This window comes from Topomyia yanbarensis, chromosome 1 (genome assembly GCF_030247195.1).
Source record: "Topomyia yanbarensis strain Yona2022 chromosome 1, ASM3024719v1, whole genome shotgun sequence".
Taxonomy (NCBI): domain Eukaryota; kingdom Metazoa; phylum Arthropoda; class Insecta; order Diptera; family Culicidae; genus Topomyia; species Topomyia yanbarensis.
Genome location: NC_080670.1, coordinates 75,621,188 through 75,693,276, shown reverse-complemented (window position 1 = coordinate 75,693,276; position 72,089 = coordinate 75,621,188). Strand labels below are relative to the sequence as shown.

General features: G+C 39.7%; 2 protein-coding genes across 3 annotated transcripts; both read left to right on the top strand.

The window, feature by feature from the left end:
• Window positions 1-34,753: 34,753 nt before the first annotated feature.
• LOC131677966 (sterol regulatory element-binding protein cleavage-activating protein-like) lies at window positions 34,754-35,804 on the top strand. 2 transcript variants are annotated; one of them, XM_058958078.1, is made up of 3 exons: window positions 34,754-34,967; window positions 35,281-35,448; window positions 35,605-35,804. In XM_058958078.1, the coding sequence occupies exons 1-3, from the start codon at window positions 34,893-34,895 to the stop codon at window positions 35,737-35,739; spliced, it is 378 nt and encodes a 125-aa protein (XP_058814061.1). In that variant the 5' UTR covers window positions 34,754-34,892; the 3' UTR covers window positions 35,740-35,804. The 2 variants fall into 2 exon arrangements, with proteins under 2 accessions (XP_058814061.1, XP_058814060.1); XM_058958077.1 differs by having other exon boundaries at window positions 34,754-35,250.
• Window positions 35,805-39,513: 3,709 nt separating this feature from the next.
• LOC131696267 (integrator complex subunit 1 homolog) lies at window positions 39,514-40,892 on the top strand. The gene is made up of 3 exons (XM_058984818.1): window positions 39,514-40,512; window positions 40,582-40,820; window positions 40,889-40,892. The coding sequence occupies exons 1-3, from the start codon at window positions 39,514-39,516 to the stop codon at window positions 40,890-40,892; spliced, it is 1,242 nt and encodes a 413-aa protein (XP_058840801.1).
• Window positions 40,893-72,089: the final 31,197 nt, after the last annotated feature.

The window sequence follows — 72,089 nt, the reverse complement described above, 5'->3', positions numbered from 1 at the left end:
ATGTTCAATACAATGGTGGAATTAAATATTACATGTTCAGTTCGATTTGCACATACGTACAATGGATCGACAGCCACGATCTTGAGATACTGACCGCCGCTGGTTTCAAGCGATGTTTCAGTATCACATAGTAAGATCCGGGAGGTTCGGGTCCTGCCGAAAATTTTCAACTTGTTAAGAAATTTTAAACTAGTTTTAATTTTAAAGTAGCAACCACTTACTGCATACTCCCTCCGTGCCGGTATGATTGACGATTTTTAGAGTGATTGGATAACCTTTCTATATGAGAAAGGCAAAAATGTCCCAAAAAAATCAATTTTTGTCAAACATTATTTTTTTCGAGTTTACATCAAATCTCGATGTTTCATGCATTATCATTTGGCATCAAAAATACAAATTTGATTTTGAAAATTTTTCATTTCAGTTTATATGGGAATTTGCTGTGTGATTGCACTCTTCAACTCGTAACTCCGGAACCGGAAGTCCAATCAATAAAAAAATTCAATAGCAGCCGATGGGAAGATTGTACCTTTCATTTGAGACTAACTTTGTGCAAATCGATCCAGCCATCTCTGATTAACAAAGGTCACATTTTTTCCACATACACACATACACACACACATACATACACACAGACATTTTCCGATCTCGACGAACTGAGTCGATTGGCATATGACACTCGGCCCTCCCGGTCGGGATTAGATTGACGAATTTTAGAGTGAATGAGAAAGGCAAAAACATTTTAGCAAATGTTGAAAGTTATGCATTTTTTTGGTGAGCTGTTCTATGTTTCATAGACATTAAATCAATCTTAACTTCGCTTCCTATTAAATAAAGACCCTTATTACAGTACATTTCTACAAAAACGAGCTCAATTTGAAAAGAAATCTGAGGATTATGATTGATTACAGAACTCTGGAATTTTCTATTGGAATGTTTTCAGGCAGGAATTTGATATTGATGCAATTAGACAACTGTGAAATCACGACCAATAGATCAGTTACATATCAGGACCCCATTCCGACAATTTATCAAAAGTCCTCATGATGTTTACAACAACAGGATATCAATGTACGGATCAGATAATTGTTATTGTAATATTGAATTGAATCAGTCTGCATCAATAAATTTTCAACTTCAATCCAATTTTTTTTGGGTGTGGTGGAGGGGGGCGTTGTATGGTGTTAAACCCCAAAACCTTCTCTTGGCAACGCCATTGCTTGGAGTTATTTATTTCGCTTTTCATTTTCCGATATGTTTCAGATCGATCCGATGGTCATGAGTTAGAAAAATTGCAGTCAGAAGGTTCGCACAAATGAACATTTTTGCACTGATAAGTTATCAAGTTCCTTCCAGACAACTTGGAAGTGTTCGGTGATTATTTCTAGCGGTTGTAGATAGAAAAATGAAATACAAAATTCGTTTTATCAAAATAATGTTTGGCTTATTTCAATGGCTTATTACTATATTGAACAATAAATAGGCGACAAAGAGTAATCCACAAACAACAAGCCATAACTTTTAAAGTATTCAAAATAGATATTTGAAGTCTTCAGTAAAGTTATTCGCAAAAGTAAGAGCTATAAATTTGCTGAAGGCATCATTTCGATATAATCACTTCCAAGAACATTTGTGAAAATATCTCACTCATAGGGGGATTAATCAGCAAAAGCACAATACCAAAAGAAAGGGCATATTGCCTCCATTAAATTCTCCGAAGATACTATTGACCTAAAATAAGCCGTTATGGCGTTAAAAATAGATTACATGTTTTTGGTCATATTTCTGGCAATGGGAAATGATAAAAATCTTTCGTCCGCATTTAATGTTAAATATCTCTTTTGATAATAGTCCGATTTCAACAATCTATAGCTTGTTCGAAAGGTATTTGTTAAAGCTATCTAAAAACATATAAATTGTTAATCTATATTGTCAACTTCGGCAAATAATTCCAAGAAACTGCAAAAAACGCCATTTTTACACATTCAAACATTCATATCTTGGAAACTAAACATCAGAATCAAAAACAAATTAATAGCGTTCATACTGTTTTTTAGTTCTTTCATTTAAAATTGGTTTGGATAAGATCGGTTCAGCCATTGCTGAGAAACACGAATGAGAATTTGTCCGTTACATACACACACACACAGACACACACACACACACACACACACACACAGACATTGTCCCAAATCGTCGAGCTGAGTCGATTGGTATATAAGACTCGGCCCTCCGGGCCTCGGAAAAAATCTTGAAAGTTTGAGCGAATTCTATACATTTCTTTTATAAGAAATGTAAAAAAGGGACATTGACTAAATCGGGCAATTTTTTTCTTTATAATAAACTGAGGCTGTTAAAATATTCTTCCCGTCCCTTGATGTAGTCTGATAACTATTTCTGATTATGATAAACTTTTTATTTTTGCATATTTCCATCTTCATGATAAGGAAAACATGCTCAAGAAAGGATTTACTCGAATTCAGTCTTGTTCGTCTGCTAGAGCCCTTCGAAGATATGTTCATATTTGGCTGATAAAATCGGGGTTTCAATATATTATAATAGATATTCAGCATTCGAAAAAGTTTCTTGTGAACGAGTGTAGAACGACTTTGTTTCTACTTACTTGAAATCAGCGGCGTAGCCAGAAATTCGGTTTGGTGGGGGTTTGGTGAAAATCGATCATACTGTCCAAACGGCATAATTCCGAAATCGCAATTTTTGAAGTTTTAAAATTATGCAGAATTAATTTTTCAGAAAATAGTAACAGAGCTCGTGTCTTTAGCGAATTTGTTGAGACTTTATTGTAGTCATGAATATAAACCCATTCATGCCCATGTTGTTTGTGGACAACAACGTTTTTAAACAGCTATAACTTTTGATTGAGGCAAAATTTTCTCACAAAACCAAGTAATGCTAATACATGTGACTATTGCCTTTCATTTGAGTATTAACAGTTACAAGGATCAGCTCTAAAACTGAAGTTATTGTGATTAGTCTGATTGGATTCCGATGGAGCAGTGCTGTCAGGGACAGTTTGCGTTGACGACGGAAAATGAATTTTTCATATATCTTCGCTATATTGCAATATTATTGCAAACTGATGAAACTTATCAATTTAGTCTGTCTTTGGATACGTTTTCCACGCATTTGGACTATTTTAAATATTCTAAGAGAATTGTATTAAGCATTGGAAGGTAACAATTGAGCAGCTTCTAGCACTGCAGGGGAAATACCGATCTTTATGAATAAAGGCTTTTTGTGTTTCCTGACCGCACCGTTTTCAAGGAAAAATAGTTTTGAAACCCTGCATGCACTAGAAAAAAGTTGGGCATGAAAGGGTTAACCTGAAAAAATTCACCATAAATACTTCTTGGACGATATACCGTCAAAATTATTTTATCAAATGATGCGCTGTTTAACGTTTGTAAAACTCATCGAAGATACTAAACTTCCGAAATTGGCGGTTTCAAAATGATGTTATCTTGACCTTAAATTACTGTTTTTAAACATTTGACCTGTACATACAATTGGTCATACAACAAAAATCAAATACTCATCAAAATCGATCAGAACCTGCTAGAATCGAATGGAAATCGTCATTTTTCATATATTTCTCTCTACAGTCGGAAAGTGTTATCCTCGTTATTAATCATATTACGTTTCCGTCTCAACTCGACGCCTTCCCAAAATAAAAACCTGTTTTAATCCACCTAGTGGTGCAATTGTGCTTTTCTCATTTGTCCAGACTATGATTCCATGGCCGGTTATGTTCAATACAATGGTGGAAATGAATATTACATGTTCAGTACGATTTGCACATACATACAATAGATCGACAGCCACGATCTTGAGATACTATGTGATACTGAAACATCGATTGAAACCAGCGGCAGATCAGGGTGAAAGATCCGGGAGGTCCAGGTCCTGCCGAAAATTTTCAACTTGTTAAGAAATTTTAAATTAGTTTTAATTTTAAAGTAGCAACCCCTCACTGCATACTCCCTCCGGGCCGGTATGATTGACGATTTTTAGAGTGATTGCATAACCTTTCTATATGAGAAAGGCAAAAATGTACCAAAGTCCAAAGAAGTCAATTTTTGTCAAACATCTCAATGTTTCATGCATTTTAAAGTCATTTGGCATCAAAAATACAAATTTGATTTTGAAAATTTTTCATTTCAGTTTATATGGGAATTTGCTGTGTGATTGCACTCTTCAATTCGTAACTCCGGAACTGGAAGTCCAATCAATAAAAAATTCAATAGCAGCCGATGGGAAGGTTGTACCTTTCATTTGAGACTAACTTTGTGCAAATCGGTCCAGCCATCTCTGAGAAACAGAGGTCACATTTTTTTACACATACACACACATACATACACACACAGACATTTTCCGATCTCGACGAACTCAGTCGATTGGCATATGACACTCGGCCCTCCGGGTCGGGATTAGATTGACGAATTTTAGAGTGAATGAGAAAGGCAAAAACATTTTTGGCAAATGTTGAAAGTTATGCATTTTTTTGGTGAGCAGTTCTATGTTTCATAGACATTAAATCAATTTTAACTTCGCTTCCTATTAAATAAAGACCCTTATTACAGTACATTTCTACAAAAACGAGCTCAATTTGAAAATAAATCTGAGGATTATGATTGATTACAGAACTCTGGAATTTTCAATTGGAATGTTTTCAGGCAGGAATTTGATATTGATGCTATTAGACAACTGTGAAATCAAGACCAATAGATCAGTTACATATCAGGACCCCATTCCGACAATTTATCAAAAGTCCTAATGATGTTTACAACAACAGGTTATCAATCTACGGATCAGATAATTGTTATTGTAATATTCAATTAAATCAGTCTGCATCAATAAATTTTCAACTTCAATCCAATATTTTTTGGGTGTTATGGGGGGGGGGGGGGGGGGTTGTATGGTGTTAAACCCCAAAACCTTCTCTTGGCTACGCCGTTTTGTACTGATAAGTTATCAAGTTCCTTCCAGACAACTTGGAAGTGTTCGGTGATTATTTCTAGCGGTTGTAGACAGTAAAATGAAATACAAAATTCGTTTTATCGAATTAATGTTTAGCTTATTTCAATGGATTATTACTATATTGAACAATAAATAGGCGACAAAGAGTAATCAACAAACAACAAGCCATAACTTTTAAAGTATGCAAAATAGATATTTGAAGTCTTTAGTAAAGTTATTCGCAAAAGAGCTGCAAATTTGCTATAGACATCATTTCGATATAATCACTTCCAAGAACATTTGTGAAAATATCTCACTCATAGGGGGATTAATCAGCAAAAGCACAATACCAAAAGAAAGGGCATATTACCTCCATTAAATTCTCCAAAGATACTATTGACCTAAAATAAGCCGTTTTGGCGTTAATAATAGATTACATGTTTTTGGTCATATTTCTGGCAATGGGAAATGATAAAAATATTTCGTCCGCATTTAATGTTAAATATCTCTTTTGATATTAGTCCAATTGCAACAATCTATAGCTTGTTCGAAAGGTATTCGTTAAAGCTGTCTAAAAACATATAAATTGTTAACCTATATTGTCAATTTCGGCAGATAATTTAAAAAAAAACTGCAAGAAACTCCATTTTTACGCATTCAAACATTCATATCTTGGAAACTAAACAACAGAATCAAAAACAAATTAATAACGTTCATACTGTTTTTTAGTTCTTTAATTTAAAATTGGTTTGGATAAGATCGGTTCAGCCATTGCTGAGAAACACGAATGAGAATTTGTCCGTTACATACACACACACAGACACACACAGACACACACACACACACATTATCCCAAATCGTCGAGCTGAGTCGATTGGTATATAAGACTCGGCCCTCCGGGCCTCGGAAAAAATCTTGAAAATTTGAGCGAATTCTATACATTTCTTTTATAAGAAATGTAAAAATGTTTTAAAAAACTGTTGTTTGTGGATAGGTGTAATATCTATATGGATACTGAAAGCTTTTTTCACGCACTATCGAAACATATAACCATTCTTGGAATAGGTTTAAAATCACCTTAAACAACACAAAATGTATAGTTATGAACTTCTTCAAAACAAAATGTTTTGCAGTCTCTACGCATCGCTCGATCGAGATAGAAGTGTTTTGTTTTCGGTCTGTTGGAAAAAGAACAGTGCAGTAATCCGCGTTCAAGGTTATTTTGCCATTCTCTGCCTCTTCGAGGTTTGGACTTTTATTTTCTTTTGTGCGTGTGTTAACCGTTAGGCCACATTCCTCAACCTTTTGTTCGTAAAGCGAGGATTGAACAATAACCAGCTATTTAAGCTGGACTGGTGCGTCGTGGGAAACGAGTATACAGATAAGTGAAATCTACCTTTTTGATACATTTACGGCTTTTTCCCGTCTGCGCGGGTGCTGACCCCGTGCGTTGACGGTGTCGATGGCTTCCTCCCCGGATGGCCAAATGGAGATCGAGTCGACTCCTAAGGCTCTCCCCCGACCCAAACAATATCCAGAGCTCTCGACCGGTCCCTTTGTGGTCTTCTTTCGGCCCAAAACAAAATCGCTGAATCTATTACAGATTTCAAAAGACCTAACGGAACGGTTCGCGGCTGTGATCGAAATAAAAAAGGTCCGCTCAGACAGGCTGAGGGTCGTGCTGACTAACTCAAAGCAGGCAAACGATATTGCTTGCTGCGAGCACTTTACGAAGGACTATCACGTGTATATTCCAGCTGTGAAAGTACAGTCTGAAGGCGTTGTCACCGATGACAGTTTGACATGCGAGGATCTGCTGCAGTACGGGGTTGGCCGTTTCAGAGACCGCTTACTTCAGCCAGTGAAAATACTCGAGTGCAAGCGTTTGCACTCAGTAGTAGTTGCGGGGGATGGTTCAAAAACGTACCCCCAATCAAACTCTTATCGGTTGACCTTCGCTGGTACCGCTTTGCCAAATTACGTCCTCTTGCACAAGGTTCGTCTGCCTGTGCGTCTGTTTGTGCCGCGGGTCATGAATTGCACAAAGTGTAAACAATTGGGTCACACAGCCACCCATTGTATCAATAAGGCCCGCTGTGGAAAATGCGGGGAGAATCATCTAGATGATTCGTGCAGTAAGAATGCTGAGAAGTGTCCTTACTGTGCAGAGAATCTGCATGATATCTCGGCATGTCCCGCGTACAAACTACGCAGGGATAAACTAAAACGTTCCCTTGCTGGACGATCCGAACGTTCTTTTGCAGAAATGCTAAAGAAAGCTACACCACCAACCTCAACAAACATCTATGCTCACTTGCCTCCTAACGAGGGCGAGGCTGATGACCCACAAGAGGGAACATCTACTAGGGCGCCTAGAAGTTATAGGAAGAGGAGGAACATTTCCTCTCCTAAAGTTCGTTGTAAAGGCCAGAAGGTATCCCTTGACGGGACTCAGAAAGTCACATCTATTGGAAGTGTTGCAACCAAACCGAAGCAATTAGCTCCTGGTCTCGGAGGATTAAACTCAGAGAAGGAGTTCCCAGCACTTCCCGGAACATCAAAAATCCCAAGTGTTCCTCTGTTTCAGTTCGAGAATAATCGCGGCACTGGAATTATCAAACTCTCGGACATTGTGGACTGGATAATAAAAACTTTCAATATAACTGATCCTATTAAAAGTCTTATGTTAGCTTTTCTCCCTACAGTAAGAACATTTTTGAAGCAGTTGACTGCTAAATGGCCCCTCCTTTCAGCGATTGTATCCCTCGATGGCTAACTCATCGAACGAGGTCACGGATTTGATCACTGTTCTACAGTGGAATTGCAGAAGTATCATCCCGAAAATCGATTCCTTCAAAATTTTAATAAATAATTTGAGTTGCGATGCGTTTGCATTATGTGAAACTTGGTTAACTTCCGACATAGATCTCAACTTCCACGACTTTAATATTATTCGCCTGGATCGAGACACCCCCTATGGAGGAGTGCTTTTGGGGATCAAAAAGCGCTATTCCTTCTACAGAATTAACCTTCCCTCGATAACAGGTATTGAAGTTGTCGCTTGTCAAGTAACAACCAAAGGCAAAGATCTTTGCATAGCTTCCATATATATTCCCCCCAACACCGCGATTGGGCATCGCCGGCTACATGACATCATAGAATCCCTGCCTGCACCGCGACTAGTTTTAGGCGACTTTAACTCTCACGGTACGGAATGGGGTTGCCTTTATGATGATAACCGTTCCTCTTTAATTCACAATATTTGCGACAACTTCAACATGACAATTCTAAACACGGGTGAAATGACACGGATTCCTCCTCCACCAGCGCGCCCAAGCGCATTAGATTTATCCCTTTGCTCGACCTCGCTAAAGTTAGAATGCGCGTGGAAGGTAATCCCTGATCCCCACGGTAGCGACCATCTGCCGATCATAGTCTCAATCAATAACGGCTCAAGGCCATTGGAAACAATCAATATTTCGTATGACCTCACACGAAATATCGATTGGAAGAGCTATGCTGCCGCGATATCCGGCAACATCGAATCTACTCAAGAACTTCCTCCGGAGGAAGAGTACAGCTTTTTGGCTGGCTTGATTCTCGACAGCGCGAATCAAGCTCAGACTAAGCCAGTACCCGGCGCGAACATACAAAAACGTTCTCCCAATCCCTGGTGGGATAAAGAGTGTTCAGACGTGTACGCAGAGAAGGCCGCCGCGTTTAAGACCTTCCGGAACGACGGGTTACCCGCTAGTTTTCGACAGTACGCGACGTTAGACAAGCGAATGAAGAGTTTGATGAAAGCCAAAAAACGCGGTTATTGGCGCCGGTTCGTCGACGGATTAACGAGAGAAACATCGATGAGCACTCTTTGGGGAACAGCCCGACGTATGCGAAATCGAAACAGTACTAATGAGAGCGTGGAATATTCAAACCGTTGGATATTCGATTTCGCCAAGAAGGTTTGTCCGGATTCCGCCCCGGCACAGAAGATCTACCGCGCCGCGTCCCGTCACGATAACGCGAACGAAACACCTTTTTCGATGGTGGAGTTCTCACTTGCTCTCTTGTCGTGTAACAATAAAGCTCCAGGGCCAGACAGAATCAAATTCAACTTGTTGAAGAATCTGCCAGACTCTGCCAAGAGACGCTTGTTGAACTTATTTAATAAGTTTCTTGAGGCTAACATTGTCCCACACGATTGGAGGCAAGTGAAGGTCATCGCCATCCAAAAACCAGGAAAACCAGCCTCCGACCACAATTCGTATCGACCGATCGCAATGCTATCTTGTATCCGGAAGTTGTTCGAGAAAATGATCCTATCCCGCCTCGACAATTGGGTCGAAGCAAATGGCTTACTGTCAGATACACAATTTGGCTTTCGCAAAGGCAAAGGGACGAATGATTGTCTTGCGTTGCTCTCAACCGAAATTCAAATGGCCTATGCTAGTAAAGAGCAGATGGCATCAGTGTTCCTAGATATAAAGGGGGCTTTTGATTCAGTTTCTATCAACATTCTTTCAGAGAAGCTGCACCAGCATGGTCTTTCAGCGACTTTAAACAACTTTTTACTAAACTTGTTGTCGGAAAAGCACATGCATTTTTCGCATGGTGATTTATCGACATCACGATTTAGCTACATGGGCCTTCCCCAGGGCTCATGTCTAAGCCCCCTGTTATACAATTTCTACGTCAACGACATTGATGAATGTCTTGACAATTCCTGCACGTTAAGACAACTTGCAGACGATGGCGTGGTGTCTGTTACGGGACCCAAAGCTGTCGATCTACAAGGACCATTACAGAATACCTTGGACAATTTGTCTGCATGGGCTATTAAGCTGGGTATCGAATTCTCCACGGAGAAAACTGAGCTAGTTGTATTTTCTAGGAAGCGTGAACCAGCACAACTACAGCTTCTATTAATGGGTCAAACTATAGCTCAGGTCTTCACAGTAAAATATCTAGGGGTCTGGTTCGACTCGAAAGGTACTTGGGGATGCCATATTCGGTATCTGAAACAGAAATGCCAGCAAAGGATCAACTTTCTTCGTACAATAACCGGAACGTGGTGGGGTGCCCACCCAGGAGACCTAATTAGGTTGTATCAAACAACGATACTGTCGGTACTGGAATACGGATGCTTCTGCTTTCGATCCGCCGCGAACATACATTTCATCAAACTCGAAAGAATTCAGTATCGTTGTTTGCGTATCGCCTTAGGGTGCATGAAGTCGACCCATACGATGAGTCTCGAAGTCCTGTCGGGCGTTCTCCCGCTGAAAAATCGATTTTGGGAACTCTCATATCGATTGCTCATTCGATGCGATATCTTGAACCCGTTGGTGATTGAAAATTTCGAAAGGCTTGTTGAGCTCAATTCTCAGACCCGTTTTATGTCCCTGTACTTTGACTACATGGCGCAAAATATTAATCCTTCTTCTTACAATCCCAACCGTGTGCATTTCATAAATACTTCTGAATCTACTGTTTTCTTCGACACATCCATGAAAGATGAGATTATTGGAATTCCGGACCATATACGCCCACAAGTGGTTCCAAATATTTTTTATAATAAATTCCGAGAAGTCGACTGTTCTAAGATGTTTTATACTGACGGATCAAACCTCGAAGGGTCCACTGGCTTCGGTATTTTCAATCAAAAGTTCACCGCCTCCTACAAACTCAGTGACCCTGCTTCAGTTTACGCCGCAGAACTAGCTGCTATTCAGTATACCCTTGGAGTCATTGACACATTACCCGCAGACCATTACTTCATCGTCTCGGATAGTCTGAGTTCTATTGACGCTATTCGCTCGATGAAACATGGAAAGCATTCCTCGTATTTTTTGGGGAAAATACGGGAGCTACTGAGTGCTTTATCTGACAAATCTTTCCAGATTACCTTGGTGTGGGTCCCTTCTCATTGCTCCATTCCGGGCAATGAGAAGGCGGACTCCTTAGCTAAGGTGGGTGCCATTGAAGGTGACGTTTTTGAAAGACCAATTTGCTTCCACGAATTTTTCAGTATTACTCATCAGAGAACCCTCGAAAGTTGGCAAACCTCGTGGAGCAATGGGGAGCTAGGAAGGTGGCTACATTCGATAGTCCCTAAGGTATCGACGAAACCTTGGTTCAAGGGGATGGATGTGGGTCGTGACTTCATTCGTGTGATGTCCCGACTCATGGCGAACCATTACACGCTGGATGCACATCTCCGACGTATTGGGCTCGTGGAGAGTGGTATCTGCGCTTGTGGCGACGGTTATCACGATATAGAGCACATAGTCTGGGCGTGCACCGAGTACAGTTCCGCCAGGTCTCGGCTTATGGACACCCTCCGGGCCCGAGGAAGACCACCCAACGTCCCGGTTCGAGATGTGTTGGCAAGCCGCGATGTCCTCTATATGTCCCTTATATACACCTTCATAAAAACCATCAATATCCAACTTTAACTGCCCCTTTTTCCTTATCATTCTCAGAAGCGCTCTCTTCCACCTGTACCATACACCCACGATGGTTTGATGCGACTCCAAGGCGACACAAAACATCCCTGTCGAATGAGCCAACAAACACGGGACCTAAAGCACGAACATCACACGCACAACTCGAAATGTAGCCGATCAACATCTGAGCCGCACTACGAAATCGTCTGGAGAAACCCCTGCCATCTCGAGAACGACCACCCGGCGTCCCAGTACATGATTCTTCCTGATGAAGACCACCCTGATTCTGTAATCCATCCGTTGATCTCCCGAAGTCTGAAACTGAAATAATGTTCTTCCCCTGCTATGTTTGTCCACCCTACTTCCCCTGACTCTTATACACAGAAGTAACACCCCTTCCCCCCCCCCCCAAATATCTTCATGAAGCATTTCGCTCTTCTTGCCTTTTCTAGTTTTAACTATTATATTATATGATCTCGTTGAAAATGCCCAACTCTACTACCACATAAAATAACTCTAATTAATGTCTCCGAATCTTTACAAAATTTAATCACGCCCTCTAATTATTTCTACTTTTAAGATAGTCGTAAAAATTTTCCCCCTTAGTTAAACATTATTTGCTCCAATAATCTCATTGCTAAAAATGTCAAACCATATTGCCATAAAAACTAAATGACCCCTCTAATCTTACGAAAATTATACTACCCCCTTGTGTATATGTATAGCTATAAATTAGCCTTAGTTTAATTTCAAAAATCAATATGTAAGCCCCTAGTTTTAAGCAATTTAAAATGTAAAACAAAACAAAATTGGCACCTTTAAGCTAACGCAAACCTGCCTTATCAAATAAACGAATTGAAAAAAAAAAATGTTTTGCAACAAAAACACATTGCAAAATGTATTTCACATTACTTGTGGTACACACCGAGAGACAGCGCCATATGTCAACTAACTCCAGGCTCACCTTTATTATTCGGGGCAGTTCTATTTCCTACACACTTTGAAAACATTATTTTGATGTCAGGACTCAGCGCCCCAACTTCTGCCAAAATGTATGGTAGGGCATAATATAGAGATAGAACAGTACTATCAGGAATCTGATCAAATTGGCCAGTGGCGTAGTAGCGGGGGGGGGGGGTGGGTTGGTGTCGAAACCCCCCCCCACCGAAATATTTTGGAGAAATTTGAAAAAATTGAATATGTTAAACAAAAATATGCCTAATATTTAAAATGAAATTCTCAAAGTTTCATTTGCAAAAGTTATCTTGTGAAAATATTTCCTTGTAGTGAAAATTCGCTGCAGCCTCGACACCCACCTGTCGGCACGTTGTGGAGGCCAGCTCGACCTCCGAGGACTATAACAAGCGAGGAGCTAGGAGATTAATGGTTCACGAAACGGATATCGGTACCGAGAGAAATTTCGCCACATTCTGTAGTCCTTGACTGACGGCGAACATGGACTGGAGACTGTGCGAGAAGTATCCCCAGTGCGACCACCAGGCGATTCGCCACAGCATCGGCGAATGGAACCCTGCTGCAGCACGGAGAAGGACGGGCGGCAAGCTAAAGTGGAAGACGAAAGCCTTTAACGAAAACCTCTTTGTTGAGTTACTTCGGCGAACAACGGAATCAAGTACGTTGATAGGCTGATCTAACAAGACAATGTCACGAAAACTAGGGCCATGCAGTAGACGGCGCATGGGGTAACTAGGCCGAAAACCTGGACAAAATTATTTTCTGCTGTTCTATATATTATTTTGCAATTATAATTCAAGAGAAGCTTAAATATTTTATCTTGAGCACATTTTTCATAAAAAATCCACTTAACAGTGTGAAATTTGTTTTCTTCTAATATTTCTTCAAAAACTCAACCTAAATGAAACCATTGTGAATGGTAGCTATAGTAACATTAGTAGGACGATTTTCTAACAAATATAATTTTCTAAATTATATTTGTACATTGGAGACAATACATACATTACCTTGTTTTATTGATGACCATTCCAAAACTTGTTATGTTATCTGTGAATATTTACGGTTTTCTCAGTCAATTTAGCTTGAGCAAACGAATTGCTTTTAAAACTGCCCGACGTTTTGACCGTATTTGGCGGCCTTTTTCAAAGGAAACTAAAATAATCGTTAATTATGAGTGAACAGGTAAAGCATAGTAAAAACATATATGAAAAAGTACGAAACAAAAACAAAATTGCAGTGCTGTGTCGTTTTTGTCGTTGTCGCTGATTGCCAACGGTGGGAGGTTGGGTGTTTTTGCACCGGCCGAAATGGTTGTGGAGATGACGATTTTGTGCTGAAAAAACACTTTCAGTTTATCAACTATGAACATAAGTAAAAAAAAAATTGTTTCGGGAGTGCTATTTATACTAAAGAAAAGTGTGTAATGTAAACATTCCTCGATGACTCTTTGTTCCTCATCTACAAGTTCTACCGCTGGTTTGAAAAGGTGAGGAGGGAGGGAGGTGAGGGTTTTTCATCGAAAATTTATGACTATTACAAACGGCAAACAATTTACGAAACTGATAAGAAATCTTAGCAGGCGATTCAGTTAAATAATACTTATAGTTTCTTATAATGTTTTATAAAAAGCACCAAAATTATGTAAAAACTTCAATTTTCAAATTGCTCTCAAACCAACGGTCGGACGCGGTCGGATGAGTATCGTCCTGCGATGGACTGACAATAGCCGATAGTTTCGAATGCTTTCAACCTTTTATCTTAATTTGACTTAATTTGATAACTTTTTCAATTGCGAAATAGTACTAAAATCATAAAACAAACATTTACCTTTATTTGTCAAAACAAAATAGTTTGATTTTTTTTTATTTCGATATATCCAGCATTAGAGTAGTTAGAATAGGTTTGATGATGATGGTCCCACCTCATACCCCCACAAAGGTGTGAGCTGAACGATTTATCTAGAAGATAATTAATATTTTAAATCATGACAACACCAGTTAACAAAAAAAACGGACTGGTTCAATTTACAGACATAGCCTTTCCTTCAAAAGAACGTAACCAGATATATTTCGAATATTCCATCAACAACCAGGGTCCATCAAGAAAATTTCCATTCCGGGAAGATACTTGATAGAATCGGGAATTGAACCCAATAGCTTCCATTTCTGATAATTCTCTGTAAGACTCCTCCCGCCTGACCAAGACATCGGTACTACCACCTGCTAAGGTGAGAAGTGACGAGCCTAGTGGCAGTGCAGAGTCTAATCGAGTTATATCATCCACATCAGGCCCCTTTATTGAAAGTTGCGTACCACTAACCCAAGGCAATCCAGGGATATTCCTTTCCGGGAATACCCTGGATTGATCAGGAATTGAACCCGATATCTTGTTATATCAGAAGAAGTCACCAAGCCCCACACTCAACGAACCAACTCCGTTATTGCCGCTATGGCAGCAATAACCGAGATTAACTCTATTGTCGAGCAAAGCCAGCAAAGCAACTCCATCTTCAAATCAGACCCTGATCACAACAAAAGTCTAAAAGCTTCAATTCAACCCGATGAGCTCTTAGTACTGGTCACCATGTTCGATTTCAAGTTAGTCTCTATCTGCTTATCGCGCGCGTGGCTCAGACTTCTGTAGACATCTCATTATTTTTAAAAACTATAATAAACAATTAACAAAAATCCATCATCATCATAGCGAATATAATAACTTAGTGTGACTAAATGCAAATAATAGAAGAGAAAAAATACAATCTTCGTGGTATTACATAGTTATTCAAATAACTCCAAAATATAAAAATTCAAAAAATCTGTCTACAAAGCAGATTTTACGTGTGAAATACATAGTGTTTTGAACTCCGCTAATGTTGCCGCACGTTTAATATGTCTAGGCATCGAATTGAAAAAACTTATTCCTTTGTACAGCAAAGAGTTCTGTGATCTACTAAATAAAAAGTTAGGTGTTCTTGCATCAGGCGCGTTTCTAGTGTTGTACCTATGCACATCACTTCCTCTTTCAATTCGATCACACAAATATCGAGGCAGCATTCCATTAATAATTTTAAAAATGAACACCATTGTTAAGTAATAAATTCTTTGCTTCACAGAGAGCCATTGTAATGCGCTTAGCATGAAACTAGAGGAAGTGTATCTGTTACATTTTAAAATTAATCGCATGATTCTATTTTGCAATCGCTGTAACCTCAATATTTGTGTTTGATTGGCAAGAAACAAAATGGACGGGCAGAAGTCAATATGTGGTGAAACAATAGATTTATATAATAAAATTTTACTACTAATTGTTAAATCATTTTTCAGACGACACAATATACCATACTTTTTAGCAATCTTTTTGATGACATTGTCGATGTGAGACTTAAACGTTAACTTATCATCAATGATTATTCCAAGATATTTTAATTCACTAACGCGATCAATAGTCTCACCATTTATTTCAACGTTAACGTCAGGCCTAGTATTAGCCGAAGAGATAATCATATATTTAGTTTTAGCAACATTTAACTTTAATTGTTTAAATTTTAACCAACGAGCAAGGGAATGCAAATCTTCGTTCAAATGCGCCACGGCTTCATCTATATCCTTAGCTGCAATGAGCAGAACAGTATCGTCAGCAAACAAATTTAAGTCACAAAATCGTAAAACTCGCCTAATGTCATTTATATACATAATAAATAAAATAGGACCCAAGACACTACCTTGCGGCACTCCAAGAGGATTGTCGAGAGGACTAGATACAAAATCGTTAAAACTAGTTTTCTGAGTTCTATCACATAAATAGTTTTCAAACCACTTATGTGCTATCCCTCCGATACCAAATCGCTCTAAAGTTTTCAAAAGTAAAGGTCTCGAAATTGTCTCAAAAGCACGTTTCAGATCCAAAAATACAGCAAAAATAGTCTCTTTAATCTCGATTTTCTCTTTCCATTTTGCTAACACTAGATTCAAAGCGGTTTCGCAAGAGTGTCCCTCTCGGTATCCCGATTGCTCCGGAATTAGCAAATTATTATTATTCAAATAGCTCATCAGCTGGCCTTTAACAACAAGTTCTAAAATTTTCTCTAATGTGTGCAACATGTTAATGGGGCGGTACTCTTCGGCTTTATCCGTCCCAGTAACTTTGGGAATAGGAATCACAAGTGATTCCTTCCAAACTGTCGGCACGTGCCCAGTTTGTAGCGATTCATTTACAAGGTCCAGCAGATCGTGTCCGATGACATGAAAGCAATCCTGTATCACTTTTGCATTGACATTCTCGATACCAGCCGATTTTCCCAAAGAAAAACAAATATCTTTCAATTGTTCCAAAGTGATTGGGTGAAATCCATCAAATCTACAGTTAATATTAATCGGCTGTGTTATTTCCACAGGTTCACTGACCAGCTCAATACTTTGATTGATCAGTTGGACACTGTTAACGAAATAACTGTTCAATTTTTCAGCTATTATTTGTTCAGATTGTTCTGCTATCCCGTTAAAAGTTATGGACTGCGAGGAACTACGTTTAGGTTTAATTAAATTCTTTAGGATTTTCCATAACTCTTTGCTGTTGTTTTGATGTTGATCGATCTTCCTTTGAATATATTCACATTTGGTCTTCTTCAAGGCCCGTGAATAAATATTTCGCGCGTGTGTGTACCCATTCCAAAGACGTTCACTATTAGTTCTACAAAATTTCTTGTACTTTTTATCCCTTTTACGTTTAAGGCGCAAAAGATCTAAAGAGTACCAGCTGTTCGAGTTATTTGAATTAACAAACTTTTGAGAAACTAAACTATTTGTACACTCTTTTAACACGTTAGTAAGAACAGCTGCCTTGTTATCCAAATTTCCATTCAATTCCGTAAAATCCATGCTTCTCGAAACCAGTTTTTTTTTTTTTTTTCATTTCGTTTATTTGATAGGCACAAATGCGTTAGCTTGGCGGTGCCGAATTCTTTTGTTTTTACATTTTGAATATCTTAAAACTAGGAGGTTACAATGTTGAAATATTTTTTTTATAAAAGAGAAAAAATTTACAGCTATCTTAAGACTAGAAAAAAAAAATTCTATATATAAGAGAGGGGGCAAATGATTTTTTTTATGAAAAATTTTAAAACAAGGAATTCAATAGTAATAGTTTTTTAGGAAATATTTACAGTTATCTTAAAACTAACAATATAGTTTGGTACACAAAAGGGGGAACAAATATTTATGAAAAATTTCACAGATGTTTTAAAACTAGGGATACAATTCTATTTACAAGATGGGGGACAATAGTTTTAACAAAGAGTAGAATTTGCAACTATCTTAAAACTAGGAATACGGAATACAAATTTGATTTTTTATCTGATACTTATGCTTGGTCATTTCCAAAATCGTTGTAGAAGTAGTTGTATCAAGGACAGGGGAGAGAAGGCGTAGATGGTGACCGGTAGAGAAGAGCAAAACTTGCAACTTTCGGGCAAACGGGAGATCAGCGAAACAAATTTGCGCCTCAGTCTAGTAGGTCGGATTGGCGGATGGTATTCTTCGGACCCGCGGGGAATCCTTCAAAGGGAATCCTTCGGACCTCGAGTCGCTCTCGCTTCAGATTCCGTAGTGATAAGGGCGACGGCGGTTATATAGTGGCAGTCTGAAGCATATCGGTTCCACACGGCAAGAGGAAACTTCTAAAAACGAGAAATAAAAAGAGAGGGGCTAAATTGGGATATTTATCGTTTTTATGAAAGTATAAATAAGGGACATATAGGGGAAATCACGATTTGCCAGCATATCTCGAACTGGGACATTGGGTGGTTTACCTCGGGCCCGAAGGGAATCCCTTAACTGAGACCTGGCGTCCAAATACCCGGCGCATACCCAGACAACGTGCTCGATGTCATGATAGCCCTCGTCACAAGCGCACAGACTACTCTCCGCAAGCCCAATACGCCGCAAATGTGCATCTAAGGTGTAGTGGTTAGACATAAGTCGGGACATTACACGAATAAAATCCCGACCCACATCCATCCCCCTGAATGAGTCGGCCTTTTCATTGCCCGGGATAGAACAATGAGAGGGGACCCAAACAAAGGTAATCTGATAAGATTTTTCAGATAACGTACACAAGGACTCCTGTATCTTCCCCAGAAAATACGGGAATTGCTTTTTAGGCTTCACCGCACGAAGAGCCTCGATAGAGCTGAGGCTGTCCGAAATGATGAAGTAGTGATCTGTGGGCAGAGTGTCGATGATCCCAAGGGTGTACTGAATTGCAGCTAACTCTGCGACGTAAACTGAAGCAGGATCATTGAGCTTGAATGAAGCGGTGATAGTATTGTTGAAGATACCGAAGCCAGTGGACCCATCGAGATTTGATCCGTCAGTGTAGAACATTTTGTCACAGTCGACTTCTCGGAATTTATTATAAAATATATTGGGGATCACTTGAGGGCGTATATGGTCCGGGATTCCACGAATCTCTTCCTTCATGGATGTGTCGAAGAATACAGTAGAATCAGAAGTATCTAGGAAACGAACACGGTTGGGAGTATACGTAGAAGGATTAATGCTCTGTGCCATGTAGTCGAAGTACAAGGACATAAATCGGGTTTGAGAATTAAGCTCGACGAGCCTCTCGAAGTTTTCAATCACCAACGGGTTCAGAATGTCGCATCGGATGAGCAATCGATATGAGAGTTCCCAAAATCGATTTTTTAGCGGAAGAACGCCCGCCAGCACTTCGAGACTCATCGTATGGGTCGAATGCATGCAACCCAAGGCAATGCGCAAGCAACGATACTGGATTCTCTCCAGTTTGATGAAGTGTATGTTCGCAGCGGAGCGGAAACAGAAACACCCGTACTCCATCACCGACAATATCGTTGTTTTGTACAACCTGATCAGGTCTCCTGGGTGAGCACCCCACCATGTTCCAGTTATTGTTCGGAGAAAATTGATCCTTTGTTGGCATTTCTGTTTCAGATACCTAATGTGACATCCCCAGGTACCTTTAGAGTCGAACCAGACCCCGAGATATTTAAATGTGAAAACCTGGTTGATCGTTGCACCCATTAATAGAAGCTGGAGTTGCGCCGGCTCACGCTTCCTAGAAAAAACAACCAACTCAGTTTTCTCCGTGGAGAACTCAATACCCAGCTGAAGAGCCCAAGCAGACAAATTGTCCAAGGTATTTTGTAATGGTCCTTGCAAGTCGGCAGCTTTGGGTCCTGTAACAGAGACCACCCCATCGTCTGCAAGTTGCCTTAGCGTGCATGAATTGGCAAGACAATCGTCAATGTCATTCACGTAAAAATTGTAGAGCAGGGGACTTAGACATGAGCCCTGGGGAAGACCCATGTAGCTAAATCGCGATGTTGTTAAATCGCCATGCGAAAAGTGCATGTGCTTTTCAGACAACAGGTTTAGCAAAAAGTTATTTAAAATTGGTGAAAGACCATGCTGGTGCAGCTTCTCTGAGAGAATGTTGATAGAAACTGAGTCAAAAGCCCCCTTAATATCCAAGAAGACTGATGCCATCTGCTCTTTATTAGCATAGGCCATTTGGATTTCTGTAGAAAGCAACGCAAGGCAATCGTTCGTCCCTTTGCCTTTGCGGAAGCCAAATTGTGTATCTGACAGTAAGCCATTTGCTTCAACCCAATTGTCGAGGCGAAACAAGATCATTTTCTCGAACAACTTCCGAATACAGGACAGCATTGCAATCGGCCGATACGAGTTGTGGTCGGAGGCTGGTTTTCCTGGTTTTTGAATGGCGATGACCTTCACTTGCCTCCAGTCATGAGGGACAATGTTACCCTCAAGAAACTTGTTAAATAAGTTCAGCAAGCGCCTTTTTGCAGTGTCAGGCAGATTCTTCAGCAAGTTGAATTTGATTCTGTCTAACCCTGGGGCGTTATTGTTGCATGATAAGAGAGCAAGTGAAAACTCCACCATCGAAAACGGTGTTTCGTTCGCGGTATCGGGAGGAGACGCGGCGCGGCACGTTTTCTGTACCGGGACAGAGTCCGGACAGATCTTCTTGGCGAAAGCGAATATCCAACGGTTTGAATATTCCACGTTCTCGTTGGTACTATTACGGTTACGCATACGTCGAGCCGTACCCCAATGAGTGCTCATCGCTGTTTCTCTCGTTAACCCGTCGACGAACCGGCGCCAATAACTGCGTTTTTTGGCTTTCATTAAACTCTTCATTCGCCTATCTAGCGACGCGTACTGTTGATAGCTAGCGGGTAACCCGTCTTCCCGGAAGGCCTTATATGCAGTGGACTTCTCCGCGTACAGCTCTGAGCACTCTTTATCCCACCACAGTGTGGGAGACCGTCCATGGGTATTCGCGCTGGGTACTGGTTTAGTCTGAGCTTGATTCGCACTGTCGAGAATCAAGCCAGCCAAAAACCTGTACTCTTCCTCCGGAGGAAGTTCTTGAGTGGATTCGATTTTAACGGATATCGCGGTCGGGTAACTCTTCCAATCAATGTTCCGTGTGAGGTCATACGAGGCATTGATTGTTTTCGATGGTCTTGAACCGTTAGCAATTGAAATCACGATAGGCAAATGATCGCTACCGTGGGGATCAGGGATCACCTTCCACATGCAATCTAACTGTAGCGATGTCGAGCAAAGCGATAAATCCAACGCGCTTGCGCGTGCTGGTGGTGTAGGAATCCGCGTCATTTCTCCCGTGTTTAAGATGGTCATGTTGAAATTGTCGCAAAGATCTTGGATTAATGTTGATCTATTATCATCATGAAGACAACCCCATACCGTACCGTGCGAGTTAAAGTCTCCCAGAACTAGCCGCGGTGCCGGTAAGGATTCCGTGATATTACAAAGCGTTCGGTGCCCTACCGAGGCTCTAGGAGGAATGTAGATGGAAGCAATGCAAAGGTCTTTACCTTTGATCAAAACTTGACAAGCGACAATTTCAATGCCTGGTGTCGAAGGGAGGTTAATTCGGTTGAAAGAATAGCACTTTTTGATCCCCAAAAGTACTCCTCCATAGGGGTTTTCTCGATCCAGACGAATTATATTAAAGTCGTGGAAGTTGAGATTTATATCGGAAGTTAACCAAGTTTCACATAATGCGAAAGCATCACATTTTAAACTATTTAGTAAAAATTTAAAGGAATCGATTTTCGGGAGGATACTTCTGCTGTTCCACTGTAGAACAGTGATCGAATCGGTGACCTCGTTCGATGACTTAGCCATCGAAGGATACGATCGCTGCAAGGAGGGGCCATTTAGTAGTCAACTGCTTCAAAAATGTTTGCACTATAGGGAGAAAACGTATCAGAAGGCTTTTAAGAGGATCAGTAACATTGAAAGCTGTGAAAATTAAGTCCACTATGTCAGAAAATTTCATTAGTCCGCTGCTGGACTGAGTATCTGTTTGAAAAAAGGGGACACTTGGGGTTTTTGGTGTCCCTGGAAGTGGTGGGTACTCCTTGTTAGAATTAATATTTCCAAGTCCTGGAGCAAATTGCTTCGGCTTTTGTGCATCACTTCCGTTGGATTTATTGGTTGTAGATGGCGCACTCTGAGTGGACGACACCTTGGCACCCTTACGAGGCAATGTAGGGGAGGCTGGATTTCTCCTCTTCCTGGATTCCCCTGGGTTAACCAATGATGTTCCCTCTTGTGGGTCGTCAGATTCTTGCTCAACGCCAGCCAAAAGAGCAAAGGAATTTTCGGAAGGGACAGATGGCGAAGCATTCTTTAGCATTTCTGCATAAGAGTGCCTCGAGCGATCCTTAAGGGAGCGCTTAATTTTATCCCCGCGCTGCTTGTACGCCGGGCATGACTTAAGAGCATGCGGAGGGCCCCCGCAGTAAATACACTTCTCAGTTTCTCCACCGCAAGCGTCATCCTCATGCTCTCCCTCGCATTTGCCGCACCGTTTTTTATTGCCACAATAAGTGGCTGTGTGGCCCAGTTGCTTGCAATTGCTGCAGTTCATTACCCGCGGTACAAACAGGCGAACGGGTAAGCGAACCCTATCCAGGAGGACATAGTTGGGAAGAGCAGACCCGGAGAAAGTCACCCGAATCGAGTCTGACGGAGAATAAATCGTCTTATCATTTTCTGTTTTTGCGGAATACAATTGCTTGCATTCCAGAATCTTCACCTTTTGAAGTGAAGGGTCCTTAAAGCAGCCAACCCCGTACTTCAACAGGTCTTCGCACTTTAGACCCGGTTCGGCGACTATTCCATCGATCTCCACTGCCCTACAAGGCACATACACTCGGAATTGTTTCGTAAAACGCTCGCTGCGAGCAATCTGGTTTGCCTGATCGAGGTCATTTACTATAACGCGTATCTTATTAGCTCGAACACGTGTTATCTGAGCTACGGCCGGGTAGTTAGCAGTCAGCTCCCGTGATATTTCTAGAATATTGGGCGATTTCGTGTTGGGCCGGAAATACACCACCCAGGGTCCATTTGAACTGGCTGGGTATGTTTTAATACGGGGAGGACTGGGGGGATCAGGGGAGGGAGTAATATCGGGTTTATCCGGTAAATCCATGGGAATATCATTCCCATCCAATGTTCCTTCGCCCTCGGCCATTTAGGCACGAGGATAGCACGTGGTGTAAACGAGAGATGAAACTTGTATTCAGGGTAAAGGGAAAAGTAGACCGATCGGGGAAAGGGAAACGAAAGAAAGAAAAATAATACTTAGCTTATATAGCGGCGTGTCCGGCAATTCTGGTATTCACTTCACCAGCCTGGGCACCGGCGAACAAAGACTGCCTCAAACAATAGTTGACCTTCACTGTCAATATATATTCTTGTTCACTTTATGCACAGCACCAGAAAACGAACCGCTTCGATCGAGAGCTCGGAGAGTTGACTCGAAACCAGTTGAGACATAGCTTGTTTCGAATATCTTTTCCAGCACTTGATTTTAACTTTATCCTCTTCACGGTTAGGTTCATTCTCCAGTAAAATTGAAATTGTCTCATGGTCTGAAATTTTACAATCGGCCTCTACATACGAATGAACCCCATCAAAATTGGAATACACGTGATCTATCAATGTTCTACTGTGTCTGGAAATTCTTGTAAACTCACTAACCGTTTGCTTGAAATTGAAAAACTCTGCTAACTGCTTCAACTGATTCGAATTTTGATCATTGAGCCAATCAATATTGAAATCGCCCGAAATTACATTAAGTTTACTTAAGTCAACGAAATTCTCCCACCAGTTTTCTAAAATTTCTAAAAACCGTCGATCGCTTGAACTAGGAGAATGGTATACTATTGCAAAATTTCCCATCTGCATGCCTCTTTCAACTGATATACCCAAGAACCAATTATTATCAACTGCTTCGTTTAACCGAACGTTGAATTTAATCGATTCTTTGGCGTAAATAGCAACTCCACCGGTATGCCTGGAATGAGATAGGCAAAAAGCAACTTTATAACCCGGAATGCTATATTGATCAAATGCATCAGCATCAACAATATGTGTTTCTGATATTAAAACCAACAATGGACGTTTGTTTTCTACAAGATGTCGCATTGCGACAAAGTTTGTAGATAACCCAGCTATATTTAAATACAATGTTTCAGACAACCTCTCGTTTGTTAGTTGCTATTCACTTGACAAAACGTTGCTTTTATTCAATTCTAGCAGTCTCCGATATACTGAACACTGCTTACTAAATGCCGCATGATTTACGTCCAAATTCATTTTACGTTCATTATTCTTTTTAATACAATTAACGCATTTAAAATCCGTTGACGAGCATTCAGATGTTCTATGTGCTCCATTACATCTGGAGCATGTTTCTTTATTCACGCATCCCGTGCTCTTATGACCATATTCTCCACAGTTGAAGCAGCGCAGCACGTTAAAGGCCTCAAAAACAGAACACCTATCCCAACCAATGTTTACCGCACGGGCTGACATCAGGCTGCTATAAGTGTCCTTATCAACTTCAATTATAAATAGAATAGGTCATTAGCAGGCGGGCTCAGAGCGCAAGATCGGAGAGTGAGAAAGAAGCGCAAGCGACGTATCTAGAAGGTAGGGACTCTTTAAAACGGAAGATCAAGCTTAGCAAGCCAATTGCCATAAGTAGCTGTGCTGAGAAATAAACGCCAATCCCTGGGGGACGCGTACTGATTCGTCATGACGAAGACGAGAGTCCGTCGACACCGGCTGAAATATGCTAAAGATAATCGTTGAGGGTCTCTTCCCGAATCACGATTCAACTACCTGGTCACCGACACCGTACGGCGAAGAAGAAGAAGGAGGCAACACAGTCGAGTGGCAAGTGACTAACGACGAGTTCAAAGACGCGTCGATGTGACTAAAATCAAAGAAAACCCCCGGTCCGGATGGAATACCAACCGTGGCGCTGAAAGCTGCGATCTTGGCATATCCGGACATGTTTAGGATGCTACTGCTGAAGTCTTTAGATGATGGTAATCCCCGAAATGAGGAAGGTGAAGAATCTGATGTTGCTGCCAAAGTCAGGGAAGTCACCGGGCCATCCAGCCCCGAATAGACCAATGCCGCAGCGTGGCATAAAAGAATGAGCCAGATCCTGAAGAGCTACTTCCAGAGTAGAGCACTGCTGTACCAGACGAACAAAAGGGCAGAAGGCACTGCGAGTCGCAGCGGGCGTTACTCAGGGCTCCATTCTCTGTCCAACACTTTTGAATGGGATGTACGATGCACTGATAATATCAATTCGTAAATATAATGAAATCTATCATGCAATGCACGAATTTATTCGTCGTTTTCTGCAACGAAGTATTTTCGTGCATTGTAAATAGTAAGTTTCGTTCATTTTATGAACAAGAATGGCCGTATGGTGAACGAAAGCTTTCGTAAATTTTACACATTTAATGTACACTGCACGAATGTTATCGTTGATAACGACATTATTTTTCGTGAATGAAATGAAATGTTTTGTTTATTTTAATAATCGTTTGTGTATATTACGAACGATTTCGTTGGTCGCACGAAATCTTTTCGTTTATCTTAGAAAAGTTTTCGTATTTATTAGCCTCTTATTGTTTTCAGTCGATCTTTTGGGATCGAAGTTTGACAATATCGTTTTTTTTATTTAAAAAAATCGATGTGGCCAAATCGATTTTATTGTGGTACGAAGAAATGGCCGCTTGATGAACGAAAGTTTTCGTAAATTTTACTTATATAGTTTACATTGCACGAAAGTTATCGACATTATTTTTCGTGAAAGAAACGAAATGTTTCGTTTATTTTAATAAACGTTTATGTATATTACAAACGATTTCGTTGGTCGCATTCGATCTTTTAGGATCGATGTTTGACAGCACCGATATTGCAGAGGCAGAGAAAAATTCAAAATTATTCATACAAAATCAACGAGCAGTTCGCGACGGCTCAACTGATTCTGTACTGCTCCAGATTTTGAATCAACTGGAAGTGAAAGAGGTTCAGGAAATCTGCCTGCAACCGGCGGACACGAATACGACTACTAAACAGTCAGACAATAACAATTATCTGACGTATAGCAACAATTGCTCCATATTGCTCTATTGATGTGGACGGTTTGACGAATGGTGCTCGTAAATATTATAAAGATATTCGTATATAAGCGAACGACTCGTTTGCTGAATGAAGCTGTTTCGTAATAAGCCAACGAAAGTCATTTCGCGGTTTTCACGAAAAACTCGCAATAAAAAATAAAAGTGTTTCGATAGAACTACGAACGATTCATCATATGTAGGAAAAATTCGTATATTTTATGAAAGTTGTTTGTACGAAATTAATTCCTAGCGATTTACGAATATATTCTATCAGTATGGGGTCTTAACACTGCGGCTACCCAGGAAAGTGAAAATCGTTGGTTTCGTGGACGATGTGTCACTAACGGTGAGACACTTGAAGAAATGGAGGTGTCGGTGACGGACACAATCTATGCGATCGAGAGCTGGATGAACAGGAAGACGGACCATCGAAGGGCATGTGAATGCATCGAAGCGTGCACTGAAACAATTGGGAGTGATAATCGACGACTGATTGAGCTTTAACAACCACGTTGATTACACATGCGAAATGTCGGGTCTTTATCTAGTGTTTCGTCATCGATACTGCGATATGGGGCTCCTGCTTGGGGTGTGGCGCTGAAAACCAAGTGAAACCGCGAAAAGCTGTACTGGACACTTCGACTGCTGGTCGTATGAGTTGCGATTGCGTACCGGAGGCAGTATGCCTTGACGCCGAGATGATCCCCATCTGCATTACCCTGACGGAGGATATCAAGAGCTACAATCAATGAAACGTCAGAAACGTGAAGAAGATGATGAGTATCGATTCGATGGTGACGTAGCAGCAGGAATGGGATAATACGGAGAAAGGAAAGTGGACCTACCGGCTCATCCAAACCTGTCGACGTGGGTCAATAGAAAGCACGGAGAGATGACCTTCCACCTGAAACAGCTCTTACCGAGCCACGGCTGCTTAAGGAGTATCTTCATCGGTGTGGGTACGCAACGTCAACACTGTGCCTGGAGTGTGTGAACATCGAGGAGACACCGGAGCGTCTTTAAATGTCCGAGTTTTGAAGTCTTTGAATGTCCGAGGAGAGGCTTTGAATGTCCGAGGTTTGAAGTGACGTGCAGGGAGCTACTTAAAACGGAAGGACCGGACATCAACCCGAATAATGTAGCCTACAGAATGACAAGCCTCGTAAGGACGTGTAACGCAGTAAACAGAGTAAAGCCATGTCAAGTGATCCTCAAATTTTTCGCAAAATCACCGATTTTCATGAGATATGTTTTATTGTATAGGAATTATGGTAAATAGCTTTTGGTATAAATATTTCGTTAAAACTCCCTTTTTCCTTTGAGATATTAACCCTTAAACTTTATTACATGATAAAATTGTAAATTTTATATCTCAAAACCTACTAAAGATAATTAAATGAATTTTTGTACACTTATGGAATGATATTTACACTATCTCATAAAAATAATTTTACAATATAATTATGTGAATAACGGTACTTTTCATCTACTTAAAAATTTCAATTGTATTTTTTCTTATGTTCTTCACGCTAAAAAATTTCAAAGGGTATGTCAAATTACGCGTCAATCTCTCACCTTCAATAATCTGTATTAATAATTTTTCATTTTTGTTTCTATCGAGAGTTATGGATGATTTTGTAAGGGTGCGTACCTTCAACGCACGGCCCACTTTGATGCAGCCCGCGAGAACTTACATATTGGCAACGCCGCATGTAGCAACGTCCTACTGCGCATCGCTTTGGCAGAGCATACCTTATGTCCAAAATTACCATCTTCGATATTAGAGCAAAAAGATAAGCTTTTCTGTGCGGATGTTTAAAGGTGAACATATTCCGAGTAATTTGCATGGTTTTTAGTGTTATATTTTTTAGGAATTATTTAATTTTCTGTCATTCAAACTCTCAAACCGGCGCGCTCGGATGTTGGCAGTTGCTGTGCAAACTTGAGCAATGGGCATGTTTGAATCAGTATATTTGCTCAAAAAACATTCGTTTGTTTTTATGTTATAAATATGGTTCGACCAACCGAATACTGTATTTCGTTAAAAAAGTAATGAAGATTTCGAATTATAAATCGTTGATGATTTACTGAAATTTGATGAAGTAAATAATATCTTACTAGAACTTGGTGAACCACTAATTAACAGAATTGACAGAAGCAATAGCGATAAAGAAAACATGCCAATGCGATTGAAAACAGATTCAAAGTAATTTTTTTTTCGCAAGACACTTCGTTGTTTATAAGTAAGATCACTCAGTGGACAAAAATGCAATAACAAAAGTGTCTTCGAAGATGGCAATAACATAAGCGTATTATATGAGTTATGTTTCGGTTCTTTGCGATAGAGTTTAATTCCTAGGAACGTTCAATTATAATAAAAAAGTATTCATTAAACAAAATTGTTTTTGTTGTGCACCTCGGTCACAAAAAATCTAAAAGTATCTCAAAATATCCAGAAAACCTTAACCTTTGATAATCCGTATATAAAAGTTTGTTCTTTTGCACCAATCTAGAGATGTGGTTTCATTTACTCATGCGATGCACGTTTCCTACGCGATGCGCAGTAGGACGTTGGGACAAGCGGCGTTGCCAATGTGTAAGTTCCACCGGGCTGCATCAAAGTGGGCCGTGCGTCGATGGTACGCACCGTTACAAAATCATCCATAACTCTCGATAGAAACAAAAATAAAAAATTATCAATACAGATTATTGAAGGTGAGAGATTGACGCGTAATTTGAAATACCTCTTGAAATTTTTTAGCGTAAAGAACGCAAGAAAAAATACAATTAAAATTTTTAAGTAGATGAAAAGTACCGTTATTCACATAACTATATTATAAAATTATTTTTATGAGATAGTGTAAATATCATTCCATAAGTGTACAAAAATTCATTCAATTATCTTCAGTAGGTTTTGAGATATAAATTTTACAATTTCATCATGCAATAAAGTTTAAGGGTTAATATCTCAAAGGAAAAAAGGAGTTTTAACGAAATATTTATACCAAAAGCTATTTACCATAATCCCTATACAATAAAACATATCTCATGAAAATCGGTGATTTTGCGAAAAATTCGAGGATCACTTGACATGGCTTTACTCAACAGAGATATGATGTAGATCAGTGATTCTCACCCTGGGGTCCGCGGGCCCCTAGGGGGCCGCAAAGTCATTGCTGGGAGTCCGCAAAGAAAAATATATTTTCCGAGTGCATATTGAAATTTCAAATCTTATTTCCTAACAAATTGAAAATAATATATTGATAGCATACAAAATTGATGTTTATCTGTGGGGGTCCGCAGCAACCCAGTGTGATATCTAAGGGGTCCGTGGTACGAAAAAGGTTGATAACCGTTGATGTAGATCATGACCGTCTTACAGCGGAATGGACATCGAACAACGGTTTCGGGAGAGTAATCACCGCCAAGGAACTCTCCGAAGGTATAAGCTAGATCCACCGCCGAGAACTAGTCGAGTAGACTGCAACAGAGCAGCGAGTATGAGTCGTCGAAACGCCAGCGAACCGGACGTCACGCTCCATTCGGAATGAATAGCCAGAACGACCACGGCACCCCACCGGTTGTTCCGATAGAAAAATAGCGAAAACTAAAGAAGAATCGATACTGGGAAAACTTTTTTCGCCAGGGAACTCTCCGTTAGCGTAAGCTAGATTCACCGCTGGGGACTAGACTGAATAGACAGCGACGAAACACCACTAGTCATCGGCGGGTCATCGGCGCACCAGTGCACCGGATACCCTGCTTCACCAGAATCGCCGAACTGACCTCGGCACCTAGCTGATTAGCTCGATCTCGGGAGAACTTCTCTCGCCGGGGAATTCTCTGTCGGAGTAGGTCAGGTCCATCGTCGGGGACCAGACCGAGTTGTTCGCGAACAAGTCGAGGACTGAATGGACCATCAAGGAAGTAGTGCTAAATGGCCCAAGAAGAGAACTAAATGGTTTAAAGGAGTTGCGGTGCTAAATGGCACCGGTTACGGAGCCAAAGGGCTCAAGAAGTTGTAGTACTGAAACCAAATAAGAATCGGTATCGGGAGAACTTCTTTCGTCTGGGACCTCTCCGTCAGCTTACAGTCAGGTTCACCGCCGGGAACGAGACCGCGTAGACCGCGACGATACACCACCAGTCGCGCCGGGACTCCAGCAAACCCCTACTTTACCGGAATCGCCGAACTGACAGCACCTGGCTGGTTGGCTCGAACTTCTCTCGCCGAGGAACTTTTAGTCGGAGTAGGCTAGATCTATCGTCGGGGACTAGACCGAGTAGTTCGCGAACCAGTCGGAAGCTCAGCGAGGAAGTGGTACTGAATGGCACAAGGGAACTGAAGGGCTCAGTAAATTAGACAGTCTGAAGTTTGCCGCCCAGATTGTCCTCGTAGGGGAAGAGCATTAATTCTATACCAACAACCAGCTTTCCTATCTTGACTACCCAAACCCGTTTCCTGAGTTGGTTTTTGAACATTTTTTCCTGCTCACAAAGTTTTTGAACATTTTTTCATATATATACAAAAAAAAATTCATATCCCCCCCGAAAAAATTTTCTTACTACGCCACTGAAATTGGCTCAAACGGCATATTCCCCACGTCATAACTCTCGAAGCTCTCGATCGAAGCAGTTCGTTTTCTGGTGCCGTGCATAAAGTGAATAAGAATATATATTGTCAGTGAAGGTCAACCATTGTTTGAGGCAGTCTTTGTTCGCCGGTGCCCAGGCTGGTGAAGTGAATACCAGAATAGCCGGACACGCCGCTATATAAGCTAAGTTTTTTTTTTCTTTCATTTCCCTTTCCCCAATCGGTCTCTACATCTTCCCTTTCCCCTGAATATAAGCTTCATTTCTCGTTTACACCACGTGCTATCCTCGTGCCTAAATGGCCGAGGGCGAAGGAACATTGGATGGGAATGATATTCCCATGGATTTACCGGATAACCCAAAATTACTCCCTCCCCTGATTCCCCCAGTCCTCCCCGTATTAAAACATACCCAGCCAGTTCAAATGGACCCTGGGTGGTGTATTTCTGGCCCAACACGAAATCACCTAATATTCTAGAGATCTCACGGGAGCTGACTGCTAACTACCCGTCCGTAGCTCAGATAACACGTGTTCGAGCTAATAAGATACGCGTTATAGTAAATGGCCTTGACCAGACAAACCAGATTGCTCGCAGCGAGCGTTTTACGAAGCAATTCAGGGTGTATGTGCCTTGTAGGGCAGTGGAGATCGATGGGGTCGTCGCCGGACCGGGTCTGAAGAGCGAAGACCTGTTGAAGTACGGGGTTGGCTGCTTTGAGGACCCTTCACTTCAACAGGTGAAGATTCTGGACTGCAAGCAATTGTATTCCGCAAAAACTGAAGATGATAAGACAACTTATTCTCCGTCAGACTCGATTCGGGTGACTTTCTCTGGGTCTTCTCTTCCTAACTATGTCCTCCTGGATAAGGTTCGCCTGTTTGTACCGCGGGTAATGAACTGCAGCAATAGACCTTTATCGTCAAAAAATTTTATATGCAGAACAGCTTCCGTTTTCATCGCTGGATCGATTCTGAATACTGTTACGTTAATTTGGTGTCTCTAACTATTGAAAAAATAAAAATTCTTTGAACTGCCCATTTTACTCTTTATTCCCCTGTCCTATTTTACCTCGATTCTCCATACTTTTACACCATTTGGATGAATTTCGAGTGGGGAATATGAAATAAAGTTACGGCGGGTAGCTTTTAACAAAGTTCCAGTAGCCTACCGCTCGCCGGCATCTATTTTAATCTGGCTATTCGCCATTTTGTTTACTGGGTATGAACTCCAACAGTTCATTCCAATTTGTCAAAAACATTGTTTTGACGTAGATGAACCCCAAAACAGTGTTGCAGAATATACCGATTCATCGATATCTAAACCGATTTTTAATTACAATACCAATAAAGTTACTAAAATACCGATTTATTTTTTCTTAACAAAAAATAACGATTTTCATATAATACGATCAATTAATATTACGTATAGGCCTTTTTAGAAAATGGCTTCACATTTCCACATCAATTCATCCGGAAATTGATTCAGCAATCTGCCAGGTTACTATCAAAATTTCAAATGAAGCTCAACAACCGATTCTGAAATCGATTGAGCTCGGTAGGTTTGATTGCATAACATTAGAATGATCTATTATTTAAAACCAATAATTTGCAGGTAACTTTTGGTTAGCATACATCTTCACACCGATAAATACCTATTTTTTATTTAGAACTATACCGATATTAGATTTGTTCCAGTACCAGTAGAAAGTGGAAGTACTCCGGAGCAAACAGAGAGAAAATCGTTCCTATGTTCTCTTCTCTTTTTTCTTCTTCCGTTAGCAAGCTGGAGTAAAAAGCAAGTATTTTTTGCTTCTGTTTGCTCCGGAGCAACTTGTGTTTACTATAGAACAAACTTATTATACAAAACCATCTGACAACGCTGCTCTAAAGTAATTATCTGAAACGAGTAAAAAATAACCCCAATGATGAAAAGCTCTTCTGCAACACATAACTAAAAAAGTTAATGTAATGAAAAAGCGGTGCAAAAAGGCCTACTTTGAAAACCTTCTATCCAACACAACTCATTCAAAACTTTGGAAAAATATTAATACCATTTTTGGTCGTTCAAAGTCGGATGTTCCCATCAGCCTAATTTCCAATGATATCAGAGTCACTGAGACTAAAGAAGTATGTAATGTTTTCAACGAATATTTCTCTAGTATTGGCAAAAATTTGTCTGACAATATTCCCACGAGTCCCAACTCAAATCCTATTACAAATATACAACACGTCCAAGAAACAATCTTCTTGCGTCCTGCAACCATAAACGAAGTGATCCTTTTGACCTCGAAAAAAATAACAGTTGTGGTCCTGATAAGATCCCCGCTAGTGTTCTTAAGAGTAACTGTACCACTTTTGCAAATATCCTAACCAAAGCTTTTAATTTAATAATTCAAACCGGCAGGTACCCAGACTGTTTAAAAATAGCCCGAGTAATTCCAATTTTCAAAGCTGGTGATCCAAACCAACCTTCCAACTATAGACCATTTTCAACATTGTGCGTTTTCAATAAAATTCTTGAGAAATTGCTCATCACTCGACTACTCGAGTTTTTGAACAAACACAACATAATTTACAACTACCAGTATGGGTTCAGACAGGGCTGCAGCACTTTAATTGCAATGACCGAACTAATTGACTCCATCATTAGTCAAATTGATAGCAAAAGAATTGTTGGTGCCCTTTTTCTGGACCTAAAAAAAGCATTCGATACTCTGGATCACTCAATCCTGCTTAAGAAGTTAGAATGCTATGGTATCAGGGGATTAGCAAATCATATTATTCGTAGCTATCTGTCGCATAGGAACCAATTCGTATCTATTGGAGACTCGTGTAGCTCTTATAGACCAATAGAAATAGGAGTGCCCCAAGGCAGTAATATTGGGCCACTGTTATTTTTATTGTATATCAATGACCTAGGTAGACTCGGGTTAAAAGGGACTCCTCGTCTTTTCGCGGATGACACCGCGTTGTTCTACCCGAACAACAACTGCCTGGATATTGTACGCGACATTGAATCGGATTTAAAAACACTAACGACGTATTTCAACGAAAACCTTCTTTCCTTGAACCTATCAAAAACTAAATATATGCTGTTTCGTTCATCTAGAAGAGCTAAAGGCGTGCATCCAGACCCAAGAATGGGACAGTCTGTAATTCAGGAAACTAACTGCTTCAAATATTTAGGACTTCACTTAGACCCCAAACTCTCCTGGATTGAGCATATAAAATCTATAGAGAGAAAAGTTGCATCGTTATGTGGGGCTATGCGTAAAGTATGCTCTTTTGTTCCCCAGCATGTACTTCTAAAATTTTATTATGCGCACATCCACTCATTGCTGAACTACCTTGTATCTGTGTGGGGCCGTGCCAGTATTTCGAATCTGTAAAAGCTACAAACGCTTCAAAACAGATGTCTTAAAATTATTTATAAAAAACCATTTATGTACCCTACTATTTTGTTATACAATAATAATGCCCATAACATTTTACCTTTGCTTGGGTTGACTAACTACCAAACAATAATGTACATCCACAATGCTTTGCATAATACTATTGCTCATAATAATCTAGAATTTACGACAGGAATTTGAGCTCACAGCACCAGACAAGCCAATCATTTATTATACTCCAGAGTATCCACGAACCTTGGTCAAAGACGCATTACTTTCATCGGACCTAAGTTATTCAACCAGCTTCCTACTGATTTAAAGCAAATAACATGTCGCACTCGTTTCCAAGCAAAATTGAAACTAATTTTCAAAAATAAAATAGGAGAATTTTTAATATAAACTTCGTTCACCACCAATCGAGCTTATTCCTTTAGATATAATTGGTTAACATTTTTTTTAAATAAAAACAATTGATTAATTCCTTTTTTTGTAGCAATAAGAAATAAATAAATTTAGATTATTATGAGCTTCCTGCAAAGCTACGATGGGACCCTTAAAAGGATTCTTTTCCGCTGGGTACTCGCCGTAGCTTCTTGTCAAATTTTGTGTTTTGTCGGTCTCGTATTGTTTTTTTTTTGTTCTCAGCGCTTCCGCGATTCGTAACTTTGTTTTGTTGTGCTGACCTTTTTTTGTACGCTGAGAACTGATGTGTCCACTACCAGGGGGCTCCGTTTGTGAGCTTTTTGGTGTGGGGGTAAGAGGCGGGCTATTAAAAAAAAGTGCTCTTCAAACATCGATGACATCTTTTTTGTTTTTTTTTTTCCTGTTTTCTCTACCTATCTGTTATGTTTTTCATCCTGCCAAGGAATCCAAAAACATCAGCTGTCTCCCGTTTCCCGAGAGTTCGCCGACCAGTTTTGCTTTCAAACTGAAGAAAAAAACTACAGTTTAACTTCACCAGGCACAATCATCAGAATGAGATGCAGGAAAATATTTTCATTTTACCGTTCAGTATGAGAAACATTTTACAAGTGATAATCGTGTATGCCCAAAAGGTATTTGTGCGGATCTGCGAATCCGGTTTTTGTGGAATAATTCAACCAAGGGCTATGATGTAGCAGCGGTGGAGAGTAAGTCCAATCATACGGCTTCATCCCACCCCGGCAGCAGATGAGCGCTGGCGAATGTTCTCAGCCACCTGGAGGAGGAGGTTCAGCGCGGAAGAAATGTTACCAGACATCGCCGATCTGGTGTTTGGACTTATTTGATAATTTCATAGAGATTGGGTGTGCAGATGGGCGGTTGGAGTTCTGGGAGGGAACGACTGGTAACTTTAAGGTACAACTATTGACGGACGTTTCATTGCAGGGTATATATGAAGCCGAAAACATCCACAACAATGGAGTAACTAACATAAAGCTCGCCGGTGACAAAGTGATAGTCCCACGGTTGAGTGGACGAATCGATTCTCTGAGACTAGAAACGTACACGCAAGGTTGTCAGATCGATTGGGGTTTACGTCTGCATATGGGCGAAGTAAGTCCTATGTTTCAAGCAATTTTTTAAGCTCACGTAGGGCGCAGAACAGACAGATTTTATTTGTTATTTTAAAATACTGTATATTCTAAGTTATTTAATTTTCAGTCTGCAATAAGTATGTCATCAAGTGCCTTAATTCTTATTCTTTTTTAGCCCACGTACGCACCGGTTCGGCAGGAAGCATTAGTTTATTTCAGCAATCCGTCCACAGCTTTGCCAGCTCAACATAACGCATCCGAGGAGGAGCTTCGATGTATTCTGGAGTTTCACCAGCAGGGTTACCGGTGACATGTTTGGAAGTGGCGGGCGGTTGACTGGCAGCCAAGGCCACACTGTTAAAGTGTTCTGATTCGATAGCCACCTATTGCAGTTCACCCTAAACAGCCATTGCGGTCCTATCACATGTATTTTCATAGACCAGTGGCAGGCCGAGATGGGCGCATCTGGTCGCCAGGATGGTGTGCTATGTGTGTGGGGCTTGAACTAGAACAGCTCCTACAAGACAATGGTTACGAGAGTGTTCAGCAGGCCCTTGGTAAGGGAGTGTATAATTTTTATAATGTCGATTGTTGATAACAGGGCCATTTAATGGCGCCGCAATTAAATATAGAAAGTTACTAAATACATTTGATAATAAACAAGACTTCTATTTACATTGCTTTCAATCAGTTAATTTATGTTAGAACTTGCTTTTCCTCTTCTATTTTCTCATTACCGCCTCCAGTGACCGCGTGGATGCAATCGGTCACGGTAGAATCCTTAATTTTTCCTTTTCGCCTGCTACCATTCCTTGACCTTTCGTACAGCTTTTTGTGTCCCATCAAATGACTACGTTCAACGAATCTTTTTCCACACTATTCACAGCCATGGGGTCGTATGCCAACATGCCTGCGAATATGCTGGGTCAAATGTGCTCTTCGAAAAAACTCCTGCCCGCAGAGGTCAAATTTGTACGGGCGTTCGTTTGTATGGATTTGCATGTGCCGAGTCATGTGAGAATATTTTTTAAACTCGCCACCAGACTTCACATCTGAATTCTCGATCTTTGCTGTGGATAAGTTTGTGCTGCGTAAGTTCTTTAGATTCAAGAAACTTTCTACCACAGATGTCGCAACTAAATATTTGATCCGCAAGATTCATATCGATGTGAACACGCTGGTGACGTTTCAAACTGCTGCTTTCTACGTAGCCTTTGCCACAGATATCACACTTATACGGACGCTCGCCAGTATGCATGCGCATGTGGCGAGTGAGTTCAGCACTAGTTATGAATTATTTGCCACAAATATCGCACTTGTGCGATCTCTCACCTGCATGGATAAGTCTGTGTCGCGTGAGACTACTGTTTTCGGTAAACTTCCTACTGCAGATATCGCAAATGCAAGTCTGATCTTTATGGGTAAGCAGGTGCTGATCCAATTGCTCAGAAATGAAAAATTATCTGCCACATATCCAACAACGGTGCCGTCGTTCGCCGGTGTGTATCCGTTTGTGCCGGCTTAGATTTATACCCTTGGTGTATGCTTTACCGCAAATGTCACAGGAGCACGGTCGCGTGCCGGCATGTACGCGCTTGTAAACTGCCAGCTGTCTCTTCTTGTGGAATGATTGGTCACACATCCCGCACTCATAGGCTTTATCGATGGTTGTTTGCAGTACGGTGGCATGTGTGAAATTGTCACCTGGACTTGTTGACTGTGTTGTCTGTCTAGAATGAAAATAGGGAAAAGTGCATTCGATATTAATTTTTTTTTTAAAAAAGCATTCTTATATATTAAAATCTCCGAAAAATGGGTTATGATCTCAAAAAATCTAACTTATTTTCGAAGCATATTGAAGCGGAATAAGCATATCATAACAACTTACCGTTCACCTATCTCCACCTTACCGTCCTATCACATGTATTTTCATAGACCTGTGGCAGGCCGAGATGGGCGCATCTAGTTGCCATTGCCAGGATGGTGTGCTATGTGTGTGGGACACATTTAGGTTCACTAGTCGTATGGGACGACAATACTGGAGATGTAGCTCGGGAAGTCAGGTTTGACTGTTCCAATTCACAACTAAGTCCGATGATTATGCTACCTGCCAGTGGTTCGGTAATTTGTGACTACGGAAATCAAATGTGAATCGTTCATAATATCCATTACATGATCAAATGCGCTGATGGGTTAGGCTTTGGATTCGGCTATATTCCATCGTCATTGAAGCTAGATCATAGAATCATGTTAATTTGAAAGACTGCAAGTGTTATTAGTAGCACAAACAGCTAGCAGCCCAGCTAGTATTGTTCTTTCTGCTTGCAACCAACCTGGTTATATGTCAACGCTAAATTCGCTGTTACAGCTGTATGATCGCTATACTGTCCCATTTGTTATGGGAATCGCCAGGGCCGCAGAGAGAAAATACGGGCCTGGGGGGTCCAACGTACGGGGCCCCACCACTGTGTATTGCCTGAGTGCAAAAAAGTCAATGTTTGAAATCCATTGGAGTTCACTGATATTATGTATAGTACACTGAAATTTTATATTCATGTACCATTTTTTGCTCTAGTTCTTTGTAGTGCCAATGAAGGAAAAAACGTAGAGTTTTTTTATACTTTGGGAGTTTTTAATACCTCTTCGACAGTTTTGACTTTGAAAAGCGCCATTTTTACATTTCTTATAAAAGAAATGTATAGAATTCGCTCAAACTTTCAAGATTTTTTCCGAGGCCCGGAGGGCCGAGTCTTATATACCAATCGACTCAGCTCGACGATTTGGGACAATGTCTGTGTGTGTGTGTATGTAACGGACAAATTCTCATTCGTGTTTCTCAGCAATGGCTGAACCGATCTCATCCAAACCAATTTTAAATGAAAGAACTAAAAACAGTATGAATGCTATTAATTTGTTTTTGATTCTGATGTTTAGTTTCCAAGATATGAATGTTTGAATGCGTAAAAATGGCGTTTTTTGCAGTTTTTTTAAATTATCTGCCGAAATTGACAATATAGATTAACAATTTATATGTTTATAGACAGCTTTAACGAATACCTTTTGAACAAGCTATAGATTGTTGAAATCGGACTATTATCAAAAGAGATATTTAACATTAAATGCGGACGAAAGATTTTTATCATTTCCCATTGCCAGAAATATGATCAAAAAAATGTAATCTATTATTAACGCCAAAATCGCTTATTTTAGGTCAATAGTATCTTCGGAGAATTTAATGCAAGTAATATGCCCTTTCTTTTGGTATTGTGCTTTTGCTGATTAATCCCCCTATGAGTGAGATATTTTCACAAATTTTCGTGGAAGTGATTATATCGAAATGATGCCCTCAGCAAATTTGTAGCTCTTACTTTTGCGAATAACTTTACAAAAGACTTTAAATATCTATTTAGAATACTTTAAAAGTTATGGCTTGTTGTTTGTGGATTACTCTTTGTCGCCTATTTATTGTTCAATATAGTAATAATCCATTGAAATAAGCTAAACATTATTTCGATAAAACGAATTTTGTATTTCATTTTACTATCTGCAACCGCTAGAAATAATCACCGAACACTTCCAGGTTGGAAGGAACTTGATAACTTATCAGTGCAAAAATGTTCATCTGTGCGAACCTTCTGACTGCAATTTTTCTAACTTATAACCTTCGGATCGATCTGAAACATATCGGAAAATGAAATGCGAAAAAAAACTCCAAGCAACGGCGTAGCCTAGAGAAGGTTTTGGGGTTAAACACAATACAACGCCCCCCACCACACCCAAAAAAATATTGGATTGAAGTTGAAAATTTATTGATGCAGACTGACTTAATTCAATATTACAATAACAATTATCTGATCCGTAGCTTGATAACCTGTTGTTGTAAACATCATGAGGACTTTTGATAAATGGTCGAAATGGGGTCCTGATATGTAACTGATCTATTGGTCTTGATATCACAGTTGTCTAATCGATAATCGAACGCCTTTGTGTATAGACGTGTTTTTACGGTCCGCAGTTAATTGTTATTTATTTATCTTTCTACCGTCGCGCGTGTGTTCAATCCTATTAAACAACGGTTATCATAATGAGCTGCAGTGTGACATCTTGTAATATCAGCGACGATCGTTTCTTGTGGCAGTGTGAATTCTGCAGAAAATGTTATCACGCAGCTTGTGTAGGAGTCCAGCGAAATCAAGAAGAATTTATCTCGCACTTCATGATTCCCCTGTGTGCAGATTGCCAGCATAATCTAAAGGTAGGCATAGACACACGAAAAGTGCTGTACCAACAGGAAAAATTATTTGAATCTATAACTACGCAAACGGACTGCAACTTACAAATAGCAGCCGACATAAAAAAGTTCAATTCAATTGTTGACTTATTCGAAAATGTTGAGCTGCAGCTTAAAGAATCAGTGGCGAATGTGAACATAAACACATCGTCGCAAGTGGCAAATGCTGTATCGGCACTATCGCAGGCCATTGACAGTAATTCTTTTAATAAGGCCGATGAGCTGGTCACGCTGAAAAACCATATCACATCACTATTCAACATATCTATGGGATCCACAAAAAAACACATTGAAGAGTATGTAAATGATCTCACTGCCGATTTGACCAGAGAATTGAAAAAAATCTGCAGCGAAGTTCAGAACTTGAGCACCCTTACCATAGATATGGCAGCTCATTGTAATGAACACTACCTGAGTGAATCGCGTCCTACACGTGAAGTTTTAGACGAAGTGAAAATTATAACAAATTCAGTTGGCAGTGACATTCTCAAAGAAGTACAATCTCTTGCCGGCTCAATTAACACTTTGGATAGCAGTATACGCGATGCTTGTTTGCCACCAGCGGGCCCCAGCTTGATGGACGAATTAAATGCCCAATCAACAAAATCGGGTGACTCAGGTCACCGTTCCACTGCCGAAGCCACTGAAGGGTGGCGCTTTTTGGGTTCGAAGAAAGTGTGGCGCTCTGACTGGACGGAGTACGACACACGTAATCAGCATAGAATTCAACAGCAAAAGATGAAAGATAGGGCGATGGCACGAAGAAAAGCTAATAAAAAGCAGTTGCATCGGGTAATAAATGATCGCAATAAAAACAGACACCAACGTAGCCGTAATACTAATGAGACAAATAAACATCAGATATCCAGAAGCAGTTATTATAACTATAACCTCAATGACAACAACAATAGCAACAACAATAGCAATAATAATCGTAACAACAATCGCAACAACAATAGCAGCAATAATCGCAACAACAACAACAATACGCAATGCGGTCGTCCAACAGCTGGCAACTCTCTTCCCCGGGATAAGGATCTACTTGCGGCGGCAAGGGTGCAATTCTCTAGGCCTCCGTTTGAAAATCAGCGTGGTATCAGGTTTCAACGTGGTGAAACACTGAATCCATACCCGGTTGTACATCAATTTAACTCAACTTTCGCACCAGATAGGTTTGTAACCCCTGTCCTGACGAATTCCTTTTCTCAGCGCTGTTCAGCTTGTTCCTGTGAGCATTCGTGTTTTCGTCCAACCTAACGCACTCTTCAGAGGCAGACCATGACGAACCGGTTACGGATGAAAACGGATCAATAGTTTTGCATGATATTTCTAAGTATGACAAATTGCCATTAACTTTATCAGAAACGCTTTCAGAAATTTTGATATATTGTCAAAATTTTAATCGTATGCAGAGCGCATCTAAAATGAGCAAAATCTATAGTAATGTATTGAGCTCCTCTTATTCTGTTATTTTAGGCACTGAAACAAGTTGGAACGATAGCATAAAAAGTGAGGAAATTTTTGGTAGTGGCTTTAACGTATTCAGAGACGACCGAAATCTTTTAGTATCTCAAAAGAAGTCTGGTGGAGGAGTTCTTATAGGCGTTTCGGCTCAATTTAATTCTGAAATTCTTCCCACAGTGAAGTTTAAAGAATTTGAACATGTGTGGGTTAAAGCGAACATTTCAGGTGAAATACATGTTTTTGCCTCTGTATATTTCCCACCAGAGCATGCTAATATATCATCGTATGAAGCCTTTTTCAAAATTGCTGAACAAATTTTATTTGAACTTCCGGTCGAGGTCAAAGTTCACATTTACGGAGACTTTAACCAGCGCAATGCCGATTTTATTCCGGATTCTGAAAATGAAAATATTCTAATCCCAGTCGTAGGAGAAAACGAAACATTGAATTTCATCTTTGACAAAACTGCTAGCATAGGATTAAATCAAATTAATCATGTAAAAAATCAACAGAATTGCTATCTTGACCTTTTATTTACAAACACTCAGGATGATTTCTGTGTATCTGAATCTTTGGCTCCTTTGTGGAAAAATGAAGCTTTTCATACTGCTATTGAATTTTCTTTGTTCATCCATAAAAATCAAGAACCCAACGTCTATGACTTTGAGGAAGTCTTTGAATACCATAAAGCTAATTATGACAATATCAGACGGAAGGTAGGTAATGTCGACTGGCAAAATACTCTTAGGAATGAAGCGAATATTGAAACCGCCCTGGACGTATTTTACAAAATAATTTTCGAAATTATTCATGAAGAGGTGCCCATTAAGAAGAAAAGACGACACGGTAGCTCGAAGCATCCTATTTGGTACAATAGGCAAATTAAAAATCTGAAAAATAGGAAACAAAAAGCCCACAAGCTATACAAGAAAAATCAAAATAACGAGCACTTGGAACAATATCTCGACATTTGCGATAAACTAAATATTGCCATAGATTCTGCACTTGCGGATTACAACTCCAAAACTGAACAGCAGATTAAATCCAGTCCAAAGAATTTTTTTAACTACGTCAAAACTAAATTAAAATCAGATAATTTCCCATCAACAATGCACTTGGATGACAACGTACATAATAGCCCGAAAGAAATCTGCAACCTATTTGCAACATTCTTCCAAGAAATATATACAACTTTTTCTGAACAAGACCGCGATCGCGATTATTTTGCTTTTCTTCCAGATTTTCCTATGGATATTGGCGTCAGTCATGTCATAGTGGAGGACATTTTCAATGCTCTAAACCATTTGGATTCATCAAAAGGTGCTGGCCCTGATGGAATTCCACCATTATTTATGAAAAACCTAGCAACCGAGCTTACAACTCCATTGTTCTGGCTCTTTAATATGTCTTTACAATCTGGAGAGTTTCCCAAAACATGGAAGAGTTCTTTCTTAGTACCTATATATAAATCTGGGAAAAAATCTGACGTTCGCAATTATCGTGGAATAGCCATAATCTCCAGCATTCCGAAACTTTTTGAATCAATCATTAACGAAAAAATATTTCTTCAAATAAAAAACAGAATTACTAACCTCCAACATGGCTTCTTCAAAGGTCGTTCGACCTCAACAAATTTACTAGAATTTATTAACTATTCACTGATTGCAATGGACAATGGAAACTACGTGGAAGCACTTTACACAGACTTTAGTAAAGCATTTGATCGAATCGACATCCCAATGTTACTTTATAAATTAAAAAAGATGGGAATTGAGCCTGAGCTGCGTACGTGGTTAGAATCATATCTATCCAACCGCCAGCAAATAATCAAATTCAAAGGAAAGCAATCTAATCCAATTGAAGTCACCTCAGGAGTTCCACAAGGCTCTCATTTAGGACCTCTATTGTTTATTTTATATGTGAACGATATTTCCTTCCTTCTCAAAAAACTGAAAGTACTAATCTATGCCGATGACATGAAACTTTACTTGGAGATAAGAAATGCCGAGGATATTGATACATTCCAAAACGAAATTCTAGTTTTCCACACGTGGTGTCAAAAAAGCCTCCTACAGCTAAACGTGAAAAAATGCAATTCAATCACTTTTAGTCGAAAACGACAAACATCGAATGTTGTGATTACCTTAGGAAGACAGACTGTAGCAAAATGTGAAAGAATTAGGGATTTAGGCGTTATATTAGATTCCAAGTTAAATTTTATTGATCATTATAACACAATTATTCACAAAGCTAACAACATGCTCAGTTTTATAAAACGCTTTAGTTATCATTTTGTAGATCCGTATACAATCAAAACATTATATATTGCTTATGTTAGGTCGATATTGGAATATTGCAGCATCGTTTGGTGCCCTTTTTCAAGCACACATGAAGAAAGAATAGAATCTGTACAAAAACAATTCATATTATTTGCCCTTCGTAAACTAGGTTGGATAGCATTTCCTTTGCCATCTTATGAAGCACGCTGCATGCTTATCAATATACAAACATTGAAGGAACGTCGTGAATTTGCAATGCTTTCGTTCATTAATAATATCGTCTCGCATCGTATTGATTCAGCCGAAATTTTATCCAAATTGAACTTTTATGCACCTTCTCGACAGCTACGAAACCGAAGCATATTCTCAATAACTCCATATCGCACAAATTATGCTAAATATGGCCCTATAAATCGAATGATGGCTGTTTATAACCGCTATTGCGAATCAATTGATTTTACAATGTCCAAACTAAAACTCTCACAATATTTTATACATAAAAGAAATTCTAACGCATAAGAAAATGATTCTGTAAAAGCTGAAATAGTTTTATTTATAATAAAATTACGTATATATATATTTTAGTAAATAAGAAAAATGTAAACAATACTGTAACTATACCAGTCTACATCGATTGACGAAATAAATAAATAAATAAATAAATAAAATAATAGCATCTATATCAAATTCCTGCCTGAAAACATTCCAATAGAAAATTCCAGAGTTCTGTAATCAATCATAATCCTCAGATTTATTTTTAAATTGAGCTCGTTTTTGTAGAAATGTACTGTAATAAGGGTCTTTATTTAATAGGAAGCGAAGTTAAAATTGATTTAATGTCTATGAAACATAGAACTGCTCACCAAAAAAAATGCATAACTTTCAACATTTGCTAAAAATGTTTTTGCCTTTCTCATTCACTCTAAAATTCGTCAATCTAATCCCGACCCGGAGGGCTGAGTGTCATATACCAATCGACTGAGTTCGTCGAGATCGGAAAATGTGACCTCTGTTTCTCAGAGATGGCTGAACCGATTTGCACAAAGTTAGTCTCAAATGAAAGGTACTACCTTCCCATCGGCTGCTATTGATTTTTTTTTATTGATTGGACTTCCGGTTCCGGAGTTACGAGTTGAAGAGTGCAATCACACAGCAAATTCCCATATAAACTGAAATGAAAAATTTTCAAAATCAAATTTGTATTTTTGATGCAAAATGACTTTAAAATTCATGAAACATTGAGATGTTTGACAAAAATTGACTTTTTTGGACTTTGGTACATTTTTGCCTTTCTAATATAGAAAGGTTATACAATCACTCTAAAAATCGTCAATCATACCGGCCCGGAGGAAGTATGCAGTGAGGGGTTGCTACTTTAAAATTAAAACTAGTTTAAAATTTCTTAACAAGTTGAAAATTTTCGGCAGGACCTGGACCTCCCGGATCTTTCTCCATGATCCACCGCTGGTTTCAAGCGGTGTTTCAGTATCACATAGTATCTCAAGATCGTGGCTGTCGATCCATTGTATGTATGTGCAAATCGTAGTGAACATGTAATATTCATTTCCACCATTGTATTGAACATAACCAGCCATGGAATCGTAGTCTGGACAAATGAGAAAAGCACAATTGCACCACTAGGTGGATTAAAACAGGTTTTTATTTTGGGAATGCGTCGAGTTGAGACGAAAACGTAATGTGATTAATAACGAGGATAACACTTTCCGAATGTAGAGAAAAATTTATGAAAAATGACGATTTCCATTCGACTCTAGCAGGTTTTGGAATTTTTTAATAGTTTTATTTTTTATTTAACCGTGATTTTTTAATAAATAGTGACCATCGCTTTACAACGTAGTCTATTTTTCATGGCTTGCGGTGAGCACGATCTCTCGAATTGCTGAACTGAAAATTATGGAATAGAAATTAATTTTTAGAATTCTTTACAGATTTAACTCGCCGCGCAGATGGCTCTGAATTAGACCCGCTGGTGCCCTAAGACGATTTCGCTAGATTTTCAGAGCACTGTGCACCCAGTGCATTAAGGCAAGTGACGGAAGGTTATCGAAAAGATTCGTGAAAATGAAAATTCCAGTAATGATGATGATTTTCCCAAACGGTTCGTTTTCGAGAGGTTTTTATTTGTTCTTTGGCATTAGGATTAGCGATAATAATTCAAATCAAGGATACTACTGGGAAGTCACCTTTAGAAAAATATCAGGAGCTGCGATTTCAATTTTCTTAGTTCTCAGTCGCGTTGGAAATTTGTGTAAAGTATAAACTTCAAATCGATTAAAAAAAATTTCGATTTTTTGGTTCAGTACAATATATAACCCCTTTAGGAAAATTCAGTTTTCCCACCACAATTTAGATATTTTATCAACAGAGCATTAACAATAATTGGTTGGTATGTCTATTTTATGGGCCATTTTTTCGCTTTCCCATTGATTTGGTTTGAGATTTCTAGCACTGATGTTGTCCTATGCTGATTTGAGCGATTCTCCGAGTCCTGCCACTATCCCATATAGTATGTGTTATCAAAAACATCGCGAAGCATCATGTTCTAAATGTTCTCAAACGATATAATATCCGAAGAGAGTGATAAGAGTTATAAGAAATGTCTCATCACACTGTTAGGTGGATTAAAACCGTTTTGTTAATAGTATTTGTAAAAGTAAGGAAATTGCAAGATTAAAAATATAGTAATTACAAAAATTAAAAATATCCAACGGGCGACCAACGGCAAAAGATAAAACAACAATAGGAAAACTAAATATTAAAAGAATGTACAAAAGAGCTAAAAATAACAAAATCAACCAAATAAACAAATTAATGTCAATTGTCAAAAAAGGTTTAATCGAGAAAAACCAAAACAAAACCGATAAAAAATTGATAAAGGAAAACAGGAAACTAGAAAAACATATTGCGAAGATTAAAAAAGTCGAACGTTATTGAACAAATGGTGAAAATAATGAAAAATCGATAGAGAAGTAGGAAATTTTTTTAGAATCAATGAAAATGAAAAAAAAAACTACTAAAAAGAATACAAACATTAATACAAAAAATGCATAAAACTGAAAAACTCGATAAATCAAGAATAATAAAATTTATTTCACATTAAAAACAAGACATATTTAAAGCAATAGAAAAAAAATAAATAAAACTTTGAGAATGTATAAAACTAGAGGAGTATATATAAAAGACAAGAATAAAATAACCATAAAGAAATTAAAAAAAATGAACGAACCAGAAAAATTTGGAAAGCTGGAAAATTTAAATGATGAAAAGACGAAAAAGTAAAGAAAATTGGAAGTATTGAACAAAAACGGAGCAAACAGACAAAATGGAAAACAAAAAATAATAGGAAAAAGCCAACATGGTATACTATAGAAACACAAAAATGAAGATATTAACACGAAAAAAATGAATAAAATGGATACTATTTAAAGAATAGAAAAAGTACTAGAAATGAAATTTGAAATAAATTCAAACAACTAACTAAATGTAAAATTAAGAAAAAGTGCGCATAGTGTTAAGAAAAGATAAATCAAATGTTTTTTAGGAAAATAAAAAAATATCAATGTTAACGTATTTTCCTCAACTGAAAAAGTATTTTCAAAATAGGTTAAATGGATAACATGTAGAAATAACAATAACGAATTAAATCTTAAGAAAAAACGTATAAAAATAAAAAAATATATTAAATGAACAATGGGAAAAAATAAAACTACGATAAACGGAAAGCTAAAAACTGGAAAATGAGGGAAAAAATAGGAGAAAGGTAAAAAAATAAATAATAAGACAAATTGGAATGAATTTGAATAAGTAAAATTGCTTTTGGAAATGCAAACAATATGAAAATAAAAAAGGAAATAGGAAAACGCTATGACAAGAATAAATGTAGCAAATAGACAAATTCTAAAAATTAGATGGAATGACAAAAGAAATAAATAAAAAAGCAAGGTATATAAATATGAAACAATAAGAAAAAAATTAAGAAAGCAGAATTTTCTCAAAAAAATGCGAATAATATGAAATAACAGAGAAAAAACTATAAAATAAAATAAGTGTTACCAATAGAAAAAAAAGCTAAAGAAAGGAACGTAAAAAATGGATAAAATAAAATTATGCAAAAAGATAAAAAAGGCAGAATCGTACAATTGTAGAAATACAAATACAAACATGAATCAAATTTCAAATAAGGGTTTTGGTTGGATTTACGCTATGCTGGTTTCGAAAACATTCATATTCCTATAAAAACATGGATTGTTCTTTTATTTGTGTTGGTGTGTTAGCACACCAACACAAATATTTTACAAGAATGTTGTAACTGATTTCTAGAAAATAGTTCAAAAATAAAAATAAAATCGTTACGTTCAGGAAGCGACGTTCAAAATCTCACGCTCACTCCTCCAAAATGAAAAGATTTTGTATGCGAATTTAACTTGCTACATTAGTTAGCTAATCTTGCTAACTAGTTGATTTAGTTTGGTAGCAGAGTTCAATTTTCTCTTCGAACTCAATCAAACACAATTTAGCAATTTAGTTGAACGTATGCATCTTAGAATCATTGGCAGCTGAAGGATTGTGAACTGAGAGATCTTCTCTTCATGCTCCATGACATATAAAATTCAAAACAAAACTATTAAAATGTTAGTAGAATTTTCGCTATTCTAGTTACCTCATACACAAGATATTGAATTTTTAATTGTATTCTCAAATAAATTTTTGTCGAAAAAGTATTTGTCAAAATTTTGGTTTCTGTTAAAAATCCGGGCCCCCTTCAAAACTCCGGGCCCGGGGGGAAACACCCCGGTCCCCCCCCCCCTCTCGGCGGCCCTGGGAATCGCTAATAACATGGGACAGTTATGCTTAGAGCACCAGATTCTAAAAGCGACCAATTTTGGCCAATCACTGGAGACAAAATCACGCGTAACAATATAATAATAAATTAAATTATTGCTGAGTAATTTTTGTTGTACATGAATAAAACATATCTATTTTCTCGTTACCTATGGCTAAATAACCATTAGAAAGGTTATGAGTTTATGTTGTCGCATTTTATAATCATTTATACTATTTTCAAGCGCTCGATTTTCAAGATGCGACTCGCACTTTAACCACCCCTTCACCGCGCCATCAAAATATAAATAAGTCATACTCCTAATGAACTAATATTTATTAAAACATTTACTAAATAAAAACATAGACCTGATAGTTCGTTTGCAAAAAACACCAAAGCACAGTGAGTTGGTGTTAAAACTCTATCTTTGATCCTAGTGCTGCAGGATTTTGCCAACATTTATACTATTTTCATTCAAAAAAAGTATCACGTGTACACTATGTATATGGACTTCCAAATTTGGTAATTGTTACGAATCACACTCGGCCTGGCCTTGGGTACAAGATAATAACTGCTTGATCTCCCACGAGCATAGTCCTGCTGGAGTGTTTGCCTTGCCCGATACCGGGGCAGCCTGTCCTCTTGTGAATCGGAACCGCTGAACCTTCCGATGAGGGTATGTCCAACGGTATTACCGATGGAGCCGATCGCTACACTACCAGCAGTAGCTGCGATTTGAGCAATTAATCCAGATGCCTGGTGGGGAGCTACCATTGGTGCAGCGACAGCCGAGTGTGACGCAGGCTGGATCATCGGCTAACTCGATTCCGGCGAGGTGGAGCGGCTGCAATTGGTGCGGACCTATGAAGCGATGTATATAATTTCAAGGACATTTGCACCGCAATTACCAGAGATCATCAAAATGTTTCGTGGCTAACGTTGTAATTCAGCAAAAAAACAAAAGTTAAATTGATCGCAACAAATAAAATCGCTTTCTTTAACGAATCGTGGACAAGAAAAATCCAAATGCCAAATTTAACGGAACATTGCCTAATGACGTCAAATAAAAATGAAAGCCTAGCGAGCTTGTTAATACAAGATATTCGCATTTAAAAGCGAACCAAATCAAGTTTCTTATATTATGGTCGAATACAAAAAATTCCAATCCTATGTAAACAAGCTCTGCGAACTGTCAAAAAAGTGAGGTTAAACATTTTCATCCAATGTTCATACAGGGAGAGGTTCATTTTAGTTTGTTTACATTGCTAATGAATTTTGTACTGCGATTCACCACTTCATTTACCGCGTTGCCAAAACTTAAGTGAAAGTATTCAAAGCAGTGCTGCCCAAACGCACATTTTAAGTTCCACCATTCTTGCTGAGGTGAAAAAAATATTCAACATTCTTGCATATTTCAAATTTTAAAAAAATCATTAAAAAATCATGATAGCTCCTAAAAATTTCATTTTTACGGAAATGTTCTTATAAATGTGTAATCTTTCGATTAAAAATAAGAAAAACAGGTGTTAGGTCGGACGAGAAAGATCTATTGAAAGCAACTGGGCCACACAGCCACTTATTGTGGCAATAAAAAACGGTGCAGCAAATGCGAGGGAGTGCATGAGGATGACGCTTGCGGTGGAGAAACTAAAAAGTGTATTTACTGCGGGGGCCCTTCGCATGCTCTTAAGTCATGCCCGGCGTACAAGCAGCGCGGGGATAAAATTAGGCGCTCCCTTAAGGATCGCTCGAGGCACTCTTATGCAGAAATGCTAAAGAATGCTTCGCCATCTGTCCCTTCCGAAAATTCCTTTGCTCGTTTGGCTCATGGTGAGCAGGGTTGTTAATACGATACATTTTTCACGATAATTTATCGGCGTTACTCGTTAACGATAATGTATCGTCATCGGAAACTCCGTTAAAGATAATGTATCGTCGCCTTCATCGTCATCGTCGATAATTGTATCATCGTTTTCATCGTCATGGTCGGTTCATCGGTTATCGCGATACATTTTGCGTTACTTTCCCATTTATTGGAGTTGAAGTTGATCCGGTTAACTTTCAATTGTTTAGAAATAAATACCTATTGAAGGACATGTTGTTGGCAGTTGAAAATCAATAGTTTTGGAAATTTTCTATGCACAGCGGGGTCCAACGATGCGTCAAAATGAAATTATTTAAACTTTTTGGGAAAGTGTATTATATTGAAGGGATATTGTTGGCAATTGAAAATCAATAATTTTGGACATTTCAATACGCAGAAGGGTCCGACGATGTGTCAAAATTGAATTTTTAACTTTTCAAGTAAGTTTGTGCACAGAAGAGTCCCAGGTGCACAGTGTTTCCAAGCGGCAAAAAGGTGATCAAAATTGTTTTGACCATGAAAAAAACAAATTTTGAGCTATTGTGTAATTAGTAATTTATAGCACGCAAAATTGTAGTGTATTGAAAAAAACTTCTAAACCACTATTATTAGGCCATTCACACATTACACTACACATTTTAGTGGTGTGGTGATTAACAGATTTTATTATAATCTTAATTTAAACTAGAAGATTTCGGATTTTAAAAAAGAGAATATACATACATATTTCCAATGTTTGATTACCTTTTCTAGTTAGGATGCTTTTAGCCCCCTCTTTCTTCTCTACACTATGTAACAAGATGCTTCATTCTTCCTTCTTTTACCCTTAAATATGTAGTGTAATTTATGTACGGCGTCATAATAGAGTTTTATTCGTTTTTTGAATACAGTGAAGACCCGTTTTTATCAGCCCCTTGGCGAATTTTAGGCTGATAAATCGATGACATTGGCAAAATCGGCACATATTTTTTCTAGTTCTGAAGAGACGAAGTCGAAACGCAAACACCTGGACTAACATATTTTTTCTTTCTTTTTAATAAATCGGAGCGGTTAAAATATTCTTCTTTAGTCCCTCGACAAAGCCTCTTAACCCGTTCTGATCATTTAGTAAAAATTTCCCTTAAGGAGGTCTTACAGTACAGTAGTATTATTTTTGTGTATTTTGCATCTAAGAAAAATATGCTAAAGAAGGAATTTACTCGAATTTGACTTGAACGTAGGCTAGAGCCCACCGAACGATTTTGATAGTGTTTGTTTTACAGATTCGTATTGGTATTCGTCTGCGGACATTTGGAACATTTTGAAATTCTACAAAATTACCAGGAACAGTATTTTTAATAGCAATTTTCAGGGGTATGTCAAAGAAATCTCCACAAATATAATTTAAAATCGACAGATAGACACATAGTCTCTTCAGCGAAGTTAGTACTTAAGATATTCTCAACAACTTTGCCAAAGAAAGTTTTTTTTTATTTTCATAAATGACCAAACAAAAACTTGCTGCTCAGCTTTAGAGGGATTAATCACCCAACTAATACTTTTTAAATGCAATATAAATATAAATAAACTTTGCTGAAGACACTATAGCTAAAAAATGTTTTTCGTGGTTCAAAGAATTTCTTTCACCTTTTTGCCACTTTGGAAACACTGTGCACTGGTGGATCCTCCTGTGAATTGAAAATGTCCAAAACTATCGATTTTCAACCGCCAACAACCTGCCCTTGAATATAAAAAGTTCGCGTAAAATTGAAAAAAAATCTATTTTGACGCACCGACGGTACATTGAAAATGCCCAAAACTATTGATTTTCACTTATCAATAACTTCTTCGATATAATAAACTTTCCCCAAAAGTTGAAAAAATCCGTTTTGACACATCGTCGAACCCCCTGTGTATTGAAAATGTCCAAAACTATTGATTGTCAACTGCCAATAACTTTCCTTTCAATATAAAACTCTCCCGAAAAGTTGACAAAAATCCATTTTGACACATCGTCGGACCCCCCTGTGCATAGAAAATGTCCAAAACTATTGATTTTCAACTGCCAACAACATGTCCTTCAATAGTTATTTATTTCAAAACAATTGAAAGTTAACCGCATCAACTTCAACTCCAATAAACGGGAAAGTAACGCAAAATGTATCGCGATAACCACCGATGAATTATCGACGATGACGATGAATCCGACGATAAATTATCGTTAACGGAGTTTCCGATGACGTTGACGGGTGGTTAACGTTATCGACGATGACGATTAACTATCGATTAACAACCCTGTGGTGAGCAGGAATCTGACGATCCACAAGAGGGAACATCTTTTGTTAACCCGGGGGAATCTAGGAAGAGGAGAAAGCTAGCCTCCCCTAGACTGCCTCGTAAGGGTGCCAAGGTGTCCTCCTCTGCGAGTGCGCCAACTACATTTAATAAATCAAACGGAAGTGGTGCCCAAAAGCCGAAGCAAATTGCTCCAGGACTTGGAAATTTTAATTCTAACAAGGAGTATCCACCATTTCCAGGGACACCAAAAACCCCAAGTGTCTCCTTTTCTCAAACAGATACTCAATCCAGTAATGGACTAATGAAATTTTCTGACATAGTGGACCTAATTTTCACAGCTTTCAATGTTACTGATCCTCTTAAAAGCATTCTAATACGTTTTCTCCCTATAGTGCAAACATTTTTGAAGCAGTTGACTGCCAAATGGCCCCTCCTTGCAGCGATCGTATCCTTCGATGGCTAAGTCATCAAACGAGGTCACTGATTCGATCACTGTCTTACAGTGGAATTGCAGAGGTATCGTTCCGAAAATCGATTCCTTCAAATTTTTACTAAACAGTTTAAAATGCGATGTTTTCGCATTATGTGAAACTTGGTTAACTTCCAATATAAATCTCAACTTCCATGACTTTAATATAATTCGTGTGGATCGAAAAAACCCTTATGGAGGAGTACTTTTGGGGATTAAAAAGTGCTATTCTTTCAACCGAATTAACCTCCCTTAGACACCAGACATTGAAATTGTCGCTTGTCAAGTTATAATCAAAGGTAAAAACCGTTGCATTGCTTCCATCTACATTCCTTCTAGAGCCTCGGTAGGGCACCGAACGCTTTGTAATATCACGGAATCCTTACCGGCACCGCGGCTAGTTCTGGTAGACTTTAACTCGCACGGTACGGTATGGGGCTGTCTTCATGATGATAATAGATCAACAATAATCCAAGATCTTTGCGACAATTTCAACATGACCATCTTAAACACGGGAGAAATGACGCGGATTCCTACACCACCAGCACGCTCATTCGTTTACGAGCGGTCTATCGAGAAGCAAGTGTTTTTTCCAGTCCGTCATTGTTAGATAAAAAATCGTACTAATCCCCGTTCAAGGTTATCTTGCACATTCTCTACCTCTCGAGGTTTTGGACTTTTTTATTCTTTTGTGCGTGTGTTAACAGTTAGGCCGTCCTCAACCTTTTGTTCGCGTAGTGAGGATTGAACAATAGCCAGCTATATAAGCTGGACTGGTGCGTCATGGGGAACAAATTTACAGATAAGTAAAATCTACCTCTCAGAAACATTTACGGCTTATTCCCGTCTGCGCGGGTGCTAACCCCGTGCGTCGACGGTGTCGATGGCTCCCTCCCCGGACAACCAAATGGAGGTCGAATCGACTCCCAAGGCTCTTCCCCGACCCAAACAATATCCAGAGCTCTCGACCGGTCCCTTTGTGGTCTTCTTTCGGCCCAAAACAAAATCGCTGAATCTATTACAGATTTCAAAAGACCTAACGGAACGGTTCTCGGCTGTGACCGAAATAAGAAAGGTCCGCTCAGACAGGGTCAGGGTCGTGTTGGCTAATTCAAAGCAGGCAAACGATATTGCTTGCTGCTAGCACTTTACGAAGGACTATTACGTGTATATTCCAGCTGTAAAAGTACAGTCTGAAGGCGTTGTCACCGATGAGAGTTTGACTTGCGAAGAGTATGGGGTTGGCCGTTTTAGAGACCGCTTACTTCAGCCAGTGAAAATACTAGAGTGTAAGCGTTTGCACTCAGTAGGAGTTGCGGGGGATGGTTCAAAAACGTACCCCCAATCAAACTCTTATCGGGTGACCTTCGCTGGTACCGCTTTGCCAAATTACGTCCTCTTGCACAGGGTTCGTCTGCCTGTGCGTCTGTTTGTGCCGCGGGTCATGAATTGCACAAAGTGTAAACAATTGGGTCACACAGCCACCCATTGTAGCAATAAGACCCGCTGTGGAAAATGCGGTGAGAATCATGTGGATTATTCGTGCAGTAAGAATGCTGAGAAGTGTCCTTACTGTGCAGAGATTCTGCATGATATCTCGGCATATCCCGCGTACAAACTACGCGGGGATAAACTAAAACGTTCCCTTGCGGGACGATCCGAACGTTCTTTCGAAGAAATGCTAAAGAAAGCTACGCCACCAACCTCAACAAACATCTATGCTCACTTGCCTCCTAACGAAGGCGAGACTGATGACCCACAAGAGGGAACATCTACTAGGGTATCTAGAAGTTATAGTTTCCTCTCCTAAAGTTCCTTGTAAAGGCCAGAAGATGTCCCTAGCCGGGGCTCCGAAAGTGACATCTCTTAGAAGTGTTGCAACCAAGCCGAAGCAATTAGCTCCTGGTCTCGGAGGATTAAACTCAGAGAAGGAGTTCCCAGCACTTCCCGGAACATCAAAAATCCCAAGTGTTCCTCTGTTTCAGTTCGAGAATAATCGCGGCACCGGAATTATCAAACTCTCGGACATTGTGGACTGGATAATAAAAACTTTCAATATAACTAATCCTATTAAAAGTCTGTTGTTAGCTCTTCTACCTACCGTAAAAACATTTTTAAAGCAGTTGACTGCGAAATGGCCCCTCCTTTCAGCGATTGTATCCTTCGATGGGTAACTCATCTAACGAGGTCACGGATTTGATCACTGTTCTACTGTGGAATTGCAGAAGTATCATCCCAAAAATAGATTCGGAGAAAACTGAGCTAGTTGTATTTTCTAAGAAGCGTAAACCAGCAAAACTACTGCTTCTATTAATGGGTCAAACCATCGCTCAGGTCTTCACAGTAAAATATCTAGGGGGCTGGTTCGACTCGAAAGGTACTTGGGGATGCCATATTCGGTATCTGAAACAGAAATGCCAGCAAAGGATCAACTTTCTTCGTACAATAACCGGAATATGGTGGGGTGCCCACCCAGGAGATCTAATTAGGTTGTATCAAACAACGATACTGTAGGAAATGGAATACGGATGCTTCTGCTTTCGCTCCGCCGCGAACATACATTTCATCAAACTCGAAAGAATTCAGTATCGTTGTTTGCGTATCGCCTTAGGGTACATGCAATCGACCCATACGATGAGTCTCGAAGTGCTGTCGGGCGTTCTCCCGTTGAAAAATAGATTTTGGAAACTCTCATATCGATTGCTCATTCGATGCGATATCTTGAACCCGGTGGTGATTGAAAATTTCGAAAGGCTTGTTGAGCTCAATTCTCAGACCCGTTTCATGTCCCTGTACTTTGGCTACATGGCGCAGAATATTAACCCTTCTTCTTACAATCCCAACCGTGTTCATTTCATAAATACTTCTGAATCTACTGTTTTCTTCGACACATCCATGAAAGACGAGATTAGTTCCAAACATTTTTTACAATAAATTCCGAGAAGTCGACTGTTCTAAGATGTTTTATACTGACGGATCAAACCTCGAAGGGTCAACTGGCTTCGGTATTTTCAATCAAAAGTTCAACGCCTCCTACAAACTCAATGACCCCGCTTCAGTTTACGCCGCAGAACTAGCTGCTATTCAGTATACCCTTGGAGTCATTGACACATTACCCGCAGGCCATTACTTCATCGTCTCGGATAGTCTGAGTTCTATTGACGCTATTCGCTCGATGAAATATGGAAGCACTCCTCGCATTTTTTGGGGAAAATACGGAAGCTACTGAGTGCGTTATCTGACAAATCTTTCTACATTACCTTGGTATGGGTCCCTTCTCATTGCTCCATTCCGAGCAATGAGAAGGCGGACTCCTTAGCTAAGGCGGGTGCCCTAGAAGGTGACGTTTTTGAAAGACCAATTTGCTTCCACGAATTTTTCAGTATTACTCATCAGAGAACTTTCGAAAGTTGGCAAACCTCGTGGAGCAATGGGGAGCTAGGAAGGTGGCTACATTCGATAGTCCCTAAGGTATCGACGAAACCTTGGTTCAAGGGGATGGATGTGGGTCGTGACTTCATTCGTATGATGTCCCGACTCATGACAAACCATTACACGCTGGATGCTCATCTCCGGCATATTGGGCTCGTGGAGAGTGGTATCTGCGCTTGTGGCGACGGCTATCACGATATTGAGCACATTGTCTGGGCGTGCACCGAGTACAGTTCCGCCAGATCTCGGCTTATGGACACCCTCCGGGCCCGAGGAAGACCACCCAACGTCCCGGTTCGAGATGAGCTGGCAAGTCGCATGTCCTCTATATGTCCCTTATATACACCTTCATAAAAACCATCAATATACAAATTTAACAGGCCCCTTTTTCTTGTCATTCTCAGAAGTGCCTTCTTCCGCCTGTACCGTACACCCACGAAGGTTTGATGCGACTCCAAGGCGACAACAAACATCTCTGTCGAATGAGCCAACAAACACGGGACCTACGTACAAACCACACGCGCAATTCGAACTCTTTCCGATCCGCATCTGAGCCGTACTACGAAATCGTCTGGAGGAACCCCTGCAGACTCGAGGAAGAACACCCGGCCTCCCTGTACATAATTCTTCTTGATGAAGGCCATCCGAGTCTACATCCTATGCCGTTGATCTCCCGATGCCTGAAACTGAAAGTTAATAACTATCTTCCCTGCCATCTTTGTCCACCCTCCCTCCCCTGACTCTTATACCCAGAAGTATCACACCTTACCCCCCATTCTGTCTCTTCTAGTTCTAACTATTATACTATATAATCTCATCGAAAATGCCCAACTCTACTACCACAAAAAATAACTCTAATTGATCTCCCCGAATCTTTACACAATTAAATCACGCTCTCTAGTTATTCCTAGTTTTAAGATAGTTATAAAAATTGTCCCCCTTAGTTAAAACTTATTTGCTTCAAAATTCTTCCTGCTAAAAATGTCAAACCATATTGCCATAAAAACTAAATGACCCCCCTAATCTTACGAAAATTATATTACCCCCTTGTGTATATGTTTAGCTATAAATTCTCCTTAGTTTAATTTAAAAAAAAATCAATATGTAATCCCCTAGTTTTGAGTAATTTGAAATGTAAAACAAACCAAGATTGGCACCTTTAAGCTAACGCAAATCTGCCTTATAAAATAAACAAATTGAATAAAAAAAACCACCAACACGCGCAAGCGCGTTGGATTTAACGCTTTGCTCGACATCGCTACAGTTAGATTGCATGTGGAAGGTGATCCCTGATCCCCACGGTAGCGATCATTTGCCTATCGTGATTTCAATTGCTAACGGTTCAAGACCATCGGAAACAATCAATGTCTCGTATGACCTCACACGGAACATTGATTGGAAGAGTTACCCGACCGCGATATCCGCTAAAATCGAATCCACGCAAGAACTTCCTCCGGATGAAGAGTACAGGTTTGTGGCTGGTTTGATTCTCGACGGTGCGAATCAAGCGCGAATTCCCATGGACGGTCTGCCACCCTGTGGTGGGATAAAGAGTGCTCAGAGATGTACGCGGAAAAGTCCACTGCATATAAAGCCTTCCGGGAAGACGGGTTACCCGCTAGCTATCAACAGTACGCGTCGTCAGAAAGGCGAATGAAGAGTCTAATGAAGGCCAAAAAACGCAGTTATTGGCGCCGGTTCGTCGACGGGTTAACGAGAGAAACAGCGATGAGCAGTCTTTGGGGTACGGCTCGACGTATGCGTAACCGAAACAGTACCAACGAGAACGTGGAATATTCAAACCGCTGGATATTCGCTTTCGCCAAGAAGATCTGTCCGGTACAGAAAACGTGCCGCGCCGCGTCTCCTCACGACACCACGAACGAAACACCGTTTTCGATGGTGGAGTTCTCACTTGCTCTCTTATCATGCAACAATAACGCTCCAGGGTTAGACAGAATCAAATTCAACTTGCTGAAGAATCTGCCTGACACTGCAACAAAGCGCTTGTTGAATTTATTTAACAAGTTTCTTGAGGGTAACATTGTCCCTCATGACTGGAGGCAAGTGAAGGTCATCGCCATCCAAAAACCAGGAAAACCAGCCTCCGACCACAACTCGTATCGGCCGATTGCAATGCTGTCCTGTATTCGGAAGTTATTCGAGAAAATGATCTTGTTTCGCCTCGACAATTGGGTCGAAGCAAATGGCTTACTGTCAGATACACAATTTGGCTTCCACAAAGGCAAAGGAACGAACGATTTCCTTGCGTTGCTTTCTACAGAAATCCAGAAATCCAAATGGCCTATGCTAACAAAGAGCAGATAGCATCAGTGTTCTTGGATATTAAGGGAGCTTTTGACTCAGTTTCTATCAACATTGTCAGAGAAGCTGTACCAGCATGGTCTTTCACCAATCTTAAATAACTTTTTGCTAAACCTGTTGTCTGAAAAGCACATGCACTTTTCGCATGACGATTTAACAACATCGCGATTTAGCTACATGGGTCTTCCCCAGGGCTCATGTCTAAGTCCCCTGCTCTGCAATTTTTACGTGAATGACATTGACGATTGTCTTGCCAATTCATGCACGATAAGGCAACTTGCAGACGACGGGGTGGTCTATGTTACAGGGCCCAAAGCTGCCGACTTGCAAGGACCATTACAAAATACCTTGGATAATTTGTCTGCTTGGGCTCCCCAGCTGGGTATCGAGTTCTCCACGGAGAAAACTGAGTTGGTTGTTTCTCTAGGAAGCGTGAGCCGGCGCAACTCTAGCTTCTATTAATGGGTGCAACGATCAATCAGGTTTTCACATTTTAATATCTCGGGGTCTGGTTCGACTCTAAAGGAACCTGGGGATGTCACATTAGGTATCTGAAACAGAAATGCCAACAAGGGATCAATTTTCTCGGAACAATAACTGGAACATGGTGGGGTGCCCACACAGGAGACCTGATCAGGTTGTACCAAACAACGATATTGTCGGTGATGGAGTACGGGTGTTTCTGTTTCCGCTCTGCTGCGAACATACACTTCATCAAACTGGAGAGAATCCAGTATCGTTGCTTGCGCATTTCCCTGGGGTGCATGCACTCGACCCATACGATGAGTCTCGAAGTGCTGGCGGGCGTTCTTCCGCTAAAAAATCGATTTTGGGAACTCTCATATCGATTGCTCATCCGATGCGACATTCTGAACCCGTTGGTTATTGAAAACTTCGAGAGACTCGTCGAGCTTAATTCTCAAACCCGATTTATGTCTTTGTACTTCGACTACATGGCACAGAGCATTAATCCTTCTTCATATACTCCCAACCGTGTTCGTTTCCTAGATACTTCTGATTCTATGACTACATTGACCAGCATAGACAGTTCCGCAAGTGCCCGGGAAAAGCGGGCATCTTTAAATTAATTAAACTCACATCAGTTTCCCGGAAATTGTTGGGCCGATTTTCACAAACTTAGTCCTAAATAATAGCTATATTATGCCACAGATGTTTATAAAATTTCGTACGGATCGCTTATATGGTTCCGGAAATATAGACTAAACCGTCCACATATGAAATACCCATATAAGCCGGACCAAAAGAGATTATAACTACTAGAGGGAGCAAAGCGCTACTGTCTCCTTGTATTCACGAACTGAAACATGGGGTCTCGCTCTAGCGTATTGTATCCCATTATTTTGACCTGTGTGTACCCCGGGCAATATATGTCAAACTAATGGGCCTAGCATATGTAACTGCGAGATGCTAAATGTTCAGTGTTAACAACGACATGCGACCTCTAGTAGTTATAATCTCTTTTGCCGGAACTCGAATTTCGTAGCATTTCGTCACAAACCTCCAAATACCCCCTGGTAATTACGTAGCTTGACTGTAATTCTCCCCCCCCCCCTTGACCCCGTAAAATTTAAAAAAAAATAATAATAAAAAAATGATGTTAGTTATTCCCCTTTAAAAAAGCTACGTAGCATGACATGACCCCTTACCCCCCTGTCGTCACACATCATCACAAAATGCAAAACTCCCCCTCCCCCATATAATGCTACGTCATTTATGGATGATCCCAAAATGTCTTACTTCACTACCTGGGGCTAGGTGTCATTCTAAAATCTAAACTATATCCTATGCAACGAAACTATGTAAGGTTTTCACGCTTATAACTCCGTTATTACTAGATGGATTCATTCGTACACCAACCGATTCCGAAACACCTAACATAAATATTGGTAATAACGCAATATCTCTGCAATAAAAGTAGTCTTTTGAAAATAGGTAAAATTGAAAAGTTCACGAAAAAAGGGAAAATTGCCAATCGTGAGGCAGATTTCTCAGACAGAGCTGTCAGTAGGAAGTACCTACGTGACTCAATCGAACACGAAAAGTTAAATAAATATGCCGCGTGACTGTTAGAATCAGTAGTTGCTCTTTTGCCAAACAAGTAACATAATCTTGCCAGTTCGATAAGAACTGGTAATGGTGAATACTCGTCTGACGAAGATATAGTACTCAACTGTCTTTTTGACACACACTTTCCAGGCTGTACGGAGCCATCACTTACGACTGTCCCTGAGTTCTTTTCATGTAGTTCTGATTCTTGGGCATTTGCTCGTAGAATTGTAACAACCGAATCGATCACATTCGTTATCGAGCACTCAGTCGAGATAGAAGTCTTTTGTCATCGGTCCGTACACTCTATAGCGACAAATAGTGTTAATCCGCGTTCAAGGTTATTTGCACACTCTACGCCTAGTCGAGGTTTCAGTATTTTTCCCTTCTTTTGTGTTTCTGTTTCTGAGTACCGTTAGCCGGTCAGTGAAGTGAAGCAGTGCTCTTCTTGTAAGCCGTCTGGATACCGTTACCTACACAAGCTAAGTATTAGTTTTCGTTTCCCATTCTTGGTTGTCTTAATAGCGTGCACTGGGCAATAGGCCCGTGCAAAAATGACTTCCCCTGACGGCGGTTCATCTCAAGGTGAGATGGACGTCGAAACAAAATCGGCTCCCCGGCTCAAAGTATATCCGAGCTCGGCCACCGGGCCATTTGTGATCTTCTTTCGGACCAAAGAAAAAAAGTGTTTGAATCTGTTGCAGATTTCTCGAGTTCTGACGGATCGGTATTCGGTCGTGACAGAAATATCGAAAATTCGCCCTGATAAGCTTCGGGTGGTTGTTAACAGTTCAACTCAGGCAAACGATATTGCTGGCTACGAGCCTTTTACGAAGGAGTACAGGGTGTATATTCCAGCTAGCAGGGTTGAAGTCAGTGGGGTCGTTTCCGATTCGAGTCTGAATTGCGAGGACCTGCTAAAATATGGGACTGGCTGTTTCAAAGACCCCATGCTTAAGCCAGTGAAGATACTGGAATGCAAACGTTTGCATTCAGCATCAGTTGCAGCTGACGGCAAGAAAATATACGTCAACTCAGACTCTTATCGGGTGATCTTCGCCGGCTCTGCCCTGCCCAATTACCTCCTCTTTGACAAGGTTCGTCTACCTGTTCGCCTCTTTGTGCCGCGGGTCATGAACTGTACTAATTGCAAACAATTGGGACACACAGCCTCCCATTGTAGCAATAAAGCCCGCTGTGGGAAATGCGGTGGGAATCATGCGGATGATTCCTGTGGTAGAGATGTCGAAAAGTGTCTCTACTGTGGGGGAAACCCACATGATCTCCCTTCATGTCCGGCGTACAAACAGCGCGAGGAAAATCTTAAGCGTTCCCTTCAGGGACGCTCTAAGCGATCTTTTGCAGAAATGCTTAAGATAGCTACGCCACCTGTCTCTACGAACATCTTTACCAAATTGTCTACTGACGAAAGCGACTGTGATGAACCCCAGGAGGGAACATCTTCTGCTGTGCCTAGAAGTAGTAGAAAAAGGAAGAACATTTCCTCTTCCAAGCTTCGTCGTAAAGGCCAGAAAGTGTCTCTTCATGGTCCCCCTAAAATAACTACTCAAGGAAGTACTGGTGCAAAACCGAAGCAAGTCCCGCTCAGAAAAGGAGTTCCCAGCACTTCCAGGAACATCAAAAACCCCAAGTGTTCCCGGATGACGGTGTGGTCTCTATTACAGGTCCCAAAGCCGTCGATCTGCAAGGACCATTGCAAGATACCTTGGACAATTTGTCGCTAGGTATCGAGTTCTCCACGGAGAAAACTGAGCTAGTCGTATTTTCAAGGAAGCGTGAACCAGCGCAACTACAGCTTCAATTAATGGGTCAAACTATTGCTCAGGTTTCAACTTTCAAATATCTCGGGGTCTGGTTCGACTCTAAAGGAACCTGGGGATGTCACATTAGGCATCTGAAACAGAAGTGCCAGCAAAGGATCAACTTTCTCCGTACAATAACCGGAACATGGTGGGGTGCCCACCCAGGAGACCTGATCAGGCTGTACCAAACAACAATATTGTCGGTGATGGAGTACGGGAGTTTCTGTTTCTGCTCCGCTGCGAACATACATTTCATCAAACTAGAGCGAATCCAATATTGTTGTTTGCGTATTGCTTTGGGTTGCATGCACTCGACACATACGATGAGTTTAGAAGTACTGGCGGGCGTCCTTCCGCTGAAAAATCGATTTTAGGAACTCTCATATCGATTGCTCATCCGATGCGATATCTTGAACCCGTTAGTAATTGCAAATTTCGAAAGGCTTGTCGAGCTCAATTCTCAAACCCGATTTATGTCCTTGTACTTCGATTACATGGCACAAAATATCAATCCTTCTTCATACTATCCCAACCGTGCCAATCTCTTTCATGCTTCTGATTCAACTGTATTCTTCGACACATCCATGAAAGACGAGATTCGTGAAATCCCGGATCACATACGTCCGCAAGTGATCCCAAGCATCTTTCATAGTAAATTTCGAGAAGTCGACTGCAACAAGATGTTTTACACCGACGGGTCAAGCCTCGACGGCTCCACTGGCTTCGGTATATTCAATCAAAACCTCACCGCCTCATTCAAACTCAATGATCCTGCTTCAGTTTACGTCGCAGAACTTGCTGCTATTCAGTATACCCTTGGGATCATTGATACTTTGCCCACCGATCAATACTTTATTGTCTCGGATAGCCTCAGCTCAATCGAGGCTCTCCGTTCAATGAAACCTAGAAAGCACATTCCATATTTTCTGGGGAAAATCTGGGAGCGCCTGCGTGCTTTGTCTGTAAGATCGTACAAGATTACCTTAGTTTGGGTTCCCTCGCATTGCTCCATTCCAGGTAATGAAGAAGCGGACTCTTTAGCTAAGGCGGGTGCTTTACAAGGTGACATATATGAAAGACCAATTAGCTTCAGTGAATTTTCAGTATTACTCATCAGAGAACTTTCGAAAGTTGGCAAACTTCATAGAGCAATGGTGAACTGGGAAGGTGGCTACATTCGATAATCCCTAAGGTATCGACGAAACCTTGGTTCAGGGGGATGGATGTGGGTCGGGATTTCATTCGCGTGATGTCTCGGCTCATATCCAATCACTACACGCTGGACGCACATCTCCGGCGTATTGGGCTCGTGGATAGCGGTATCTGCGCTTGTGGCAACGGTTATCACGAAATTGAACATGTTGTCTGGGCATGCGCCGAGTACTGTTCTGCCAGATCTCAACTATTCGATTCCCTTCGGGCCCGAGGAAGATCACCCAATGTCCCGGTTCGAGATGTACTAGCAAGCCGCGATATTCTCTACATGTCCCTTATATATACGTTCCTCAAAACCATCAATATCCAAATTTAAATGCCCCTATCTTTTCTCTTATCATTCCCAGAAGTGCCCTCTTCCGCCTACCGTACCCCAACGATGGTCTGATACGACTCCAAGACGAGACAAAACATCTGTCGAATGAACCAACAACACGAGATCTACAGTACAACATCACACGCGCAACGCGGTGTGTTTCCGATCCGTATCTGAGCCGTACTACGAAATCGTCTGGAGGAACCCCTGCCGGCTCGAGGAAAACCGCCCGGCGTCCCAATACTTGATGCATCCATTCGAATCTGTAATCCTGGCCGTTGATTCCTGATACCGGAAGCTGAAAGTTTATATACCCCCCCCCGTTCAGCCTTGTCCACCCTCTCTCCCATGTCTCTGATACACAGATGTATGACTTCACCCCCTTCTCCCCTTGAATATCTTCCCAAAACTTATGTGCCCCCTATCTTCTAGTTTTAGTTGATCAATCCGTTCGAATCTGAAATCCTGGCCGTTAATTCCTGATGCCGGAAACTGAGAGTTTATATCTCACCCCCCCCGTTCAGCCTTATCCGTTCAGCCTTATCCACCCTCCCTACCATGTCTCTGATACACAGATGTATGACTTCACCCCCTTCTCCTCTTGAATATCTTCCCAAAACTTATGTGCCCACCTATCTTCTAGTTTTAGTTGATCAATATTTAATCTCGTTAAAAAATGCACAACAGTACCACTACTTTAAAATAGCCCTAATTAATTCCCTTTAATCTTGAACCACTCTCTCTAGTTATTTCTAGTTAATAAACTTGTAAAATGTTCCACTTAGTTAACAATTAATTTCTCCTACAATCTCCCTTCTAAAAATCATAAAGTGAATTACTATACAAAGAACACACAAAATGACCCGTCCCTCAAATCTTACGAATATTATATCATACCTTCTTTTATATGTTAGCTGTAAAGTTTTTTTTTTAGTTTCATTATATAAAACAAAATAATATTGAAATGTGTAACCCCCTAGTTTTAAGAAATTCAAAATGTAAAACAATGAAAAAATGGCACCTTTAAGCTAACGCATACGTGCCTTATCAAATAAACAAATTGAAAAAAAAACCGAATCGTTCAAACGGGCGATTGAAAGTATTGCTCCGTATAAGTCTCCGGGAAAAGATGGAATCACTACAGTTCTACTACAAAGAGGATACGAACACTTCAAGCATATTTTGAAAGAGGTTCTTACTTGTAGTCTTGCAACAGGGCACATTCCATTAGCATGGCGGGAAATATCTGTAAAATTTATTCCCAAAGGTGGCCGCGTCACTTATGAGAAGGAAAAGAGCTTTAGATCGATCAGTCTGACCTCCTTCCTTCTCAAATCAGTGGATCGTTTAATCGACCACTACATTCGAGATGTTAGCTTGAGCAAGCACCCGCTGCGTGCAATGCACCATGCATATCAGCAGGGGAAGTCTACTACCACTCTGTTACACAATGTTGTCTACAACATTGAAAAAGTTGTTTCACAAAGGCAATTTGAGTTTTTCTTGATATTGAATGTGCTTTTAACAACGTGTCTTTCGAATCCATTTTGGAAGCAGCACAGGGTCATGAAGTACCTTCATATATCACGAACTGGATACACGCAATGCTTAGCAACCGACATCTATGCTCATCGTTAAGACAAGCAGAGATAAGGAAACTGAGTTTCTGCGGATGTCCTCAAGGTGATGTGCAGTCACCACTTGTCTATGGAACCTTGTCGCCGATGCACAGTGTTTCCAAATAAGCAAAAACGTGATCGAAATTGTTTTCACCACTAAAAGCCGATTTTCGAGCTATAGTGTCTTAAGCAATGTTTGTTTATAAAATGTTCCTCATTTTATTAAAGTATTAGTTTGGTGATTAATCCCCCTAATCAGAGAAGTAAATTTTTGTTTGGTCATTTATGAAAATAATATAAAACTGTATTCAGCAAAGTTGTAGGAAATTTATTAAGAAACAACTTTGCTGAAGTCAGTCTACTTTCTACTTCTGCCCAAGTCAGACGTACAATCGAACCAAGTGAACAAAAACTAGCAACCTCTCGATCAAGTGTGCATTGTCTCGAGAACAAAGGAAACATTTAATTAATTCTTGCCATCATGAGTAATGTTGACGAAAAATCTCTGCTCCGACCCAACACAGCGATCGTTGACTTTAAATTCTGTTCAATAAGATTGAGTTTTCGTGAAGTGTAATACCTGCTGAAGGTGAAGATGCAGCTTAAGCTCAAGGAGGTTATGTATCTACAGTATCATCAGCTTCGTAATGTCGTACTCATATCATTCAACACGTTAGCTCAATCTGCACGTTTCGTTTTGCAGAACAACTTGAAGCACGTGGCTCAAAGTGATAAAGTTGGAATTAAGATTCCCGTGTATATAGAAAAAGACTATGTAGATGTAAAGTTACATGACCTATCACCACGTACCCCTCCTGATCTAATCGCAAAATACATGTCGCAATTCGGAGAAGTAGAATCAGTTACACGTGATACGTGGAGAAATTTCTTCCCGGGTACACATAACGGTGTTCTTGTGGTGAGGATGCGGATCGAAAGACCTATCCCCTCCCACTTGACTATAAAACTCAAAACCCACGAAGCTACAATTAATCAAACTACGTTATGCACCCATGAGGGGCAGACTCCCACGTGCAAGTATTGTAATCAAACAGCACACCACGGACAACCTTGCGCGGAAGATACAGAGGAGAATGCATCTCTACCGAATCCACGATAAACCAACCTAAAAAGAGTTTTCAATACCAATACCTGAACCACAAACGGTTGCCAAATTTGTGGCAGCTGTTCAGTCCATATTGACAACTGCCAAAACAGCATCCAGCACCCCAGAAACCACTGTAAAGAACATCGGTGATGAAGATAATAAGAATGACGACGGATTTACATTGGTCACCAGTAAGTGCAAGAAGTAAGTGCAATGTCAGAAGAAACCCTGCAATCCTTGATTGAAGGCACACGAAATTACAGAGAGCATCATATTTGAAAGTCCTCCAGGGTAGAGATCAACACAGACCCAGTACACCAATTGTTGGAGAATCTGATTCCCTAATTTCATAAATCAGAGAATTTCTGCCAAAGAACAATAGGAATTAGGAAAGACGAAATCACTTTGGCCCCATGAATTACGATTTTATGTACCGACGCAATTATACAGGTCAACGAAAATTTTCGCGGTTTTAATCGCATATTCATCGAACTTTTTACGGTCGAATTATTTACATCCTGAAAATGATAAATTGTATTCTTAATATTAACACAAGGAGTAAAAGCATTTCTTTCAAGGATTATTTCACGTGTGGAATGGCCAGTCGTTTGAAAAGAACTGATTTATTAGGAAAAATTTAATTTAAGCTACCATGAAAAGGCTCGTGGTTGCCACCAAGGCTTACCGTTCTAACTATGTGTTCTTTCATTACTTATTCCAACAGCAAAAAACTTGGTCAGATATGTTAACCCCTCCCCATCCCCTTTCTTCCTCTCCACCAAGTGACAACATGCTTCATACTTCCTATTTTTACCCTTAAATGTGTGATGTAATTTTGGCCTTATAAGAGTTTTATAGTCGTTTTTTGAATACCTGTTTTTGCATGCAAGAGACAGCATGCGACTAACGGTCATCTCTGGATTCGATAGCGTTTGCTTTATAGATTCCAATGAATATGGCGTTGCTGCGGAAATTTGCGGATTGAAATGTTATTTCATATCAAAATGTTGCTGTTTTGGGACTAAAACTTTCAATAACTCCACAGATACATGAGATAAAAATAAACTTGGATAACAAAAATTTTGTATTTTCTTATGCCGGACAAAATCTTAGAACATTTTGAAATTCTAAAAAATCACCCAGAAAAGTTATTTTGAAAAAAGTGATTTTCAGGGGATGTATCATAGAAAACTCAACAAATGTCTATTAAAACCAAAAGATAGATAGATGGTCTCTTCAGCAAAGTTTTTTTTATTTCGTTTATTTGACACGGCTCATAGCGGTAGCTTAACGGAGCCGTGGATCTTTTATGTGTTTACAATATGTAAAAAATAAAAATAAAAACAATTCTTATTGATTGTCCGTTGGATCTCGTGCGCGCAACTTTTTATTGCGAGCGGAGACCTTCTTTCGCGGCTCGTCTACTGCTTCATGGGGACCAATTAATTCTCTCCTGTCCTCCACATCAAGGTCATCATCGTTAAAAGTGCCTTGGTGCTCGCGACCAGATGTTCTTTCCTGCTTCTTGCACTTACTGGTGACCAATGTAAATCCGTCGTCATTCTTATTATCTTCATCACCGATGTTCTTTACAGTGGTTTCTGGGGTGCTGGATGCTGTTTTGGCAGTTGTCAATATGGACTGAACAGCTGCCACAAATTTGGCAACCGTTTGTGGTTCAGGTATTGGTATTGAAAACTCTTTTTAGGTTGGTTTATCGTGGATTCGTTGGCAATCGGTAGAGATGCATTCTGCTCTGTATCTTCCGCGCAAGGTTGTCCGTGGTGTGCTGTTTGATTACAATACTTGCACGTGGGAGTCTGCCCCTCATGGGTGCATAACGTAGTTTGATTAATTGTAGCTTCGTGGGTTTTGAGTTTTATAGTCAAGTGGGAGGGGATAGGTCTTTCGATCCGCATCCTCACCACAAGAACACCGTTAGGTGTACCCGGGAAGAAATTTCTCCACGTATCACGTGTAACTGATTCTACTTCTCCGAATTGCGACATGTATTTTGCGATTAGATCAGGAGGGGTACGTGGTGATAGGTCATGTAACTTTACATCTACATAGTCTTTTTCTATATACACGGGAATCTTAATTCCAACTTTATCACTTTGAGCCACGTGCTTCAAGTTGTTCTGCAAAACGAAACGTTCAGCTTGAGCTAACGTGTTGAATGATATGAGTACGACATTACGAAGCTGATGATACTGTAGATACATAACCTCCTTGAGCTTAAGCTGCATCTTCACCTTCAGCAGGTATTACACTTCACGAAAACTCAATCTTATTGAACAGAATTTAAAGTCAACGATCGCTGTGTTGGGTCGGAGCAGAGATTTTTCGTCAACATTACTCATGATGGCAAGAATTAATTAAATGTTTCCTTTGTTCTCGAGACAATGCACACTTGATCGAGAGGTTGCTAGTTTTTGTTCACTTGGTTCGATTGTACGTCTGACTTGGGCAGAAGTAGAAAGTAGACTGACTTCAGCAAAGTTGTTTCTTAATAAATTTCCTACAACTTTACTGAATACAGTTTTATATTATTTTCATAAATGACCAAACAAAAATTTACTTCTCTGATTTAGGGGGATTAATCACCAAACTAATACTTTAATAAAATGGGGAACATTTTATAAACAAACATTGCTTAAGACACTATAGCTCGAAAATCGGCTTTTAGTGGTGAAAACAATTTCGATCACGTTTTTGCTTATTTAGAAACACTGTGCATCGGCGACAAGGTTCCATAGTCTAAGGGGGTGACTGCACAGCACCGGGTGGTCATGCGCAGAAACTGCTTTATAGATAGGATGATAGTAGAGATAGTAGTATGAGTATAGTAGAGTGAGTAGTGAGTAGTAGTGAGATAGTAGTAGTGTGTGATTAGTGAGATAGGAGTGAGTAGTAGTGTGTAGTAGTGAGTGTGTGAGTGTGTGTGTGTAGTGTAGTTGAGTAGTGGTGTGCTTGGTGTGTGTGCTGTGTGTGAGTGCGTGTGTGTCGTTGTAGCTAGTCGAGCTGAGCTCGTGATGTGAGTGAGTGTGTGCTATATATATATATATATAATATATATATATATATATATAATTATATATATATATACTATATATATATATATAATATATATATATATATATATATACTACTATATATCATATAATATATACTACTACTACTCTATAAATATCTATACTTTATATAATAGGTTACCAGGTAACCTGCCCCTCGAGCGCTGCTCTGCAAGTCTCATTTGAGCCACAAATGCGTAATCGTTCTACACATACCTTCAAATCTCAACCGTTACTAAGTTATTGATTTTTTGTGTTAAAAAATCAGTTGCCTTAAAATAGCTCTAACTCAAAAAATATACTTTGTATTTCAAATCTTTTTGATTCATTGGATAGGTGAGAAAATTTTCCATTGAAAAATGTCCTCAAATGTTTCAGCTAATGAGGTTAAGTAACCTTTTCACAGTAATTTATTTAAAATTTAACAATTTTGATCGATTTTTCGTTCATTTCGCGAAAATCCTAATAGTTAACATCATCATTTTAAAAATTCAAATTTTTAGTCTTGAAGAGTTGTATAGTTTGTTCTTTGACATGATACACTTATCTTGTCTTGTTTTCATGTGTTTGGGTTATTGAACTTGGATATTTTTATCTCATATTCACTAATACTAGCTCTTATTGAAAAAGTATGGCACTTATTGTACCTTTTATTTTTATTCGAAAGCCAGCCAGTGTTTTTGATGAGATTTTTGTTAATTTTCTCAAAACAATGAATTATGATTATAGCAATATCTATTATCCAAAAGTTGGGTTTGAGGACGATTCATAATTTGTTCTTCAACATAATATTCTTATCTCTTCTCGTTTCCTTGTAATTTCACTTCTAAACTTTTCTTGTAGGGGAACTGTGGGTAAGACGGACAGGTGGGGTAAGACGGACACATGGTTATTTTAGGGATATAACATTAAAAATTCGATTGCATTATATATTATACATTAAATATTGATAATCAGTAGTGCAGTTTCGTGCGGATGTAATTTTCAAGTTTCCGATTTTAAGGTTTAGCTATGAAAAAATCAGTTCTTTCGCAGATTTTTTCCTTTATTTCGATAAAGTAACTCTTAAGTGACACCTTCGTGGAAAATAACAGGTAAGTTTATTTATGCGTGAATAAGTACAAACGTTTAAAAAATATGTGTACTGGTGGGGCAAGACGGACAGTCTTGATTAATTCTATTGATTCATCCTTTTATGAATGTCTCACCCGTAGAAACGAAATTAAAGCAGTCAAACGTGGAAAACCATCAAGTTAGCTGAAGTCTCACATGCAGTAAACTGCAGGATGTACGTTAATGTGACCGAGGCTCAATACGGAATACCTAGAACCAGGTAGACGATTTTGTGCAGGTCCCATATTCTGGCTGTGTGTAATCGAGGAACTAATGTTACCAAATACGCATTTAATATATAACTTTCCAGTTTTGTTGGCTGATCATTGGAACTGATTGTCTAGCTCTCTTTATGACGACGGCAAAAACGATATTAGAAAATACATTATTTGCTGAGGGGTCGGCGTAGCGTATTGGTAAATCGATTGCCTTGTACGCAGCGCACCTGGGTTCGAGTCCCGACATCGCACATAGGGTTAGAAATTTTTCATGAGAGATTTTTCTAATCCGAAGAGGCGAATGACCTTAAGGTTAAAACCTCTATAATCGAAATAAAAAAAACATCATTTGCTTCAACTCTAAATCGAACCCCAAAACGTCATTTTTCACCTCGAATTGAACATATACAAGTAAGAAGAACCACAATCTATTCTAAACATCCGCCAGAAACAGTAAATTTTAATATTTTGCATTGTAATCATCCTTCTTGCAACATGTCCGTCTTACCTCCACCATATGTCCGTTTCACCCGCAGTCTGGAAAAAGTGCAGATATTTCTTCATTTTCCAGTTCTTTAAAAAATGCTACTTATTGATTTTTGTACTATAATTCCTCTGGGCACTCCAAAGCCAACAAATGCAGCTACAACATAGAGTATTACATGTTGACAAAAACATGCTCTTATTATGTTATATTTCAGTATATGCTTAATATGTCCGTCTTACCCCCAGTTCCCCTAATTGACTTGCAAGTTCTTAAAACACACTAATCTAAAAAATATGCTTTATATCGCCATCACCAGGGCTTCATTGGAAAGCTGAGAAAATTTTCTTTCGATGTATGTACAGATATCTTTTAGTTA

Coding starts and splice junctions, on each gene's coding strand:
- LOC131677966 (XM_058958077.1), top strand. CDS start 35,083: ATGAGCGCTGGCGAATGTTCTCAGCCACCTGGAGGAGGAGGTTCAGCG. Junction 35,251..35,280: donor GAACGACTGGTAACTTTAAG/GTACAACTATTG, acceptor GTTTCATTGCAG/GGTATATATGAAGCCGAAAA. Junction 35,449..35,604: donor TACGTCTGCATATGGGCGAA/GTAAGTCCTATG, acceptor ATTCTTTTTTAG/CCCACGTACGCACCGGTTCG.
- LOC131696267 (XM_058984818.1), top strand. CDS start 39,514: ATGAGCTGCAGTGTGACATCTTGTAATATCAGCGACGATCGTTTCTTG. Junction 40,513..40,581: donor ATAAAAAGCAGTTGCATCGG/GTAATAAATGAT, acceptor AATAAACATCAG/ATATCCAGAAGCAGTTATTA.